Source organism: Epinephelus moara, chromosome 22, assembly GCF_006386435.1.
Source record: "Epinephelus moara isolate mb chromosome 22, YSFRI_EMoa_1.0, whole genome shotgun sequence".
NCBI classification, from domain to species: Eukaryota; Metazoa; Chordata; class Actinopteri; order Perciformes; family Serranidae; genus Epinephelus; species Epinephelus moara.
The window spans coordinates 26084621-26147906 of record NC_065527.1 but is presented as its reverse complement, the minus strand read 5'-3'; the positions used below and the strand labels follow the sequence as shown (position 1 = coordinate 26147906).

Sequence of the window (63286 nt, the reverse complement as noted above, 5' to 3'; positions counted from 1 at the left end):
GACTTCCGTATGTGGGCAGACATTCTACGGCACTGGGCCGACCCAAAGCCGACGTAACAGAGACGTTTGATGAGCTGGGACAAAAGAGTATTAAATTTAAAGATATCCGCCCATGCGGCCGACGCTTGTCAGACGTTATAAATTCAGGGCCGATGTGTAGTCCTCAGGCCGACGTCGGCCAGATGTATGTGTGCTATCTGGGTAGATGAACTTAGGGGGAAACCTTATGATCACACAGAAGGAGTGTGTATGTACTGCTAGCTCACCTTTAGCACCAGTGAGCTAGCTAACTTTACAGCTCAGTCGAGGAGGACACCATAAATAATTACATCCCTCTCCCTAGCATGAGCCTCTCATCAATGAGTAGATGCACACTTCCTTCTGTGCGGTGATACAGTTGGCAGGTGTAGTTGGATAGGATAAAAATACTTCCTGTATTATGCTTTGTGTTTATTTCCAATTAACTTGCACAGATATGATGTGTCTTTTTTTGCTTCCTGATTAGCTGTATTTCATGCTAATACATAAATGGCCCATGTGGCTGCTACATTACTCTTTACCTTTTCCCGTTGTCATGTCTTTCCAGTATAACTTTTTGAAGCAGGATGCGTGAGTATTGACACATTTTTTTCCAGCGCAGTTTTAGAATTTGCTAGAAAAAAAACACTTGATTGATGGTGCATGCTGGAGGGATGACAACGCAGCGCAGAAACCAGGCCACACTTCAATTATAATAGAGGGGTATTGATCCCATCTGAACACGGTGGCTGCCTCAAAGCAGAGTCACAGTCATGCACTCACATACAGATGATCCTGCACACAGTCTCACGGCATTCACAGACAAACATTTGCATAGCAAAGCACACATGTCAACCAGTTATTTGCACACTTGATCACTGTCTCATTTGCTCATTTGTTATTCAGTATCGTATGTTTCCCTCCTCGTTCATTTGATCACTGTTGAATCACCTCAGGCGGGATGGGTGCATGCATGTGATATGGCAGCTGCACAATATTCATAGCCTCCTGCTCCATTTGAAGGCTCTAAAAACAGCAGTATAATTGTCTAATCTTCCACAGCAGGTGGTGCATACAGAAATAAAGCAAGTGAAGCTGCAGCTTTGCTCTGACCGACCATGATCATCACATTGTTTCCATGTGATTTCTGTTTATGCCGCTTTTACTGTGTGTCTTGGCCAGGGTTTTCATTCCCCACACTAGCACTGATTGAACAATCTTTATTCCAGTGTAATGCCAGTGAAATAAGGGGCTTAGGCCTCATTTCTTGTCAGTAAATTCTTTTGTGAATCACTCTTTCTGTTCTTCATTTTCCATGTTTTTTTGATTATTTCTCTGTTCTCTAATCTCCTCCTCAGCCCTACTCTGCTTCAGTTTCTACTCTTAATCATCAGCATGAATCAATCCCATGTTTTGTGCAACACACTGCTGCTCACATCTGTCTGACAAATGTGGCCATTCTAATGCAGGCTATATCTTGTGCGTGTGGAGAATAGTGTGGATGTGCCACACTTTTCCCCTGATGCCATTGATGATGCAGATGTGCACTTTGTTCATGTTTTAGTCTTTTTCATAGCAACAGAAAAGCTTAAGTCTGAACAGCTGCTGACAACTAAACAAAAACCCAGAGAGAAGATGCTTACTTTAACCAATTGAATAGTTAGAATTTCTACAGTTGTAACGTGATAAAAATGAACAATTGTACAGCTTAATATGAAATATGATGCATCTCAAGGCTAAGACAAAGTAACTTTTACAACATAATGGGAGCTTCCACACATACATCATTTATATCTGTCTGATAGGGATACGTACATCTTTCTGGTGTATTTTGTGAATGACTTTGGTCAAAAACAGGGCTAGAGGCTGGATTACTAACTAATATATTTGACAGTGCTGTGCGCAGGAAGGCCAAACTTACAATTGCAGATACCTTACACTCATTACACTTAGAGCTTGAGCTGCTTCCATTCTTAGGGTCCTAAGAACCAGCAAGAATCTATATTCCTTTTGCCGTACAGGTATTGAACACAGAGTGATTGCACAAGGGAGCACAGTTATTTTATAAAATGTGCTCACTTAATGTATTTCTGCAACCTGCATATATGCGCTATTGTAGCTTGTACACTGTATATTTGTACGTTAATGGTGTATTGTGTTATGTGTTTGTATGAACCTTTGCTGTATTTGAGAGAAGTCAAAAACAAATTTCCACCGAGGGACAATAACATCTGTTTATCTATAATTTTTAGGATGTGTCTTATGAAGGGACTCTGTGGGAAAAAAACAAGTTTTATGTACTTTATTATTTTGGTTTACATGGTGAGTATTCTTAAATAAATGTCTGTTTAGTGACATTATCACAAACAAACACAAATTACTGTCAGTAATATTTCAGCACATGAATACTGGTTGCAGTGGACTTAATGGAAATTTGTATAGGCAACAGCATACAAACTGCACAGAGGATCAACACAATATTGATACGGCACAAGCTGTGCTTTCTTGCTCTATCTTAATGTTAACATTTACTACAGTTATTCTGCTGTTCTGTGCCATTAACCAAGTGAAGAAAATTTGTGGATGCCATGTTGTAGTCTTGTTATATTTATCTTTTAATAAAAAATTAAACTTATGATCTCAATGTCAATGTTTCCCCATGGTATCGAAAGTAGCATTAAATATAGATATTTTTCAAGGAATTGTATCAAAATAAGAAACTCCAGTGACAACACCATGCTTTAGAGATGCTATGCTACAACAGGCAACCATGCACCATCATACAAAATAAGTACTGGCGAATCACAGTCATCAGTACACTCAATGAACTGTTATTATTGTTGCTACCAGTTCAAATATCACAGTGTAGGCTACTGCAGATTTGCATGTGGTTTGTCAAAGTGGTGTTGCTTGACTGCTGTGGGTAACATCAATGTCACACAGTCTACTGTCTCTCTGTTTCATCACTTTTAAATATATTAATTTAATGTATTTCTTTCTGAGTGAGGGGACCCCAGGACTCACTTGGCAAACTTAATAAAATCCTCTCACATTAATCAGTTATTCTCCTTTTCCTTGTTTCAAAACAGTATCTATGCCTTACGGGCTAAGATGAACATGATTTGATCAACATATTCGGTATCATGTGAACGCATCTTATGCACGTGTACGCATGAAACTACCTTGTTGGTTTCAACCGCGGAGTAACAACCTGGGAACCCTGAGTGCTGCGGCGACCTGAGCACAGCCGCGGAGGGAGACAGCATCCGAAGAAGAAGCCTGCCGTCCGGGTCTACTTTCCAACGGCATCATTTGCGCCTCACAGGGAGAAGGCTGGTGAAGTGTCACCATCGGCTGCGTGTCATTTAACGTTTCATGCCAAAAAAATAAACCCTGTCGATTATTATCTGAACCGGGTGCAGCTTCGCCGAGGTGTTCGATGAAACTTTGCCTTGCCAGGTTACCATATGCCCGCTCCACCTGAAAAAAATGATATTTTAGGATATTATGTTAGCTAGTTAATTAATTTGTGTCAGTAAAGTTAGAGCAATAACGTTGGCTGTCAACTGAGAGGAGACATTTTTTTTCTTCTCATCATCAGACGACTGTTTCCTGCCCTGTCTCCCCGCCTTAAAGCCAGCTATTCTGGTTGAATCAAGCCCAAAAGCGATTCATCATCTGAGGAGACCCGACTGACTGCGCCGAAATGGGGGTAAGGGCTAAATTTATCCTTTGTGATTTTAGCTAACGTTATTACGCAGTTAAAATGTTGGTTGTGTTAACGTTATGGTTAGCTGTAACAGTCTGGATGTGGTGACGGTAAGGGTTAGTCAGTGTGTCGGTGAATGAAAGGGTTAAAGTGTATGGAGGCACAGGCATGATGTTAGAATGACATTGAACCCTGGATATATAACGTTGTGGTTTGTTTTAGCTTGCTTACCTGTTCACGTTATGTGGCAAACTGCTTAAACCGCAAAGATGCATTCAATGTCGTTCTGTCAAACAGTAATTGCCTTTGGGATTACGTTAGGTGTCTGCCCTTAACGTCGGTTAGCACATCAAATCAATGCGTTGCAATTTATGATAACGACTAGGATTATCAGGTAATGGAGGGGATGTTTTTCGCCTGGACACAGCCTCTTTTTCTGAGGAACATGCGCCAGATTAGTGAACCAGTCCTCCGCATCCAGAGTCCAGTCGGTGCGACAGAACCGGTGCAGGGTGGTTACGCGTTACAGTAACGCTCCTCAGTCCCAGTAGTCTGTACAGCTCTCAACAAAATAAAAAAAATGTCACTATTTCTATCACCCCATCACAATTAAGTTGATCAACCAAGCAGCCATTTGCCACCTGCAAATTCTGATAAATGTTCCTCAGTGGATGAGAGGCAGTGGAGTGTACTTTGACAGGGGCAGAGATACACAGCTTCAATTTTAATCACTAATCATTAACATAACCATTTGACATCTACGTGGTTTGGTTTCATCTTCATTCACAGCAAACACACATATGTTACCTTCATTTTTAAGCTGCCAGAGAAGCATCCTGGCGATTTCGGAGCTGTAACGCAAAAGTAATGTAACGAGCAACTGAACCAAATAAGAGACCGGGGCCAGTGTGCCGACCAGCGTCATTTAACTTAACCAGAAATAAGGGATTAATGTGTTTTTAACAAGCATCGGTTATGTAGTGGCTGGAAAATGTGCTGCTTTGTTCGCCGGTTTCCAAAAACGAGATTACACCGACGGAACATCTGGCACCCGGAGCTGGACCCGCTGCAGACGATTGAGGGAATTCACAGCTCCTAAATACACGATTAGTCACACTGCACAATGACACGAGCGAGACCGGCCAGAAATGGAATAGTTTGTGGATGATATGCAGGTGAAACGCGCCATTACGCACGGGAATATGCAACCTGCTGATGGTGAAAACCGCAGCCCCGACTGCGGAGTATCATGCCATTCCTCCCAGTCTGACTGCAGCAACTCTTAATCAGCAAATACATGTGTTTTGTTAATTATTCACAATAAAGCAGAGCTAACTGACAGTCGTGAATCTGTAATGTTATTTGGAAGTAATGAAATGGAAGTGGGTGGGGGCTGGGAATCAAAACGATGAAGGCTATGACTTTATTTCTCCTCATTTTTTTCTGCCAACCATTTGGTGCATTTTCATTCAAACATTACATAATGCGAGGATGCGTCGTGTCGCTGTCATTGACGCTGCTGGGCTTGGTGAGGATGTAGGTGCAGCTTAGGTCTGGGTACCAAATGGGCACAGACAAGTGCGTCAAAATGGTTCCTCAGCGATGGTCAACCCCCACCCCTCCACCCTCCCACTCCTATAAATGCCGACGGATGGGTCCCAAAGGAACGTGTTCTCCACAAGGGTAGACACAGCCAACACCTCCACCTTCTCCTTTTACCCCAGCAGCCCCAACAAAACACTGATCTGTCAGGTCATGAAGGACATCCTGTTCCAGCATCTAAATGTAGACTTCATGATGTCATTCTTGCTGAAAAATGACTGTTACTTCCCTGTAGTGTTATTATAAGGCATTATTCCCTGTCCCTACTCAGCAGTGAGGTAATACTTTAAAGGGCTTTATGAAATGTATTATCTCCTGCAGCATGCTGCATTTTTATGTAGAATAGAAATATGTACTGTAGGACCATAGCTGTAGATGGACCATGGTGTCATGGTCCATCTGTGCTAATGAAGTATGATAGGCAGTGGTTTCTACTCTGCTCTACATCCGGGTTTGGGGGAACGGGATGAGCGAGCAGTCAGGCCCGATTGTGGAAATGGTGCTGCTCTGTCATGGTTTGTGATGCAGTCCACTTGACTGCTGGAGGGAAAAACCACGCACCACGCAACTCTGACTACTGCGTCACAGAGAGGAGGACAGGGTGTTTGTCTGTGTGTGTGTGTGTGTGTGTGTGTGTGTGTGTGGTGTGTGTGCATGGGGGGAGTGGAAACTCCTATGTGGAGGATGTGTGCCTTTCGGGGGGGTGGAGTGAGAGGAGATTTGGGAGAAATGGGCAGTTGTGGGGGTGGGGGAGACCAGAGGGAGCCTCAGTTGACACAGCAACCGGTGCCATTTGATCCATGCTGATCAATTGACAGGAGCTGTTGTTGCAGGAGGCAATGATCTCGTTGGTGGGCGAAAGAATAGATGGCAAAGATGAAACAAAGGTCAGCCACTGTGCGGAAGGCCTCACAGGGAGGTCATGTTCAGAGGAAAGCTGACTACAGTAAGATTCAGTGATTGACACTGAATGATGGAGGTAGAGAGAAGGAGAGCTAGAAAGCGATGCCTTCGTGGTGAGTCACCTTGAGAAGGGTGAATACTGGAAAAGATGGAGGAGGGAAGGAATGCCACAAAGAGATGCCTGGGATGTTGCTTATGTGCAGAGATGACACAGAGGAAGGAGCAATGGTGGAGCTTCAGGGGCTGGGGGTGGAATGCTGAACACTGAGATACAGACAGAGATATATATATATATAGATATATAGATATATAAAGAGCTATATGAGGATTAATGCATCTGCTGGTATCCCACAATGCACTTGGTGAGGAAGCGTCAGGAGAAGGGCCAATCGCAGTGGGGAATGAATGGTGTGTGGTGTGGCTGTGTGTGTGTGTGTGTGTGTGTGTGTGTGTGTGTGGCAGGCAGCTTGGCTAAACCTCTTCTCATTAATGGTGTCTAATCCATGCATAATGGAGCTGATGCCTCATATAGTAGCTCTCAATATAAAGAGGTCTTTTCATTGTAGTTTCTCCTTTTCAGTCTTGATAATAATTGTCTTCACTGTAGCTCATTAAAATCAGCACAAAGAATCATGCACCAGGATGTGTAACTGTTCTTTATGCACTAGAGATACATCTCAATATTAAACACCCAATACTGTGAATTACGCTTCTGAATAACTTCATAATCCATCACGAGTGGTTGAGCAGCTATCATTTTGAAAAGTAAAGGAGACCATCAATAGAGTGATAGCCTTGCAGCCGGCACACTAACCAGTAAAAAATATGTCAAACTCCTATCCACAGAAAAACAACATGACTGGATTGCATTATGTTGCATTAAGTTGTTCCATTAGTGAAACCAGTTACTGTTTTTTTGTGGGATGTTGGTTTACGCTGTGCAAATTTCCTGTGGCAAATTAATGAGCGCCAGTGTTTGGATGAGTCAGATTTCACCTTTCAGTGCATAATGCACATTTAATGAGCAGTTCCTAAGAAATTCTCAGCTGTTTCATCATAGGTTGGTTCTAAAAGCCTTTATTTGACTGACAATACAGATGTTTATTTTGAATATAAAACCACTCTTGATTAAATTGAGAACTAACTGGACCAAGCATAAACATGGAGGGGGGCTGTTTCCACGATTTCTTCCTTTTGGATGCATGCTGCTGCTACCTGGTTGTAGTGTTGCACGGTATACCGTAGTACCGCGGTACTAGAGTATTCCAAACGGTACTATACTGCATTTGGAAAATACCGGTACTTTGAAATTGATTCAATTCATTAATTTAGTTAATTTATTTTACTCATTTATGCACACAAACGCCTTTCTTGTTCCTATTGGAGCACAGATTGCACAAGTGGTGTGTATGACAACACCTGTATCAACATTCGCAGCTGGCCCAAGAGAAAGTCTGCCTCGCAAAGGGAGACAACACGAGACAACACCAACTTAGTGAAACATTTGAGCAACCAAACCGTGACGTCCGTACCGAGGTACTTACCGAACCATGATTTTTTTGGTACCGTTACACCCCTACTATTTATTGTTCTAACGGTTTGTATCCAAAAGGACTTTTCCTTAGGAAAAGTACAGAAGAGTATCGAAAAGTATCGAAATTCATATTGGTATTGGTACCGAAACAAAGATTTTGGTATCGTGACAACACTACCTGGTTGCTACCTTTACATAAAGCTCCGACTTCACCCGCACACTGTAACTGACTCACAGCTACACACCCCTAGACGTCCCAATCAGAGCAAAATAAGGAGGAAATAAGACAATAAAGGCAGAGGGCAGGGTGTCTGCAGATAAATACACCACTACCCACGTCTGGTGGATCATAAGTCATGATTGAGAGGGATTACCTTTGTATGACTCTATACATTGTTTGTTTGTTTTTAGAAAAATCCAGCATAGTATATATATATATTTAAAATAGCTAGATTTATTGCAATTGCCATTGTGTTACACTACAGACAAGTCTGTACATAATGACTGGCTACTTAATACCTTTTTTTTTTTGGCAGAACAGTAAACCTCTGCATACCTTTACCTACTGACTAAAGTAATCGATAGGGAGTGTCTTCGTTAGAGTTAATGTTAATGCAGCTTTGGAGAATTGCAGATCATTTTTCAAGCACAAAGGCAATTCAAAGTGCATCACATAAGAATGCATCCAAATTACATTTTTTTTTGGCATTTTTGCCTTTAATTGATAGGACAGTTAAGTGTGAAGGGGGGAGAGAGGGGGAATGACATGTAGCAAAGGGCCACAGGCTGGACTTGAACCCGGGCCGCTGCGGCAACAGCCTTGTACATGGGGCACCTGCTCTACCACTAAGCCACCGATGCCCCATCCAAATTACATTTAAATTAATGCATGCAGGCACAAAGCAGGTGCATGCATAGTAATCTTATTGCTATGTGGTTCAAGAAATGGGGCTAAATTTCTTGGGTTGAAGCTGAATTATAAGCCCATGTTACTCTGCCTGTTGGAAGCATGAATTTCACAGTGCTATTCTGCCTCGTTTCTTTTTAAGAAAAAGGTACAGTCCCGGAATGGGGAGACAGAGTTGTCTCGCCTTTAAGCCAGCAGCGGAGTTACTTATAGTGCGAAATTGACATCTGTTTAAAAGGGACAGCTTGCAGGACAGGACCATGAACAGGATGGGTGTGACGCTTTGATTGTTATTTCAATTTTAAGACATGCTATCGTTTATGAAGCACTGCTGACGTGAATGTTACATGTCACACTAGAGGCTGACGCTGTTGTTTTACATGTCACACTTGTCACGCCTCTTTAGCTTCCAGGATTCTAGCATGCTGTCAAAAACTACACACTGGAGTGTCATGATGCTGCCGTTGTTTGGTTCTGTGTTAAAATGCAAAGGCGGTGTAAAGAAGGGACTTCATAGCGGCCCTATAGCACAATATTTATGTAAAAAGGGCCATTGAAAGTAGTAGAATAGCATACTAAACTAATGGTTTCACATGTCCCGTCAGGCTCGGGTAGGGTATCCACACTCTATACTGCAACACCACATATGTTCTCATGGCCGTGGACCTTGTTGCATAACTGCCTCAGTCTGTCAATATTTCATCAACACTGCCTCTCAACCTCGTGTCCCTTAGTAGTTTCCATCTGTGTGGGAGTGTGTGTAAAATAGCTTGGATCCATACCACTGCAAATCACTGATGGGGTTTCCAATGCCACTGATTGAGTTCGATGTTTAGTTCATTGTGGATTTCCTGGGATGCACTGTGAGGTCACTTTGACATCACTTCCTGTTTGCCGGGTGACTTAGGTGTCAAGGGTAACTAGTTTTCCATGCCTTCTACAACACCACCATATGCGAATGGCAGAGAGGATAACAGAATACACTGCACACATAAGTTTATCTGCATAAACATTAGAGCACTATTACATAACACACCCTCTTGTTAAGTGCATCATTAAAAAATTCCAATACCCCCCTCCCCTCCCCTCCCCTCCCCCACAGTTGATTTCAATTATTTAGATGGGCACAGCGGATTGGATGTTGCTAGGAAACCTCACATCCCCCATCTATCAACCCATTGGAAGTAGACGCTGTCAGTCTGATTCTGTCAACAACTGCCATTTTCTATCACACTCTCAGACATGCTGCGCTGCGGGAGGTGACACACTGCTAAATGGTGGGAAACAGCACAAAATCTCTGGTCTTATTTTTTTATGTATGCTGACAGCCACTCAAGATTCCACTGTTCAAATACAAAAACAAATCAAACTGATGGCTTATCTCACTGTGGATTACATCTGCATTTGTCCCTGGAAACACATGTACTGAGTTAAAACACAGCGTCGTCATCACAAGTGTGGCTCAGACTGCCTCCTCTTGATTAAACCTTGGTACAGATGAGTAGATCAGAGTAGAAGAGAGCAGAGAAACAGATGGGCAGCCCGGAGGGAGGAGAATGTAAACAAAGTGGGAGGGTGGAGGGAGGGATAGATGATGTAGTGTAGGACCCCTCTGACTGCGTGTGTGTGTGTGTGTGTGTGTGTGTGTGTGTGTGTGTGTGCTTGTCAGTCCATCAGTATTTTCTAGGTCGGTCAGTTCACTGATCTGTGTGATAATCCATTTCTTTGTGCGTGTGTGGTTACCATGATCCACTGTGGCACCACCAGAGCTACTGAACTCTACTGGAGGCAATACACATTGGCAAGATCTACCATTCAGAAATTCTGAGTTAGAGTTGTGACATTTTGGTCACTAGAACATCATTAAGTGTAGTTTATAAACAGGCTGAACATGGCTAAATGCTGGATGATTCAGTGCCAGTTGGTGACTGTTTTACCCAGGTTTTATAGTATGGAGCTGCTGTTACAGTTTACTTTTGCTTGGTTGTAAATATTCATATGGGCAGATACCAGCACTGCAAACAGGCAACAGTTCAGCAATATCCCGCTGTTGTGTAAAATGACCAATATGATAATAAACTAAATTAAAATTATGGAAATTAAGTAGGAAATCTATATCTTAGAGAAGCTGAGCCTCACAACTGATACCCCTTCTTCTCATTCCAGCTCATTTTAAGGCTCTTTTCCACAATAAATAATATGATCATCATGTTTCCTGGTCCATACCTTTTAATTAATGTTGGGTTTATGAATTATTGTGATTATTTTGAAACCCTGCGATGTACAGATCAAAATGTCCCTGTTTGAAGTCTGAGATTTGACCAGTGATTTCAGCAGATTAGAAAATGGCTTATCCAGCCTTCCTCAGACCTGTGGTGCTCTGTGCCGCCGGCCAGGCTGGACACAGAATACCAGCAGATAGAGCAGACTACAAATGTTGAGCACGTACAATCTGTCCCGTAGCTCAGCACTGAACATCTGGATGCTGCTGAGACCTCTTCAGGTTTTACAGCCTGTAACTTGACTGAGAACAGGCATTATGTACTTAAGCAAGGGAGGTGAAAATATCCCCTGTGTTAATTCAGTTTCAGTCAAGAGCAGTATACATCTGTGCACTGTATACTGTAAATAATAATATTTTGTGGAATTCAAGGCATAGAAAAATGTCTGGATATGTGACACATGACAGCCTTTCCCAAAAGGATGGTGTAGCATCCTTAAAAAATAGGCAATATTCCTGCCCTGGTTTGGTTCAGTAATGACCTTGAAAGTCATATGTATGTAAAATTAAAACAGGTGGGGGAATATATTGCCCTTGATAATTAGAAGTTCATATTCCCCATTTCACCCTGCTCATATTTTTTTCATCAAGTGGTCAAATATTTATGTGTGAATGTGACATGGGTCCCCTGTGGGCCTGTATGTGATAATGACGAGGTTGGAGAAAGCCAAGTATGTTGCCTCAAGCAGCAGAAAATATTGAACCTCGGAAAAGGTCCAACACAACCATAGATTGACAATTAACAAAAAAAAAACCCTCTGTCAGGCCTGCTGCCAGTTTCCTCTAACCTGTAATAATACTTATTGGGTTGTAGTGTATTTGCCATTATGCAGTACAGATGTATTAGGTTTCTTTGTGGTGCTTCTGTGACTTCATACATCTTAAGATGCTGCAGCACTGTAGGGTGAGGTCTGTTTCGTGCCTGAGTATTTGGCCTTGTCGCCTCTGCAGTTATCATCCTGAATGAATGTATGCACACATGAGCTCGAGGGGCAGAGGAGAGGAGGAGCCGAAGTAGCAAACGTCTAGAAATAAAAGACGCTGCAGTGCACATCTGCATGTTTTGTGAATTTGATGTAAACTGTGGAGGCAGGAGATGGTTTTATGTAGCCTGTATTTTGACGTGCAGTTTCCCAGCAGTCACATTGTGCTTTTTGGTGCTTCAATTATCAAGTTTCGTTGTTAAGGATCACTGTGAGGTGTTAATTTGTCTAATCTTTCAAAGTAAATTTCTAGTGCACTGGAAAGCTTTCTTGCTTACTTTTCATTTCAGTATTTGGAGTTATTGGAATCAAAATCAGCACAGAAATCTGTTTTTAGCAACTGATGATCCTGAGTCGTTTAGTTAAATTTAGACACTAAAGGAAATAGATTTGATTAAAGGATAAAACATGTATTACAAGTTCCACCTTTTATCATTCTTTGTCACACCGTCTTTGTGATACTCATACACATGAATGATACGACAGTGATACTCTATGAAATTAGGATACTTTTTACATGATTAACTTTATAACTGCTCAAACTAATTGAGAAGATGAAGATATTAAGATGGAGTCAGGAAGGTTGCCAATTGTAAATGGAAATAAATCTACCAATTTACTTGACTGGTTCATTTTACTTTTGTTACTTTGAACACATTCTCATTTATTTAGTGCAGTGTTTCCCATTAATTTCCCAGACTGTGGCCGCTTGCCGCAGAATAAACTGTCCCACTACAATTTAATAATGAACTAAAATATTTTTTATACTTCTCATAAGAACATAAAAGATCATCAGTGTCGTTATATTTTTAGTCCAATAACCAATTAACCAAATTATTTGAAAATGTGCTACTTTGGCTCTAAAGCCAGGCCTGTCTCTGTCTGTAGTCACCACTCTATAGCCTCGGTCAGTGTCCTCCCCACAAGACCACTAATTGATTGGTCACGTTAGGAGTAATGGCCTGTCAACGCTGAAGGCTGCCTGCAACTGAACTGTGTGTCACACGTAAGGCAGCAAATATTACAGGAGTTGTAATAAACATCACAGTCCTCTACGCCTAAGTCACAAAAGCAACCCTAATCCTAACCCTAACCAGTGTTTCTGCTGGGAGCAATCTGCCGTTATTAAAATAAATCACTGGATGTAACTTCAGTTGTAGGCTGATGTAGACCTTCCGATGTGCATTTGACCCATTCATATGAGTCAGCCATCACTCTGTTTGTCACAGTGAGTAGATAATCCAGCCTGCAGCGTGGTTCATACACTCCTCTGATAGACCAGAGAATTGTAGAGTGACACAGGGCTTCATGATCAAAACAGATTTGTGTCGTGTCAGAACAAAAAATGGTTCTTCTTCTTCTTCTTTTTTTTTTTTTTTTTAAGATAATGTTGAAAAGTGTTTGTGTGTCTGTCTTTATGGAAATTTTGACACACCAATTTTAATTTTTACTGCAAATGTATATCAGGGCGAGGTATAGACTGGCACCCTGTCGCAAAAAATAAATTTGAAAATAATCCTACCCCTAACCCTGATGTCCACCCAACCAGTCTCACAATACCCTGTGGGAAACACTAGTGCATGTAAACTCAAGAAGGGCTGTAGACCTTTCAACACTGTAAATAAGTGAATGAGTAAGGATGAATGAGAAACTGGGGTTGAAACGACGGAAGAGAGAGAGAGAGTGACTGAGAGGGATTATTGTTGTTCAGTGGGTTAATCTGTCAGTGTAGTAAACAGCAGTAATCTGATGGCCTGCTGGATGAGACTGCCTGGGGAACACTGCACCTCCTAACAGATGGCAAAACACACACACACTCACACACACATATGAACATACAGGGTATGCGGACTCACACATACACACAGAAGAACACCAGCATGGAAAAATGCTCACGTTTGCAGTCATGCACAAAATAAACATGAGTACAACTGCACCGATGGAATAAAAGCATTACTCACTAGAGAACACTAAAAAGCACACATATGCATAGTAAAACTGTGCACACATATGATACACTGTGTAGTGCAGTGAATGCACACAAGCAATATGAAGACACATGTAAAATGTAATTCCCACACATATAAAGTTGCATGTGGGAGTCAGTCAACTTAAATGTCTTCTTTACGGTCACCTCTGGTCATCCATTTCAAATGTGTATTTTGGACAAAATCACGTACACTACTCAAAAGAAGTCTTTAAAATACTCCATATATTTGACAATAATCAATACAGTTGTCTGTCAAATTAATGATTAACTAAGAAACAAACGCAATAAAAAAATTCGGAGAATTTATTGTACAAAGAAAATAACATGACTGGCCACTATACCTCCTAAAAGAGAGGCTTTATATTTGGTATCAATAAAAGATAAGTCAATCCCTTTAAGAGTACATACATAATGCATTAATAGGAAAAATTAACATTCACACGTTGGAGGTTAGTATCATGCTTACATTCGTTGAAATCACTGAAAAACTATTTTACATGTGCACACACTAAAATAAAATAATAGTCTGCACAGAGGATTTGTCTAAGCGGATGTAAGACAAATGTGTCTGTGTCTGTTTTGTCGACTGTAACAAGCCAACACCCTGCTAGGTTTTCATTGCAGTTAGAAAAAAACAGATGTTAAACAGCATAAAACAGCCATCAAATCAGTGTGAAACCTCTCAGCATAGACTAATCCACATAAGAGCTTTCCCAAAGTAAGTCGGCTCTCATGCAGGGTTGCAGAGTATGAATCTCAATATGTGTTTTTTTAACAGGACATTTTTACACATCTGTATAAAGGTTGGATTATAGTGAACATCTGTCTGATGAGCAAATGTCAAGTTGAAATGCACTCCTGTTAAAAAAAGTAGTCACAGATGTCATCATGCATCATAAAAACACTTCAGGGAAATGTCAGCTGAGCTGAGGCTGAAAGTCACATTTAAATGAACTTCATAAGGCTAAGTAGGCTATTTAATTTTCTTAAAATTAGTAAGTTATATTTCCTCAAGCAATTAATTCACTAAATTAAGCATACTTCACTTTATTCTTCCTGTTTCCTAAACCCAATTAGCATGTAATTAAATGTCTTAGTGTGTCTTTGCTCCTAAAAATATCCACCTGTGGCCCTCAGTGGTTAGATAGCTAAATTATGATTGTTAAGATCAACATGTTGCCTTGATGGGGTATGATTTTTTTTCTCCAATGTCTTGTTGTTATTTTTGTCTCATAATTTTCTTGTTGCTGCCTTTTTGTTGTTTTTCTAGTGTTAAAACTGGAATTGCAGCCTGCTCAGTTATTTAAAAAATGATATTTTTATTGCTATATTAGGTGTTGCCTTTGAAGCAGCCATCTGTTCTAAAGCCTCATCCCCTAATTGTGTTGGTAAAAAGATGACCATGAGTTTTTAGAACAACCACTTGACTTTGCTGTGGCATTGCAGTGGCTTTGGGTGAGTAATGGAGGGTTTATTCATTTATTTGATGGAGTGCTTTCTTTTCTTTCCCTAAGGCTGGGTAAATCGGCACTCAATACCTTGAAGGTATCGACCAAAACAACCCAAGCAGTATTGAAACAATACCTGCATCAATTCTTTTTGTACCCAGATCTAGAAAAATGACTGTGATGTGTGGTTTTGCAAGCGTTCCTTGCCTTAATGCACTGTGTGATTGGGCCACTACCACAGCTACAACCCATATAGTCTGTGGTGTGGTGAAGTCAGGCGCCTTGTATGAGACAGAGTTGGCAGTTCAGTGTGCTGAGATGCCACTAAAACGTTTGAAAGTATGGCTGTTAGGGCAGCACACATTAACTGAAATATCAAAAATGGCCAAGTGCAATATCCAAATCGTAGGAGCTGCATTTTTTTGAAAAAGGTCAAATATGTCACAACATACCTTTATAAATGAAGCATTGTGGTGCTGCAGAGATGCCCCGGCCTAGGAATCATATTCCAGATGTAAGGGAACACACCGGTGTGGTATGAACACCAGCAAAAATCATCATCAACATTTTTTTTTTTTTTCCCCTGAAAAAATGAAATGCAAAAATGACCATAGTCACAAAAATTGATGGGTATAGAAAAAATAAAAGGTAAAAGGTATCAAATGAAGTGTTGTAGTGGTATTGGCATCACTTTAAGGGCACTGGTGTTCGTACTGGTAAAAAAAAAAAAAAAATGATACCCAGCTCTATTGTTTTCCCATTTCAATATCCACACAATGGTAAATTGAATAGAATTAGTATGATTTTTCACTGCAGACATTTTGATTAGTCATAGCAGGAAAGACACAGGTGTTACCAATAACATTCATGATCACTTTGTTCTATTTAATGCACCACGCACAATACAAGGAGCCTGAAACCAAAATAGTTAAATGGAATTCAACCATCATTAGTTTAATCATTTACATCTGTCAACATGTATTGCATGAAAAGGGCTCATTGATGCTTTATAGTAACTTTCTACCACAGTAACTTCCTCAACACAGGTGGAACCATTTTGTAATGCATGTGGTTTCCATTAGTTCCACAAAATTACAGAATATTGTGACATTAGGTACACGCACAGACAGGGAGTCTGTTAAATTCTTTTTGTGAGGTAAAAGAATTGAAGCGGGTAAACTTACAGGACTGTAGTGTAAGTTTGGCAATTTGAGGTTCAGTGTTGGATGCAGGCGTATGTGACAGATACTAAAAGCAAAACAACACAAACACAGGTTTACAGATTTAAGTCAGATTTGCACACAGAAATATTCACTTCCTGCTTTTCATTCGGCAGTTTTCAAGCAGCAGTGAGCCGAGCGGCTGGCTGACATTTTAATTCTTTACTAGAAACCCTCAGGATGTTCATCCTGGATGGTGCATGCTGGGTAACAGGGTAATTTATGGAAAAGGCACTAATCCCCCAGGAGCATATGAACAAGCAGGAACTACACACCAGTATGAGTACTTGGTGACATATTTAGGCTAATGGGTTTGTTTGAGCAAAGTAGCTTCACCCTCATAATGCTGAAGACCTTTCAAAGTACAAGTTGCCCAGCAGCCGGGTCTCTAGAAATATACTGAATCTGATATTTCCATAGACATAACGCTTTGCAATATTACCTTTATTCGTATTTAGTTGCCTTCCTGATGCCATATCTCACTAGTCCAAACACACACATCCACACACACAAATGTAGGACACTGGCAATTGTGAATATCCCATGATGCACGTTACAGATACTGACAGATTTATTCTCCTGTCCTGAGACCTTTTGGCATTTATTTTTTCCTTTATCTGTCTCTTTCCCGACTGCTTTAAGTTTGTCCTCCTCCTCTCAGACACAGCAGCAGCCTCTCGTCTAAACGACGGCTGCCCAAATAGCATCGGTGTAAATTGCAGTTTAAATGGAGCTCTTGAGACAGGCCTGTGCTCTAATGATGCCAGATCTAATCAGGAAGTGTCACATTCCCCCTCTCACACCAGGGGATTAAATCTAAGTTTGGATCTCAATCTAGATGTTTTGACTGGGTCTTAAGAAGAAACAAGTGGAGGAAAAATGAGATTGGCAGCCAAGAATGGTCTTAAAATCTTCTCATCAGGTGTTCATAATAAACTATGGGTTGGACTATCAATGTTTCCTTTGGCTTTCTAAGTTAGGCTTTGGATTGTGTTGGTATAAAGTAGTGTGTAGTAATTGTTTAATATGTCTTGTTACCATGCAGTGAGAAAAGGGATAAGAGTGTCAGCTGTTTAAAAAGTAATATTACAGGACCAAACTTATCAACCCTGCCTTTGTGTGTTATAGTATGGACGGTCGGACAGCTACCGCGTGGCCACCACGCAGGACAAGGATGAGAAGGAGTCGCCCAAGAAGAAGGGAGGCAAGGATCTGGATGACCTCAAGAAGGAAGTTCCCATAGTAAGTTCACTGCTTCCTCCGTCCTGTGACCTCATTGTAATTTGTCACATCATTTTGGGTTTTTCTTCTCACCCACTTGGAATAACAGATTGGTGGCACACTAGCACCTGAAATATCTCATCTAAAATCAATTACAGAAAGGCAGAGTAAACAAAAGCCTTGAAGTCCCGGCTGAGTAGTGAGGAGTTCACAGTTAGTGTATCCTGGCCTCACTCCAGCATTCACAAAGCTGCGATCCAACTGTAATCTAATCTCCCTGTTTGAAAAGGAGGTAACAGAGACGTGGTTTTCTGTGGCAGCTGGTGTACAGTAGTGGTACAGTGTAGTTTGAGCTAATATGCCAGAGCAATTTAATCCTGTTGTGGATTTTCTCCTGTACACTACAGGAAGCCAAACCCTTAGGGTATCCCTTGTTATAAAACTGTATGAGCTGGGTCAGATACACATTTTTATCAGTCTTAAAATAAAAAATCTGAACAACAAACATTTGTAAAGTGCCACATGACCGCTGATTAGAAATACAGTATTTAAAATGCTTTTTTTAATGGGGTCCAGTGCAGTGCTCACTCAACATAAAATGCACCAGGACTACATTACATCTCTTACGGCAATTATTGTTGTAGAACTTTATTATTTCAACCCAGTGTTCACCCAAGGTTGACTGCTTTGGCCTGACGGACAGGCCACCACACCAAAGTCCATTCCCAAATTTAATTAACAATTAACAAATGAACAATGTAACGTTAATTATAAGCTATGCTAATTTTTCAAATATTTATCACTTTTGGTGATCCAAATGAACCATTCTTCAAATTGGCATAAATTAGATCCACCATTAGCACTTAGTTAAAGTGTTAAATGTGACTGTAGAAAGATAATTCATTGTTGAGTCTCATTCCCAGGTCGTCAGATACAGGCGCTTTGGGTTGGGGGTGCGGTCTAACTACCAACCCAAAATGTTGGTATCTAACAATCTGGGAATGAGACTCAATAATCAACTACCATCCTCCAGCATTACAAACAGAAAATATAATATGTCACTTTCAAAGCTGGTTCGCCTGTTACTCCTGTTATTTCCTTCTACTCTTGTGCCTATTCTGTGCCAGCTTTCCAGGGCGCAGAGGCGGGTTGCGTCTAAGGTTGCTATGTGACCGTAACCAGCACTGTATCATAGCCTATTTACCAGAAATCCTGAGTGCAGAGCTGATCTTCCAGGCATTGTTTTATAAGTGTGTAGTTGGCCAAAAATATTGTCCAGAAGACAGATGTAAAGCTCTGGGTAGCCCTGTACTAAAATGATCAACTTTTTTTCTATATCCACCACAGACTGATAGTTATGAAAGAAGGGAAAGAATTTAGGACTTTAGATTTCAGACACTCAGTTGTCCTACCTTTTATTACAGACATGTGAACTAACCACAGACACTTTTAACAGAGTTTATGGACTCAAGGTGCTTCGCTGCAGAATGAATACTGGGGAAACACTGGAGAGGACATTTGGTGTTATTTTTGGCATTTAAAAAAAGGTGTTTTTTTGGCCTGGGTAGGGTTCCTGTTCTGTACAATTATAGGGGAAACATTGTCAACCACAGACCCACACGACAGTATGTAGGGCTCTATCTTATACAGTGATTTAAATTCATTTCCTTCTTTCAGTTAAATTGAAAGGGTCCATTTAGCAAATTATAAATACATTTTCTTGGAATTACTTTCTTCCCTAAAATGTGTATTCTTTGAACCATTGCTTGATAGTATCATTAGATTGCATATACAATGTATCTTGAATATCATCTTGAATTAATATCATAATTGACCGGTTGTTTAAGCTTACTTTGTATTTGAATTCTTTCTAGACGGAACACAAAATGTCTGTTGAGGAGGTTTGCCGGAAATACAGCACTGATATTGTCCAGGTAAGTCGTTCACTTCAGATCAAAAATCAGTTCGACTTAATACTTAGTAATTAATAATTGTTTCTATGCTGATGATTCAACATTTAATTAACAATTATTCACTTTACACTGACATCCCAGTCAGTACACCTCCTTTACTAATCTATTTAGATTTTATAGTGTTTAACTTCTTTTGACAATACTTTCTTTCTTTCCTTCTTTTTTCTGCCCTCTTCTTCTATCTTAATTGTCATCATCCACCCTGTGTCCTTCCATTCCTGCTTCCTTTCTACACTTTCTGTAACTCCAACCTCTCCACTGCCCTCTTGCTTATGCCCATTTATCTCTTCTTTAATCCATCTTCTGTCTTTTCCTCTCCATTCCTTCTGCCCCTCATAGGGTTTGACCAATGCCAAGGCAGCAGAGTACCTGGCCAGGGATGGCCTTAACGCCCTGACTCCACCCCCCACCACCCCAGAGTGGGTCAAGTTCTGTCGCCAGCTGTTTGGTGGCTTCTCCATCCTGCTTTGGATTGGTGCCATCCTCTGCTTCCTGGCCTACGCCATCCAGGCTGCCACAGAGGACGAGCCTGCTGGGGATAACGTAAGTGGAGAGTTGGAGGGATGAATGATGGTAGGATGAATCCTCAGTACCACCAATGTTTGTACAGTACCTGTGAGAGGCCAGATATCAAAAACCACCAGAGGGGATAAGAACATAGAGAGCTGTGAGTTGCTGCCAGTGTGTGTGCTCCCTGTCCTCCAGCACATCACTCAAAAAAAGATTTGTTGAGTCACTACTCCTCAGGGATGTGGCTGTGTCAGTGATAAAGGTTGTGTCAGCCGTTTGTCTGAATCATGCCGGCCGACCCGTCTTTAGTGTGACAGACACCATCCTGTTAGCATCCACTTTGGGCCCGCCACGGGGAGCGTGTGACTCCTGGCGTTGGTAATGGCAGGGTAAGAGAAGGGCATTCATGGGTCAGCACTGTTTCATGTCGGGTCAGAGCACAGAGTAGAGCCAAGGACTGAGGCTAAGCGGCGCTGACACACAGCATGAAAGGACAAAATACTACAGAGTACAATAACAACAGTGATGAGTCAGCAGGAGTTACAAAGACTGTATCACACACCCAGAATATAAATTCACACTGTGATAACTGGTTACAGCTGTCAGAGGGTACAAGACATAGATGGGAGTGCTGTATGAGAGGACAGCTTAAACGGCAGGAGTTGGACCTTCTAATGGTGATCCATTAAAGCATGAGACAATAGAACATAGTCATAAAACCACAACCAGAGTACAGTGCAAACAGATGGACAGCCTCCAGGTGTCTGAGTTCAAATCAAACAACATGCTGCTGTCAGCTACAGGATGAAAACATCAAATGATTGTGTTATTTACAGAAGCCTCAGCCTCCTGAAATAGCTCCTTTACCTCTCACACCCCAGTGTGTGATGTCAGAATGTCTCACTCATTATCTTTCAACTTAGTCTCTCTGTCTGTGTCTCGCCACTGGCCTGTTTCTTCTCTTCCGTTTCTGATACATTTTTAGATAAAGGTGAAGTCCATCAATTCATTTCTGTATTAAACATGAAAGTCTCATCTTTCTCTCTCCCTTCTCTTTGTAGTTGTATCTGGGTATCGTGCTGTCAGCTGTCGTCATCATCACCGGCTGCTTCTCCTACTTCCAGGAAGCCAAGAGCTCCAAGATCATGGAGTCCTTTAAGAACATGGTCCCTCAGGTGTGTACTCTGTGCCATAAATCCATCTGCTCTGTTGCCACTACACTCAATGGTTAAACCAGTTTTCCTTTTTACTAATCTAGTCTATGTCTCGTCTACTCTAACCATTACAATCAGTACAAAAAATAGATGAAAAATAGATTAAAACTGGTAAAAACACTGAATAAAGCAGTGTCACGTTTAAACGTTCTTGTCGCAGAGGGACTGCTAACTATGATGGCCAATAAGAATGGTTCTATCTAGAGCCAGTGTGAGGTTTGTCCACTCTGGGAAACAATGGAAACATGGGGGTGCAACATGGTGATCTCTGTAGACAAGGACCTGCTTCCTATGTAGATATTAATGGCTCATTCTAAGGTAAAGAAAATATCATCACCAAAGAACATACTTACTTTATTATTATTTATTATATTATTATATTATATTTCTGCTAATATATCCCCCTAAATCCTACACACTGAACTTTTAAATCTAAAAAAATGAGAATTCTATGAGTCAATGAAGGGGCATGTGATGCTTTAAATTATTTTTTAAAGTGTATCAATCAAACATTTTGAGGATGATGCCAACAAAATATTTCTCCCAAGTGAAAATAGCAGAGACTTGAGAATGATACAAATGAGCCAGGTCATAATGGGTATATTACATTAGGTTTCTAAGTATTGCAGGTGTTTATTAGGTGGTAAAATCTATTTTTATGCCACAGTATCATGCTGTCACAGCTTTCACACTATTTCTTTTTTTCCCCAATCTGTGAGATACCTTTCAACTGCTTCAGTCTCCACACTGATGTGCTGTTTCACCTGTTCTCTAACCTCACTCTAAATAGCTTCTTTACAAATATCTTGTGTTATTTTTGGCATTACTTATTTTCTCTCTCTCTCTCTCTCTCTCTCTCTCTCTCTCTCTCTCTCTCGCTCGTTCGCTCGCTCTCTCTTTCTGATCACAGCAAGCACTGGTGATCCGTGAGGGAGAGAAGATGCAGATCAATGCTGAGCAGGTGGTGGCAGGAGACCTGGTGGAGGTGAAAGGAGGAGACAGGATCCCCGCTGACCTCCGCATCATCTCCTCCCACGGCTGCAAGGTGGGTTGCAGGCACAGATGCTCTCCTGTAATGACACAAAGCCGAGGATTTAATAACACCCGCTGCAAAGCTGCCCTTAAGTGAGGTGTCTTTAGAGGATGGGTGTGAGAGTGAGTAGTGAGTGTCTGTACACCCATTTTGGAACCTACCTGATGTGTTAGGGGATTATCTATTAACTAAAACAAGCACAGCATCCTCACTATGTGATAATGAGATGTTATTTCAGATTTATTTTGTTTACCTAAAAGTCCTGATTTCCCTAAATGGTGCAGGTACTGAGGACAAACACAGATCACTTGTTAAACTTCATGATAAATTCACACAGATTTTAGGTGTTCCTCCAGGTCCTTAGATGAGCCTCAAATCAGAGTTTCAGAGTGTTTCGTTGGGAATGACATTTTTATGAAAACATCTGAAGAGCAACACAATCAACAGAGGCAGCAAGCATGGATAAAGAAAATTAAAACACATGAAACACACATACTGTGTCTCTATCTGGCTTTGTGCCTAGTCTTATCATGAATGCACTCAACCACTTACCCACTCCCTTATCTTCCTTTTCGTTGCCCTCTCTCTCTCACACACACACTTACCAAATATTTTCCTCCTGCTCTGTCCAGGTGGACAACTCATCCCTGACTGGTGAATCAGAGCCCCAGACCAGGTCACCTGACTGTACCCATGACAACCCACTGGAAACCCGCAACATTGCCTTCTTCTCTACCAACTGTGTCGAGGGTAACGTCACCATCACCGTCAGCTTTATCCAGCACCGACATCATCATTATCACCATCATATTCATTACATATACTGTACAAATCATAAACTGTTAGGGTTAGCCACTCTCTACCTCATAAACATTTCTAATGTGTGTGTGTGTGTGTGTGTGTGTGTGTGTGTGTGTGTGTGTGTGTGTGTGTGTGTGTGCATGTTCATATGGCTGCATGTGTATGTTTGTATTGTTCCGCTTCAGTGCTCAGATTGTCCTGCAAACAGATGCTACACATTAGCTTTCATTGCAGGCCACAGCATCATTAGTCATTAGAGTGTGACCCTATTTGACCTCCTACCTGCTCAATCACATCATATTACTGGGATGCCCTGCAGCTCACACTCAGCACCTCACAGTGGGAGAAAAGGCAAACCATAATGTATGGCGCCCTCCTGTGGACTCACTGTTGCATTGCATATAGTCGTGCAATATTCAAGCATCATCAGCCTGTCAACTGTCCATGCATTCATCTGTACTCTCAGTCTACACGTTTTCTTCTTCTCTCTTTCTTTGTCTTTTCCGGAACACATAAAGAAGTTACATTAAAAAAAACGCTCCCTCTCTTCTGTTTTTTAGGAACTGCACGTGGCATCGTTGTGTGTACTGGCGATCGTACAGTGATGGGCCGCATCGCCACTCTCACCTCAGGCCTGGAGACTGGCAAGGTACCATACTTGTTATTATTCATTATCTGATAATGGTCTCTTTTACAAGCTGTAGTTTGCTTACTAAAAGCACTTACTTGTTTTGCACCTAGTATGGAATTGTTCAGTTGCTCAGTTATTTAATTAATTCCTTATGTAGAGACACCAGCTAATCTGTGAAGTCTGATAGGTTTAGTAAGTGTTCTGGGTCAGCATCATTACATTTCATTATGAGTAAAAAGCAAAAATGTATTTGGGCGGAAAAATTTCTAGTGAGAACAGTCAGTCATCGTCTTCATTTTCTTCAGTCAATCCAAATATCTTTTTTTCTACTCTTCAGACACCCATCGCTAAGGAGATCGAGCACTTTATCCACATTATCACAGGTGTGGCCGTCTTCCTCGGCGTGACCTTCTTCATCCTGTCAATCATCCTGGGTTACAGCTGGCTGGAGGCCGTCATCTTCCTCATTGGTATCATTGTTGCCAATGTACCCGAGGGACTGCTGGCCACGGTCACTGTGAGTAGGCAGAGAAAAAAGAAACTGGTGTGTGTGTGTGTGTGTGTGTGTGTGTGTGTGTGTGTGTGTGTGTGCGTGTGCGTGTGCGTGTGTGTGTTTGAGAGATGGTTGATTGGGGTAAAGGTCGTTTTTGTTATTGTTTGTCTTGTGTTTTTTCATCTGTGAGAGGGAAAGGAATGTAAGGGTGCTTTCACATCTGTTCGTCGGGATCCAGTGGAGAAAAAAAAAAGACACGTGTTGCATTTAGTTCTGGTCTGGTTCCTGTTCACAGTGACTTTTTATAAACTCTCCAAGAGGAGTAAACATGAGGTTATACAGACTGAGAGGTAGCCTGCTGATTGGACAGTTTTGCCGGTTGTCTCCTGCATCATTAACATGGACTTTTTTCCCTCTACTCACAGCTTAACAAATTACATATAACGTCATTATTTTTCAGTTGAATTTCAGCCTGCAAACACATTTATTCAGTCGAACATTGTTGAAACAGGGCAGGTGATGTTGTGAGAGTGAGAAGTTAGTGGAGTGGTAGCAAGTACATCTGTTATATCTGGTAACAAAATTGTTTACATACAGCATGTGCTTCATCTGTTGACCTGTATTTTCTCAATAACCGAAAGTATTTCCACACTGCTGATGTATTCACAAGGAAGTAGCCATCCTCATTGTTTTTCTCCTGGCTGCTGTTGGACGGTGACACAGAACTTCAAAATAAAGGCGTGACCTAAAAATGACAATATGGATCGATTTTTTTCATTTTGCATCGATGATATTGGATAATTGATCATTGAATCAATATATCAATCCAGATCGACGAAGGATCGTTACACCCCTATTTAATATACTATGCAGGATTTTCCCAAAAAAAGAGGATATATAGACTCACACAAAAGTAATCCTTGTCAGTCATCACTTTGACCCACTAGAAGTGTGTAGCGGTGTCTGTATCTGCAGAGACTTTGCCCTTTTTGCTATGATTGGAACCTTTATGGGCCTTGTGTGGATCAATGATAAGATTGCCTCCTGAGCAGATTTCATGATCAGTAGATGGATTAATCATGCTGAAATCACACATCTGCTGTCATAAAATCTTGTGATTGTTTTGTTTGCTTTCACACTGCAAATAAAAAACAGCAGACACGGAGCCACCTTTTCAAGCACACTTGGTTTGATTGACAGCCTCCACACCAGCCTAAGTGAATGGTACAAACCAGGCGACGACCTGTGATTATTTTAACCGAACTGAACAGGTTACGTGTGAAAGCACCCTCAGCATTTCTACCATGTGTGTTGTCCATTGGATAGCTGTATGATTCCCTCTGTTGTAGCTGTTTTTCTCGTCTGTTTCTCTTCGCAGTCCTTGTGTGTTTTTTGTTTCCTACTGATTTCCCAGTGTTCTGCGCAAACATTATTTTCATATATGTCATGTATTTCATATATTAGAGAAATCTAAAAAGCTACACAAAGTCAGGGAAAACAGTAACCGCTTTTAAAATGTTTATAAAATTGTTGTTGCCATGAAATGTCTTTTTTAAGAATACTACTTTTCTGTCCAAACAATAGTGTACTGTATATTTTGTGACTGAGAGAATTCCTTTGCACTCCTAGACTAGATTACTAGATTCCCCAGGCAGTTTGGAGTTTCACCCATGTCTGATTATGTTCAGGCTGATGTTGTCTTGTCATGTCTGCTGATTGATTTTGTCCCCGCTTCTCATATCTCTGTGCCTGTGTTGTTGTTGTTTTTTCAGTGTGTTGTAATGTTGCTGTATGCCTGTGTGCATCTCTGTGTGTATCTTTGTATTGTGTGTGCTTTAGCATTCTCACTGTGTTAGTACCTGTTACTGTGGTGAAGGTGGTGTATTGTCTCTGTTTGTATATTTCTCTTTCCATCTCTCTCTCTTCTGTCTCTCTCCCAAAGCAGCCCCATATGTGTTTGTGTTCTCTCTCTCCATCCTTCTCTTTGTATGTCTCTCTCTCTTTTCCAGGCCAGTCGTGGTGCTGTCTGCAATGACAACGGCTAGCTAATGTAATGATATTAGGCTAATGACTAGTCAGCTTCATAAACTGAATTCGGCCTCCTCTGCTTGGCCTTGGCTAGTTCTGTTTGGCCCATGGGTCTTGCCGTACTTGGCATGATGACATAATGCACCGCTGCTCTGCTTCACCGCTTCACTTGTTCATGCTTCATTTTCTCTCTGCATCGCTGTTTTGGCTGTTTTTATTTTTGGAAACAGGTTTTGATTTTAGTGCATTTTGCCATATAGGAGCATTGTTATGAGCAGGATGAACGTCTCCAGGTGTCAGGTTGCTTTAGGTACAATAGGCACTGATGTGGCTGCTCATTGGCAGAAGTCAGTTTAGCACCTGGAGATGTTCATCTGTGCTGTTATTTCACCGCATAGATACTAATTATGTTTTTCTGTCTCCTTTGGTTTGTTTCTATTCTCTCCTTTTGTCTTATTCTGTTGTCAACAACTCCTTTTCTCCTGTCTTTCCTTCTCTCCTTGCTATTATGTCCTCTCTGCCACACCTCTCTTTTTGTCTTGTCTCTTTGGCCTCTCCTCTCTCAGGTGTGTCTGACACTGACTGCTAAGCGAATGGCTCGTAAAAACTGCCTGGTAAAGAACTTGGAGGCTGTGGAAACTCTGGGCTCCACCTCCACCATCTGCTCTGACAAGACGGGCACTCTGACCCAGAACAGGATGACCGTGGCACACATGTGGTTCGACAACCAGATTCACGAGGCCGACACCACCGAGGACCAGTCTGGTGAGATTTTCCCCTCTTCCTCCTTCTTTCATGCGGCCGAATCAAATCTCCCCTCCAGATATCAAGAATATCATGACCTTAGTTTCTTTATGGCAGCGTTATTACTGTGCAGCAAGGGAGGACTCGCACAGAGAGGACAAAAGAGATTCAGTCTAGAGTCTGGATTTTGAATGCTTCATTTACATATCAGGGCCATACAGACAGCGAAAAAAAATCCACAGTGCACAGCCCTGATGTGTAAAAAGCTTTTAAGTCCAGACTCTAGTCGGAATCTTTTGGTCTCTGAGTCCTCTCTTGCTGCACTATACTTTCTACGGCACCAGAGAAGGAGACAAACAAGTGGCAGTTTTTAAGGCGCAGCTTAACCTGTGTGAACCAAGTGTTAACCTGCCTGCATATTGAGAATTTCTGGAACATGTGTCGTAAACAGCACAGTGCCTGGGAGTAGTTGAGGTGGGACAAGGAGATGGCTGCCCCGCTTGGGTAAATGCAGTCGTGGAACCAATCAGCTATCGTTCTGACAACGATAAAGCCTCTGGGGGCAATGGCCTGTAGTTTTGGAGTTTCAGTGTAGCTGGTAGATATCCCAGCCAAGATTTACTCTTTCATGCACCAATCATTGTTTACAGTTCAATCAGCAACATGAGACAGGTACAGATAACATTTCAGCTAATTTCCAAAAACATATGAATACAGATAAATTGGTTAAAACAAAGCTAAGACAAAGCTAAATTGTCATCAGATGACCGAGAATGGGTTCCAAGATTGTATTTTAGCCAGTGCTTTCCATCTCTTTTGCTCTCCACATGGACTGTTTACCTGCCACTAAAACAAGATTGGTCAATACTATTCGGAGAACAAATACAAATCAGAACTCTTCCTTTTTGAAAATCTCTTTTGAAGATTAGGGTGAATGCAGAGGATGAGACACCTGTCAATAAATGTTCCTTCTTTTCTGATCATTCTCCAGGCTCCTCCTTTGACAAAAGCTCTACAACATGGGTGTCTTTGGCCCGCATCGCTGCTCTGTGCAACCGTGCTGTGTTCAAAGCTGGCCAGGAATCTTTGCCCATTCTTAAGCGTGAGGTGGCCGGTGACGCCTCTGAGTCAGCCCTGCTGAAGTGTATTGAGCTGTCCTGTGGTGCCGTCAAAGCCATGAGGGACAAGAACAAGAAGGTGGCTGAGATCCCCTTTAACTCCACCAACAAGTACCAGGTTTGTCCCCTTTGATTACTCATGCACCTAACAACTGATGCAGATGATCGACAAAGATTTCTAGTTAACATGCAGAAACACAACAAACTTCTTAAATGGTTCTACTGTTAACACTAACATCTGTGTCCATCAGCTCTCAATTCACGAAGTTGAGGATGAAAATGACAACCGCTACCTGTTGGTGATGAAGGGAGCTCCAGAGAGAATCCTCGACCGCTGCTCCACCATCATGGTGCAGGGCAAGGAGCAGCCCATGGACGATGAGATGAAAGAGGCTTTCCAGAACGCCTATCTGGAACTGGGAGGACTGGGAGAGAGAGTACTGGGTAAGAATGATAGAAGATAGGAAAACGGTGGTCATTTATCAAAAGGTTGTGATTTGGAATAAGAACATAGCAAGAAAGTTTTGATATATCCTGCAAATAACTGTACGGTGTGGAGCTGTTTGTACAGCTCAAGAAATTTCGTAGAATTCACATCATTTGTCCCTGATTCCTCCAGGTTTCTGCCACATGTTCATGCCAGAGGACAAGTATCCCAAAGGTTTTGCCTTCGACACCGATGATGTCAACTTCCAGACAGACAACCTTTGCTTCGTAGGTCTCATGTCCATGATTGACCCTCCCCGTGCTGCCGTGCCTGATGCCGTGGGCAAATGCCGCTCTGCTGGCATCAAGGTGGGCACCTTTTGAGTCTGCCATTTAAAGGCCTGCAAAACAGAACATAACACCCACCTGGATGTGAAGGCTGTGGGTGACTGTCACGCACATCTTTAGCTGATTTCATAGAATGTGGTGAATTCTTTTTGCACATGCACTCCCTCTACTTCCTTTCACATCCTATCCCTGCTGTTCTACATGCACCTGTTGGTGTTGTCTCCTCTTATTTGTTTCTAAATTTTGTCTTTTCTCCTTCCCTTTCATCACCTACCTTTTCATCTTCCTCCTCCGATATTTCAGGTTATTATGGTGACTGGTGACCACCCAATCACAGCCAAGGCCATTGCTAAGGGTGTGGGCATCATCTCTGAGGGCAACGAGACAGTAGAAGACATTGCTGCACGCCTCAACATCCCTGTGAGCCAGGTCAACCCAAGGTTAGACAGAAACTGAAATTTTAAAGTTGGGATAGAAATGAGACTGTTACAATCATTGTATACAGTAGATTATATTTTGCAGAGCCTTTATATGATAGTAGCTCTTATGATTTGCTATACAAAAGTGTACATGAGTGTTTTGCTTTAACTGTGTTGTGCAGGGATGCCAAGGCCTGTGTGATCCACGGTACAGATCTGAAAGATCTTAGTCAGGAGCAGATGGATGACATTTTGAGGAACCACACAGAGATCGTCTTTGCCAGAACCTCCCCACAGCAGAAACTTATCATTGTAGAAGGCTGCCAGAGACAGGTACACTTAATGTCCCTACACACATTCAAATACCTGCACATGCAGGTAAATGTTCATATGCACCTGCAAACAAGTGGATGTAATAAGAAAAAGAATCGTAATGCAAACTGTGAATGTGTCAGGGTGCCATCGTGGCTGTGACAGGCGATGGTGTGAATGACTCTCCTGCCCTGAAGAAGGCTGACATCGGCGTTGCCATGGGAATCTCCGGCTCAGATGTGTCCAAACAGGCTGCAGACATGATCCTGCTGGATGACAACTTTGCCTCCATTGTCACTGGAGTAGAAGAAGGTGAGGGATAAACAAGAGGTGGGACAGTCGGAGAGAGTATGAGAAAAAAGGGCTGCAGAGAGGAGGTGAATAATAGAGGGTACAGTGAAAAAAAAGGTGACAAAATATAAGATTTATTGGCAAGAATAGTCTATAAAGCATTAGCCAGTATTTTATTGTAAGGCACTGTACATGTTTTCCTCATTTATGAATGCTACATTAATGAGTTAATATCACTGTTTCCTGTATTTAAAAGCTAGCAGTGTTGACTTAGGTGTGAGGTTGACTTCACATTAAGTAATATTTCCATCATCTTTCTTATTTAACGGTTTCCTCCATTCAGTTCTAATTATTTATACATCGCCTTCATTCTGACAGGCCGTCTGATCTTTGACAACCTGAAAAAGTCCATCGCATACACTCTGACCAGCAACATCCCAGAGATCACCCCCTTCCTGTTCTTCATCTTGGTCAACATCCCACTGCCTCTGGGCACCATCACTATCCTCTGCATCGACCTGGGAACTGACATGGTAAGGGACACAACAACATACGAACATAACCAGTGAGACACTCACACACTGTAGCATACAGCTCTAATGTGTTTATGTCCAGTCAGGCAAAACAAATGCAGAAACCAGTGTGTGAACCCACTTTACCATCACAGGTGGCCTGATACACTCAGCTCTTGTACATGCTTTATCTTTGAACACTCATGCATGGACAGTAAAGCTCAGCTGTACACATGTGAACTGCACATGTCAGGCAGGGACTCAGGTGGCAAAATACACACAGAAATTCCTGGTAATTATCATCAGGGCAACACACAGGTGTTCAGCCGTAAGAATTCTGCTGCATAAATTTCAATCAGGAGAGTGAACAATTATTTATCAACATGTGCACAATAGCGGTGATAAATGAGAAAAGTCTTTGGCAAAGCTCATCGCAGTGTCATCATATTATCAATGGGGGCAGAGAAGCTGTGAATAGTGTAGGATACCCCCCAATGGAGTTTAGACGCTGATGGTGGTGGTGATGAATGAAGAGGATGCTGAGATCTAGATGGATGAGAAGAGGAGTAAGCTTCTGGTGAGCTCAGGCCTGGGTGCTTGAAATGATGAACTGGAAGTGAATGGCATGGAGGACAGTCATGACGGATTCCACTGAAAAGACAGCTGACAGCAAGAGAGAGGAAACAGATTTAAAGTTTGTCAGCAAAGATATGGCAGCAAAATCTGGTTGGTTGAACTAAAAGAGTATGAGGGGGGGGTGAGAGTCAGTTAGGAATGTAACACAGTCTTTCTGATTGAACTTAAGCTGGGCTTCATAACATGAATTGGAGGAATGAAATCTGGGAATATTTAGAATTTGAAAGAACAAGATTGTGAATACTATTTGTGGTGATTTTAATGAAACAGAACCAGTGATGCTGTACACTGGCTCTTTAAACACTGCATGAGGAAAGGAAATTGTGGAAGGTGGTGGGGTTTATTTCTGTGCATGTCCACATAGCAAACTTAAACAAATACTCATTCACTATTAACCCTCAGACTGGATAGACATGAACTGTAACAGAAGCCCCCATTAAACACATTTATTACCTGGCACCTCCATCATAAATGGGCATACCACTTGATATCATTGAGCATCACAATAAATTAAAGGTAGCTCTGAAGTTAAGGTTAAGGTTGTGCCTGAAAGGCATGTACACCAAAAGGACACTAGGTGGCAGTATGGGACCAGTCCAGTTTTTCATGCTTGGAAAGTGTTGCCTGTTGAAATAAACCAAAGTAAAATACACCCATAAATAACAATGCATCTCGCTATCTCCTCCGTCAGGTACCAGCCATCTCTCTTGCCTATGAAGCAGCCGAGAGCGACATCATGAAGCGCCAGCCTAGAAACCCACTGAGGGACAAACTGGTCAACGAGAGACTCATCAGCATCGCCTATGGACAGATTGGTATGTCCTGTGTTTGTTCAGCTTACACTGTTGAAAGGTGATGTGTGTCTCAGCAATAATTCATCAGTACTTTCATTTTTAGATAGAAGTGTAATTGTTATAGACATGTTAGACCATGGCAGAAAGTTCAGTTGCCTTTTTTGGCCCCAAATCTGTCCCAATGCACAAATGTGGTTTTACATATGACACACTGCATCATACCTAGACGGTAACCCAAAGATATTTCTGCAGTTTTTCTGAAGTGTATTATCACATTATAATGATCTCTAAATATTATGGGGGTATGTGATTCTACACTGTCAGGTAAACCTGTTCAATGTGTCTGTGTCTGCAGGTATGATCCAAGCTCTTGGTGGATTCTTCGCCTATTTCGTCATCATGGCTGAAAATGGTTTCCTGCCATCTCAGCTTGTTGGTATCCGACTCAACTGGGACGACCGCTCCACCAACGACCTGGAGGACAGCTACGGGCAGCAATGGGTATGAGTGGGCTGACACGATATCAGTCATCTCCTGCTTCGGTTATGTTCACATGTACGGAGGCGCTCTGTTTCAGTTTCCTGATGGAAAATGACTGTTTATTAATTTATACATTCCCCTCGTGTGTGTTGAGATATTATATCGGGTTACTCATACAAAGTAGCGCAGACAGAGCCCACGCTGTAAGGCATCTTCTAACTGGTCAGAATCTACATGGCTGCGAGTGAGGTTTATTAGTGCTGCTGTACTACTCTGCATGGTTGAAGGATGAAAGTGTCAGACAAAGCTTCCAAATACTTTCTTCACCATTAATTAAATGACAGTAATCTTTGAATAATTCCAAAAAATGTGTTGAGCCTCTTCCTGTCTCTCATTACAGACCTATGAGCAGCGTAAGATTGTGGAGTTCACTTGCCACACAGCCTTCTTCGTCAGTATTGTGGTGGTGCAGTGGGCAGATGTCATCATCTGCAAGACCAGACGTAACTCTGTGTTCCAGCAGGGCATGAAGTGAGTCAAAAAAAATCACTTTGAATGGGTTAAAAAATCTATTTAATCGATTTAATCTCAAGAGAAAGAAGAATGAGGATTTTGGAGGCAACTAGGCATTGCTTTTGTTCTTGCAGTTTCCCACAGCTGCCACTAGATGTCAATAGAGAGCCATGTTTTACTGACTCACCTTTAATTTATAGCCCCAGTTTATGGCATATGTTTCTGTGTTCCCCTCTTTCCCTCCATCTTGTCTGGTTCTCTTACCCCATCTGTCCTCTCCCTTTGCTGCTCTGTTCTGCTGGCAGCACTTATAGTCCAGGCACACAAATTCAGAAACTGGTGCTGCTACTGTACAGCTGTGCTCAAATTCTGCCTGCAGGGAATCTACTTTGAAACCATTCTGTGATCCAAAAGTAGACTGAGATAGTAACTGGTACAGTCCACTGACCCTTAAAGTCTTCTCAGTGGCAGGGGATATTCATTCCTCCCCTCACGATCTTTTATTTAGCATTTCCTCACTATCTGCAGATCTGTTACTTTTCTTTCTTTGTCTACCGTCATCCCTCGTCTCTCTACTACCTGTGTACTGTGATTAACTCTCTTCTCTCTGCACTCATTGTCTCACAGGAATAAGATTTTGATCTTTGGCCTGTTTGAGGAAACAGCTCTGGCTGCCTTCCTGTCCTATTGCCCTGGCATGGACCTGGCACTACGGATGTACCCACTCAAGTAAGTAACACATCATCACAGTTCATTAATCTAAAGTCCCTAAAGCTTGTGCGTAGCATAGTACAGTTGTTTTCCTCGTCTACTCTCCTTCTCATATGACCCTTCGAGCACTGGGCACATGCAGCCCCATACTCTACAGGCACGTAAAGGGCAAAGGCCACATGTTTCTGACTCTGGCTGGTTAGCTTTTGCAATTTGAAAACGGCTTTCTGTTGCATGTCGATGTCAATTTGAATTCAATGAATCATTCAGCCCTCGTACTTTGTTCTTTATCACTGTCTCCCAGTTTTGACCTTGGCGCTGCTCTCATTCTCCATCATTCCCTCCCTTCTCTCTCAGGCCCAGTTGGTGGTTCTGTGCGTTCCCGTACAGTTTCCTCATCTTTGTTTATGATGAGATCCGAAAACTCATCCTTCGCCGAAATCCTGGAGGTAAGATCACATGCACACTCACACTTGTATACATGTAGTATTTCAGCTGCACGGTAGGTTCATTCAGAGGTGCACTGAACAAACTAAAAATTAAATGTTTTTTGAACAGTACGCACTTTTGAAACTTGCCCAAAATAGTGTTATTCACCTCATCAGGCTGCCACTAAAATACAGTACACATATATATACAATTGTAGCAGATGATCATGACATTATAATAACATTATACAGATTTTAATTTCTCGCTGGTATGGATTTAAACGGTAAAAAACAAAAGAAGAAATTAACGATATTCGTCATGACAAAGGTCATAGATGAATCACTTATATTTTTAATACAACCACAGACAGTTTGAAGGATATCATCATCCAGGACCTTATCCTTGTAATTAATATTTTGTCTTAATGTCAGTCAAATTTAAAAAGTAACTCCTCTCTCTTTCTCTTTTTCTTGTTTCCCTCTTTTCCTCTCCTCTCCATCTCTACAGGCTGGGTGGAGAAAGAGACATACTATTAAATTATCAAAGCATCATTTACTTCTCACCCCATTCTCCCCTGAACTCATCCCTTCTTCTCTATCTCCCTCTCTCTTACTCTCTCCTCCTTCCCCTCCATCCATCCCTTCTCCCCTGTCAACATACTCAAACTGTTCAAGAAAATGTTTACTCTTCCCCTTTCCTCCTCCTCCTCCTCCTCCTCCTCTCCATCCTCATCCCCTAAAGAAACAAAAAATCAAGCGCCAAGACGATGCAAGGACCAACGACAGAGGAGGAGAGGATGGGGGAGGAGGTGGGGTTGTGAATCTTCCCTGTCCTCTCTGTCCCTCTGTCCCTTTTTTTTCTATCCAAAGTCTATACAGCACTAGTCTGCCAGTAACACTGTTGTGCCGATGCTTCTTACTGCACTGTTAACTGCAGCCACTCTTCATATGTGTACTCAAACTACACCGCTGTGTAGAACTGAATAAAAAATACAGTTGCAAGAATAAAGACAAAATCCTGACTGTTCCACTGCGATCACTCTTGCCAAGCAGAATAACAACATGGCAGCTCCTGTCTAGGCTCCCAACTGGCGATCTGAGCGGGTCGGTGGCGTCTTTTTTTGTTTTTTCTTGCCAGAGATAAGCCACCCCGATCCAGCTCCTTAATCACTGCCATTTCCTGCCATTCGCCAACTTCTTACCCTCCTTTTTTTCTCTTTCTATTTCTATGTACTCACTGCCAATCTTCTACTGCCGTTCTCGCCCCTCCTGTTCCTCCTCCACCATCAATAAAGAATCAGTCTCACCATAAAACTTCAGCACTCAGTCACGCCCTCAACAGGGTGGAAAAATTGTCACTTCCTCTGACTCCTTCCCTCCCTCCTTCCCTCCTCCTCCTCCCCATGTGTTATTTTCTGCTTGTGTTGTTGTTGTTTTCTAATAGACGACTGGGTGTTTTTTAAAAAACAAAATTGTTCATATAAATTTTATGTTTTCTTTTTTTTTTTAAATTCGGAGTAGGTCTGAGAGCTGCTTGTTTTCATTTGGACATGACAAAGCACACTGTCTCTCCCTCTCCTTCCTCTCTTCTTTCTCTCTCACACTCCTCCTTTACCCCCCCCCCCGCCTGTCTATCTGTCCCTGTTTGTCTGTCTGTTTGTGAACACCGTGCAAACCCTCCGTCCTTGTAAACTTCCACCCACTTTCACCACCTCTGACTCTCCCACCCTCCCGCCCGCCCCTGCCCGTGCCCCCCACCCAACCTCACCCCTGTTAAAAAAAAATACAATCTTTCTGTGTCCTCGGAAAAAGAGATTTCTCTCCGATTTCATTATTTAAATAAATCAGTGGAAATATGGAATAAGGCACTGTACCTTAACTTGCGAAACAGCAGCAAAAAAAAGAAAAAAAGAAAATGAAATAAAATAGAAGGATCTCTCTTTTTTCAGCTTGGTCTCCGGTTTGTTTTTGTGTGGAGTTTTGTCAGAAAATGGAAATAAATGCTGTGACCAACTCTTGTTTGTGGCAGTAGCGTCAAGTCATCTCTTTTCTACCTTAAAGGTGGAGTCAGCGATTCTGGAGAAACATGCACAATGCACTGCGCAGCTCACTTTAGCGTGTGCTAAATTTACTGTCCCTCTTTCTCTTTATACATCCAAGGCCTTTCCCCTGTCCTGTGCACGAGTACAAATGCCCCCTGCTCGTTGGCTGAATAGAGCGAGGGCTGTGAATGGAAACCTGATTTTTTTCAGTGCACATAGAACAGACAGCTAGCAGACCTTGAGGATATATTAACTGAATTTGACAAAAAGTGTATTGGATTAAAATCGCTGACTGCACCTTTAAAGACTTTCACCAGGTCGGAGGAAATGTTAAAACATTACATGTGAAGACATAAAGTTAATAGACATAATTTAGTAGAAATTCTGTTGTACTCTGTTTACTGGAAGAGGATGTATGAAGCAGGATTGAAGATCCATCTTGGTTCCAGATGCCACATTTCAGTCTTTAATGGACAACAGGCTCGCTGATTTCATTGACGTTGCATCCATCAGCGCAACACTGAGGACCTCAACAGCTCTTAACAGGTATCAGTTTCATATCGTCAGGAACATAAGCAGTCAGACCACACAAGGTCTATTTAGTAGCCGCACCACATCTCAGCAGATAGTTTGCCCAGTTGTCATGGAAATATAGATGTTCAAATTTCCTTATTTCTCAGCACTTAAAATCTGAAATTTCTGTTTTTTTGGCCATTTGGTGGCAACAGAAACCAGTCAACACAACCCTTACATATTATCACCTTGTGGTTTATAACGTAAACTTGTTTATTTCACAAATCATCATTCATTTGGAGTCGTATTTGTGTCCACCTCAAGCAGCAACCTCCAGATCTGAAAAGTAAAACCAACACAGACACAATCTGCAGTTCCCCTGATGACCACTAGAGGCTGGCTCAAAGAGCAAGTAAATCCCCATAGACCCCCATGTTAAAATGTCCAACTTCACAGCAGAGGTAAACTTTTTTATAGCCTGGTACAGAAAACATTTTTGGTCTCTTTAGCTAGTGTGCTTGTCAATGTCGACTGTATGGGGGATGGATTTTTATGCAACCCACACATTTACAATTTATTAAGGCTTGAAGTTAGGCATACATAAGGGTGGGCTGCTCTGAGTGACAGGCTGTCTGCGAGGTGCTGCACCTCGCAGACAGCCAGATCAGATCCACCCTTCTCATCCAAAGCTGGTCACTTCTGGCTCCAAAAAACCAAGATGGCGACTGCCAAAATGCCGAACTCGAGCCTTCAAAACAGTTGATGACACCATGGGAGTTGCGTATATTTTCTTAAACAGTTTATGTTCCACCTGAGGAAAAATTTATGCTCCTTGGTTTTTTCACAAACTCCTGAGGGAAATATCTGTCTCTTCAGCTGCTAGATGCTTCATTAAATTCACCAGCAAGTCTCTAACTGTGTCTGTCGGCTGTGTTGTAATGAGCATGGAGTTTACAGTGGGATTTCACAGCTTTTTTTTTCTGAAAACAACGCAGTGAGAGTGAACCAAAAAGTGAAGATGCAGCCAGACAGATAAATAATGAGTCAAAATTCACTATAAAGCTTCCTAGGGCCGAGAGGAGCTGCAGATTCAGATGATAATTCTCTGTAGTTCTGTGGTCATTACGAGTGACTCCATTTTCATAATCATTTGATACAATTTTATCCTAAAAATATTGATCATAGCCGCTTTAAGGACTTCTTCATGTTGGCATAAAAGTTTGAGATGAGAAGGTAATTCTTGACTGAAATCTGAATATGACTTCTGCCAATTAAGATCGTCTGAGACGATCAAAGCTCCAGAACAGCTACTTAGTGGACCTTGTGGTTGATTTGTTTTGTCAGTTTCTGTTTCCAAGCTCAAGAATGAACTGTAAATCTAAAACTTTGAAGCCAACGTGGACGAGAAGTGACAAAAATTGGAAATTCCATAACAGCTGGGTCCCTCCGTCTGCTGAAGAACAACATGCAGTATGATCAAAGGCACCAGAAAAAGGCAGCATGGACGCAGTGGTTACATTGTTTTATAAGATAGTAAAAGTCAAGAATTAATATTTAATCCCAAAAATTAGCACTGTATGTTACTAAATTACTAGTTGGCTATCTAGACTATGTTATGGTAGCTGAGACGTTTCAGCATTTTTTAGTCTGCCATGTAAACCTTTCATCCTTTCATTATAGTGGCCTGTTCACCTCTTCATCATCAACAGTATCTACACGCTCAACAATCAGTCAGGGCTCATGTGTTGGCTTTGCTCCGTTTTCTAATTCAAAGTAACACTGTGTCCTTTGTTGGTATGAGAACTCTGCCTCTTACACATGAACAGGAAAGGCTTGTGTGATGTCTCCAGAGGAATCAAACCCTGCAGCCTTCAGGGGGAAAATATGTTATGACTTGAACAAACAGAAAAACCAGGACAATATTTGTCTTGAGACTGGAGTGACCATATCACAGGTAAAGACACACAGAGGACGTTTTCATGTAACATAGTCGATAACAACATGTTCTCACTCCAACCTCGTCACATATTGATGTTTTGGTCATGGACTTTCCACGTCCACATCCGATGTGCAAGGTACCTTGGGTGTGTTGGCTGTTGACGTTCTGGAGCGCTGTGTCAAGTTCTCCCTGTTACATGCATTGTCTTCTCTCAAGATACACTTTGCCATGGTTGGGTTTAGGCAACAAAAACGTGTTAAGGTTTAGGCAACAAAAACACGTGGTCAGGTTTAGGCAACAAAAACACGTGGTTAGGTTTAGGCAACAAAAACACATGGTAAGGTTTAGGCGACAAAAAAGTGGTCAGGTTTAGGCGACAAAAACACGTGGTAAGATTTAGGCAACAAAAACATGGTAAGATTTAGGCAACAAAAACGTGCTAAGGTTTAGGAGACAAAAACACGTGGTAAACTTTAGCCGAAAACGTGGTCAGGTTTAGGCAACAAAAACACGTGGTTGGGTTAAGGCAAAAAACAACAACATGTGGTTAGGTTTAGGTGACAAAAACATGTGGTTAGATTTAGGCAACAAAAACACATGGTAAGGTTTAGGCAACAAAAACACGTGGTAAGGTTTAGGCGACAAAAACACGTGGTAAGGTTTAAGAGACAAAAACACGTGGTAAAGTTTAGCCAACAAAACGTGGTCAGGTTTAGGCAACAAAAACACATGGTTGGGTTAAGGCAAAAGAAACAAACACGTGGTTAGGTTTAGGCATCAAAAACATGTGGTAAGGTTTGGGCGACAAAAACACGTAGTAAAGTGTAGCCAACAAAAACATGGTCAGGTTTAGGCAACAAAAACATCTGGTAAGGTTTACGCAACAAAAACACGTGTTAAGGTTTAGGCAACAAAAACATGTGCTAAGGTTCAGGCAACAAAAACACATGGTAAGGTTTGGGCAACAAAAACGTGGTAAGGTTAAGGAGACAAAAACAAGTGGTAAAGTTTAGCCAACAAAACCTGGTCAGGTTTAGCCAACAAAAACATGTGGTTAGGTTTAGGCAACAAAAGACGTGGTAAGGTTTAGGCAACAAAAATGTGGTTTGGTTTAGGCAACAAAAACACATGGTTAGGTTTAGGCAACAAAAGACGTGGTAAGGTTTAGTCAACAAAAACGTGGTTAGTTTTTAGGCAACAAAAACATGGTTAGGTTTAGGCAACAAAAGACGTGGTAAAGTTTAGCCAACAAAATGTGGTCAGGTTTGGGCAACAAAAACGTGTCGTTAGGTTTGGGCAACAAAAACACATGATTAGGTTTAGACAACAAAAACGTGGTTAGGTTTACGAAGAAAGAACAGTGTTTGGCTTTAGAAATTTACAGGACGCAAACACCACTCTCTTGGGTGAAGGTCGGTGTTTGTTGGACCCATCCACCACTCCTCCCACCTGCCCTACTCTGACTGTCGACACCTTAACTTTCATCCTTCTCCCGCCGTGTTTCCCATTGGGCACTATTAAACTATAACGGCAACCAGCTGCGTATCATGCCGAAAAGGCCTTTTTTCGTTGGTTTCTAACGACACAGGGTCTATCTCGGCGTGGTCCTTTTCATTATGTGGTCAGATACTTAGAATAAAATCTGAGCCTGTTAATGGCAAAAAAAAAGCACTTACAGTGGATGTGTGTTATGTCTATTTGGAAGCTGCTGGCTACAGCCCTCTCACTCAATACTGGACCAATTTCAAAAATTGTTGTTCCCATTAGTCACTCAGACACAAAAACATGGGGAAATAGAGCCCAGGTTGAAAAAAAACAGTTACCCTTTGAAAGTGCTGTTACATAAATTCTGAGTTCATGATACAGTGAAAAATAATTCATAAGTGACGTCATAATTTCATGCAATAAATACCCAAATAAATAAATAATTAATTTGATGTCAGATTAAAATTAGGCTGTTAAAATCTGATGTGAAACAGGTGTAAATTACTAAAAATGTCGTAACAACATATGCATTAGTTTATTGTTCATATTGTATGGGTTTGCCCGGAAATAGCGTTCCTTGTTTGCAGTTCCCCTGCACACAAGTTCATTGTGGAACTGTATACAACGCAAGGTGTGCGTTGTCTCATAAGACTCTGCTATTTTATTCATTCAAGTTATGTTCACGTCTGAAGCTCAAGCAGATGGTTAAGGGACTTTAAGAAACGTCCAAGAAACTTTCGAAGGACTTTTCAAGGACTTAAAACCTCTTTTCACAACAAGCAGCCAGCAAGTTCTCACGGCGTAAGGCGTGATGGTGTGACAAAGGCGAGGATGCAGCAGAGAAGCAAGACATGCCCAAGCAATAAACGTCCATTTCAAAGAACCGACCTGTGTCTGTGTTGTTGTGAAGAGAGCTACACCTTTTAAGAAGATGAAATACACAGCATTCAATCACTAATACAGTACTAGCATGTGACATTGACCCTGTGTGGTAACAGTTAGACCAAGCAGCAGCCTCTGAGGCTGAAAAATGAAGCTAATGTGGAAGTGCCAAAAACTGCAGTTCATCTCATGACCACTTGAGGCTGGCTCCCAAACAGAGTACATCCCATGGACACCAATGTTAAAATGGCTAACTTAAAAGCAAAAATAAGGAGGTTTACAGCCTGGAACAAAATACAGTTTTGGTCTCTATGGCGTCTTTTAACATTCATGACAACTGTATGGGGTATGACTTTATATATAACTTACTCATTTACATTTTAATAAGGCCCATAGTTACACATATTTAAGGGCGGGGCTGCTTGAGTGACAGGCTCTCTGTCTGTGAGGCGTCCCTGCACTCTGTGAGTCAGAATAAAATCATCAGCACCACAAATTGAATCATTTTGTAATGTACGGTTAACTAATAGACAGGGACGTCAATTTTACTGCTGCACCTGAAGTGGTTCTACCTCTCAATCTTACTAAATATTATTTTAGTTATTTTATTTTAGTATTATTTTAGTATTCATATTTGAGCAATTTCAATTAAGTATTTTGTGTGAAGACTGTTGAGTTTATCTGTTCTGTAACTCACAGTAAATTGACATATTTGTCACAGAACATGAATAGTTATAATCCCAGAACAACAGCACGACTGTACTTAATGTACAAAACATGTTTAGGGCCTGGCTATTAGCCTATAGATATGGGTCTTTTTTTTTTACTGCAAAAATATTTAATGAATTATGAGCTCATATAACTGATTAATCTTTTGTGGCAAACATAGCCATTCCCACCCCCTCACTCACAGGCTGGCACGTCACACACAAACTCATTTGTAGCCAGCGACCAGGGTGTCTGCAGGTCCTTATACAGTCTTAAAATGTCCTAAACTCAATTCACTAAATAATAGGCCTTAAGTGTTATTATACAGTCTGAAATTGAAATTTGGGAGGTCTTCATTGCCACAAACATTTTATCTAATTTCATTTATCCATCAAAGTCCACATTTCTGATGTTACAAATCGTTTAACTTTCCAGTCCACTGAACCTAATACTGTCTTTTTATTTTATATTTGCACATACCTGTTGGCAAAATGTAGATTAACCTCATTCACCCTAATAACCATATCGCTACATTACATACTACTTACCTTTAAACGTACCTGCAATGCTTGAGTAAGAAAAATATGATTCGTTCAAATAAGTAAGTGTCTGATGCCTGTAGACACCCTGGTGACATCCTCGTAACTTTTACAGACCTTCTCAGCAGCTTCTTTCCTAAAAAGTGGCTGGTGACAAATCTAACAAGTTTATCTAACCAGGTTATACATTAGATTCTACTGGAATTAATTCCACTGCTCAGAATATTGTAGGACTAAACCCTGGATCTCCACTGACCTTAAAGCCTCCTCTGGTTTTGTGAAGATCATCACATGGCAGACCTGCAGGATTCAAAAATATACAGCCAATGAAAAACTAGTTTTTAGTTTTTTTTTAAATTGTCTAGAGTCTATTTTATTGATTTAGACAACTATTAGTAATAATGTATTCAGTAATGCTTAATGTAGTTTATCAGTAACTTTCAACATAAGACAAATGGATCAACCTGTTTATTAATTGCAGTAATGCTCCTTTAGAAAAACCCAGGATCAGAAACAGCCCGTGACTCTGTTTGGCTTCCATAATTTACACTTCTACTTGTGAACGGATGAGTCTTTGTGTGTGTGTGCAGACACACACGCTGTCCATGTTTCATGAATACTATTACAAGGCTCACAGAGCAAATGAGTGCTCCTGCCCACTTGACACACACACACACACACACACCCTTGTAACCCAGGGATATAGGTCACCTCCTTTGTGAGTTCATTGTTTTTCTCTCCTCTGTTTCTTTCTATCAGGAGTTTGCTGCAGCCTTTTATGCTTTCTTCCTGTTGTTCATTAACTGAAGTTAACCACTTGTCTCCTACACACAGACAGTATTTGTTTAAAACTTGATTACCACAGAGTCAGGATATGTAGCTCTGCTCAGTGTAATTCATACTTAAACAATATGTATTACTTTATGTACACTTAAAGATAAAAGAATATTTTTTAAATAAGCATCAGGGTATAAATGTGTCTTACCTGTAGCTGCAACAGTGCACTATTGTGTGTTGGAAGTGTGCATATTTTCTAAAACAGGGTATAAGTGAAATACTTGCAATATAGGTACAAGTGAAGACATACAGGAAACAAGGGGGTAACAAATCTATGTTTATGTTAGTAGGGGGACCTTAAATTAAATTACGCTGTAAGTACTTTTTAAATCGCCAAATACATATGAAGAATTTACAAGGCAGAAACAGAATAAAAGCATACTTAACCTATATGTCCTTGTTGTGAAAACGAGCCAAACTATGTGTGGCCATTAAACTCAGCCAAATAGAAATAAAATTAACAAAACAAAACATAACAAGAAACTTTAATATATCCCGTAACTACACTTTAATTATAGTTAAAATGGGGGCAAACAATCAAACGTTTCATTTTATAGCCCAGTATTTAATCATCATTATAAAAACAGAAATACCATAGTGCTGAAAAGTATCTTATGATTATAAAGTCACAGCCTTCATCCAACACTAAGCCACATTTTTTCTTACCAGCGACAATATTAATATATAAAAACATTAAAATGATTCTAATAATAAGAAGTACTCCATATTTAACATTGCAATTTCCCGAAATCATTGTTGTAAAAATATAACTTTTGTCGTAGCTGATGAGGTGAGTGAGCTAAACACAATGGCTTTTTGGCTGTTGGGTGTACTGGGAACAGCCAGAGGAAGAGGTGTGTATACCCTCCAGTGCGCTACTGGTCTTCTTCTATTGTACTTACATACATTACATACAGTAAGTGTTTTACTGATACCTTGTATATGATAAATAATAACACAGTAATTTGCAGTAATCTAAAACCTTGCCTATTTTGCTGCTGATACTTTAACTGAAGTAAGATTCATAATGTAAGACTTTAACCTGTAATGGAGTATTATTTTTATGTGGTAATGCTCCTTTTAATTTAGTAAATGATCTGAATACTTCTTCCACCACTGATGTACGTGTACATGAAGTCAGTCAGTTCAAAACTCACCTCATCTTCTTGCATTTAACAAATATGTTGTGTCTTTACTTTAATTCATATTATATATTATATTATGTTACACTGTGCTTGCTTTCCTTTGTGTTCTCTCTTCTCTCTGTATGTCAGTCATATCCTATAGGCCCATGTGGGCTGGGCACCCTCGGGTGTGTGACACTGGAATAAAAGTATTCAATTCATAAGGACACACACACACACACACACACACACACAGCTGGGAATCCACTAACAAACTTGTTAGAATAAAAAAGAGAGGAGATGCCTTATAGCGCTGCAGCTCCACTCATTATGATGCTCACACACACACACACACACGCACACACACACCTCCCTTTCTTATCCACCATAACAACCACACTAAACCACCTTTCCTCTGACACACACACACACACACACACACACACACACCTTCTCTCAATCTTCTACCCACTTACACTCTCAGCCCCCTCCTACTACCACCTCTTTCGTCCGAATCTCACACACACACACACACACACACACACACACATCTTCTCTCAATCTCCTACCCGATTACACCCGCACGCTAAAACCCCTTTTTGCACTCCTCCTCAACACACACACATCCCCTACCTTCCCTAAAACCCTTTTTCGTTTCCTCTGACTCTGACACACACACACACACACACACACAGGGTCTCTTTTTGTCAACCACTAGCCCCCCCCCCTTCCTCTCCCCTCCCTCCTCCCCTCCTCCCAGTAATCTGGCTGGCCCGTGGCCTCCTCTCTCTCGCTCCACTGTTCTGTGTGATAGAATATCGATCGGTTTGCCTCGACTCGGCGTGGAGCAGGAGAAGGGGGGCGGCTGTAGGGCTATAGGGAGTGTGTGTGTGTGTGTGTGTGTGTGTGTGAGATGCGAGGGGGGGGGCAGTGGTCAGACATGCTCCAAGGTTGTTACCACAGCAACAGCAGGATGGGTCAGAGGGTTGCCATGGTGCCTAGGTCGCAGGGTCAGGGGGAGGGTCTTGGAGGGCTCTTGTCCTCTCCCTATGTGTGTGTGTGTGTGTGTGTGTGTGTGTGTGTGTGTGTGTGTGTGTGAGTGTGTTAATAGAAAGGGAGGGGGCAGGCGGGTGGAGGAGAGAGCGGTGTCCAGTCCAGCTATATTGGGTGTGTTAATAATGAATGGTGTTGTATGTGGCCGCTGTCTCTTTCTCTCTCCCTCCATCTGTGTCTCTCCCTTCCTCTGTGTCTGTGTCTCTGTGTGTGTGTGTGTGTGTGTGTGTGTGTGTACAATAATATATGAAGCAGTAAAACATCAAGTTCAATTTCTTTTTTTATTTAAAAATACACTTCACAGAACGTCATGCTGTTTTTTTTAGATTTGACATTATATCTGTGTTTCAGATACACAAAAAAACATAAAGCATCATAGAAAATGTATGAGTAGAAAACATTAAACAAAAACTGACATTAATGTTTCTTGTGCATTTCATTTTTACATTTAGTTTTTTTTCTTCACCTCAGGCTTAGGTAGCCATTCATATTCATATTTTGCTTCTGATAGATTTACTAAATCTATATGAAGAATGATCTTTGCCCTTTTTTGCAAAGTTTTTGGGTAACCTGAAAGGGTGTACGCTTCAATACAACATTGGAAAGCAGGGTACACATATGAAACTGAGGGTGTGGAGTTCTCTGTCAGAAGATTTTGAGCATCAAACGCCTAATTTCCTGCATTCTTGTGAGTTTTTATGCACCAATTTGTGGCTTAAATGTCTTAAATTCTGTCAAAATAAAAGTCCTCTGTTACTTTTATGTGTCGTTGGAGAAATATTCAGGGGGTCGTGTCCCCTGTGTCCCCCCGAAATCTTCACCTATGCCTGCATCGTTCAGAGTCTCAAAATGTAGCACAATTTTCGCACAGTTAAATTCTCTTTGGTAGAACTGAGTACTTCTGTTTTTCTTCAAGTCACATCACATCTCGTCAGCAAACATAGAAAAATAAAAACACACCGCTGTCCTCTTAGTACTTCATGGACAGCATCATACAGAACAATGTCATCTTGTACTTCGACACATTTATTGTGAGCATGTTTCTCTAAATGAAATGAATGAACATCATTACTATAACAGTAACACTGGAGGAGAGGGTTGTGTAGAAAATTCAATTTATTGGTTGAATTAAGAAGCCACAAAAAATGCTTTAGTGTCTGTCACAGACATGAATCATTATCATATATACATTTTTATAGTAAGAGTGGGACAGACATGTAAATATAAAACCATCATACAATGTGTACAAACATCACATCAAGTGCAAATTCCACATATCAAAACACATTTTGAGCTCCGTCACACAGTAGAAAAGCAACACATATAAAGCATAAAAATCCTCGTGTTTACAGTTAAGTCGGTTTTAATTGTTGGACGAGAGCTGAGATTGTCTGCAATTGGTCTTTCCTCTGCGCGGCTAAATCGGCGCTCTTCTTCATCCTCCTCATGCGTACAGTGACCACAACAAAAGCAGCTACAAGACAAATGAAGAAGAAAAGGGTCTGGGTGGGTTCTGTACAGAGTTTGTTTAGACGCTGTTAGATGAGGTATTATTTTAAACAATCGAGGGTTTAGATTTTTTTTCATGTGACTCTGTCCACACACTGCATTTATGTTCCAGTGTGACACAAAAACTCTTTATAATATAATAAAAAGCTGAATTAAACCTCTTCCATTTTAACAATAACTTTTAATGTTTAAAAAAAAAATTGCAAATTTGCAGGACTGTTGTATTTGACTGGATTAGACCGTACAGGTGTTTATGATATTGTGTCCACCCTCATGTATTTGCCACTTTTCAACATGAGCTCAGTCCTGTTAAATGTAACAGAGGAAGTTTCAGTGTTTAGAGAAGTGAAAAATGTCGCCAGACTGTGGTTCAGAATACAAATTCACATTCAGCTTGACTTATCTGGTCAAAAGCACCTTAGTCCCAAGATTTCCTTTTTTTAGATTTTAAGCCAGTGGACCAAATAGGATCTTAAAGTCACAAGGCGTCCGTGCAAAGCCAATCTCTCGCCGCTGCAGACCCCCAGCCCCTGCCCCTCCAATATCCTGCATTACCACTGCAGGGTTATCAAACAGTCCCTCTGCAGCTTGGACGACTACATCTGTGTGACTGATTTCAGACACATCTCAGCGCTGCAGTTACTGTTTGCTCTGCACGGGTTTAAGGAAACTTTGTGGCAGGACATAAATACAAATCCATGTTTAAACAGCATGAAACAAAACCTCACCAAATATGGCAAGTAGTGCGACTCCCTGCACGACCTGAAAAAGCCCAAGCGGCACTGTATGAAGATCTGCAGGATGAGAAGGAGACAGGCCATTTATTTATTTTTACATAAACAATATAACAGCTGAATTATAGTAAGAGCAAACAGATATTTCAAATGATATCTATCCCACAATAAATACTCACTGTATTGGAGCCAGTATGTTAAATGTTTTGACAAGAAAATACTGCCAAGAAGGGAAGAAGACACAGATTAGATGCATTAATTCACTCACATAATTAGGGATAAAACACAGGGTACATCCACTTTAACTCACTTTATTATAATGTGGAATAACTGATAATGGATAATTGATAAATGATGTCATTTTCGAGCACAAATCAGAAACAATATCTGGTTCCAGGTTTTTAGATGTGGAGATTTGCTTTGTTTTCTGCAATATAATCTGAATATCTTTTTTTTACTCTAGGCTGGACAAAAAAGCAATTTAAGTACTTTAGTGCAGGCATTTTCACTGTTATATGACATTATATTAAACAAATAATTGCATGAATCGACAAAATGAATGTCATAGTAACTGATAGTGAAACCATTTCTTTGTTGCCTGTGGTGATGAAATGTTTGAGGAAGTGGTTCTTCTGAAATTAAATAACTTAATCAGCCTATTGCAGGACATAAATTAAAATATTTTCTTTTCTGTTCATGAGAAATGACTGCACATTAACTGAATGTGTTTACTTGATTACAGCCAGAGCGAGGATGGCGATGAAGAGCAGCTTGAGGCCACGGTTGAACGTGTCCTCCTCGGCGTGTTTGGAGAAGTAGCTGCAGTTCAGCCATTTGGCCACACAGGGGCGCTCGAAGCCCTCCGGCCGCTGCTGCATAAACAGCAACCTTCGTGGAGAGAAGAATAAAGCAGCTCTGATTACAGCAAAGCTTTTAGTGAGAGTTTTAAATGCAGTATAACACATTTGGGCTTGTCAAGGTGGTTTTAACTATCTTGGCTTTTTTTGTTTCATCGCCAGGAAGAAATAAAATATACATTATGTGTGTCAGGCGGATGTGAGAAGTTGCAATGGGCCATATTGTGTTTGAGCGATAAACACACTTTATAAGGAGCCTTAAACACATCATAAGACCCCAAAGAAATGTCACAGGAATATTATAGACTGTCGTGTTGACGTACCGTATGTAATCATGCTGGACATGTGGAGCTCCTTCCGCATTTAAAAAGATTCCCTTCAGATCTTCTTCTTCTCTTACATAGATCTCATGTACCTCTTTCTCATTTACAGAGACTGCCTTCTCCATGTGCTCCCCCATATTAAAATCTGGTGTTATTCTGTCGTCTTGTACTTCGATTTGGAAGAACCTACACCCTGTCTGCTGCTGTCGCTTTCATTTCCGTGTGGGCAATTGACGGGAAGTTTCAGGCCACGTGAAACAATGGTAGGAGGGAATATTTCCCGCATAATACCTTTTAGTGGAGGCACAGTCATGCTGTGGTATCAGATGTGTGATAACAGCTGTCTGAGCAGGATCAATTACCTGTTTACCTGGCCTGGCAGCAAGACTGACCCTGTTTGGGCTAGTTCCATTTAGTTAATCATGACACTGATTTAACTTTTGGTTTCTTAAATGAAGCTCATGTGTGGTCAGCCCTCATTTGCTGTGACAAACTAAGTCTTGGGAAGGCTACTTCTGATAAGTAATAGGTTACCCTGTTTAAAATATAACAAGTAATGTAACAATTTTAATTACATCATCTAAGTAATGTAACTCATGTAATCACATTTGATTCATTTTAAAACACATGTCTTAGACTCTAAAAGATCCAAAGCAACAGAATGACTGTACATGTGAACCTTTTACTGAGAAGAATATATGTGGATTTAGCCACACTCACAAACTTTTATTTAACACATTGTCCCTCAGTAACTGTAACCGGTTACATTTCTTTTGTCATTTAATTACATGTGAGTAGTTACTCCCCAACAGGGACGTAAATATAGACAGTGCAGGCAGTGTGGTTGCACAGGGGAGAGAACAGGCTCTTGTAACTCATCACAAATATCCGCATGTTCGAAGAAAAATGGGGCCAACTGCTATATACGCTGTTATAGAGGCAAATCAACAGTAGCAATCTATTCTACAATAAGATTACGTGTTTATATAAACTATAAAACCACAAGTGTACTGTTAATTGATTGAATCGGTTCTTATTTTATTTGGTATTTTGTGTCATATACAGATTGGCTCTAATGTTTGCTGGGTAATATGTATGTTGATGTTTTCCAGTGTCAAGTCGTAGCTAGTTTAGATGCAAAATCTTGCACTAGGGCCATCATTATAGCGTGTACTGGGGCCGATTCTAAGCCTTTTAATGCACTCATCTACCCATATAGTACATTTGATACCACTTTCAGATGCACACTGAATTTGCTTCGATGAACTGCTCAGTGCCCTGCAGGATTTTCGAGATGCTGTAAATGCACCCCCACCCATTACACAACAGTCTGTAAAATGTTGCGTAATTATGTACTGTTCACATTTCCTCCATGGAGTTCTGACGCATTAAGATTTAGTTTCAAATTTTAAGGAGGAAGTGAATCTTTTTTTTTAATTAATTTAAATATATATGGTTTCAAGGAAATGTATGATCATATTGAATTTTTGCTTTGGTTAATGGTGTGGTAGAAGGAGGTTCAAATGATCACTAATGGGTGTTCAAACTGCAGGTGAACAGCACCAATACAAATATATAAATCAGCATATAATGATATCGCCCCTTTAGGAAAACACTGTTTCATGTCACTCAGTCCTTGAGTTGTATCACTAAATGTGCTACTAAATATGTGTCAGAAATATGACATTCATTGTTCACTGTTTTAATGAACTCTGTTTATTCACAAAGCAGCTTGTCTAAATCGACATATTGTGCCTTCAAACCTTAGACAAGCGTAGACCAATTGTCAAGAAGCTTATGTTAACTATGAGCCTATGTTACAGCAGACATTTTGACACGTCACAGCAGGGAAAACATGTGTAAGAACAAGTTGTTTCAGTTGTTTGCATGCTGGCTCATTGTCATAACTTACAGGGACACTTCCCCCGCATTTTCTCTTCTGCTACAAGTCAGACTGTGAGCCGTGACGAAGGCCTGTTCAGTGCCGGGTGCCGTGGTGGTCCAGGGGTTGAAGCTCTGACCTTGAGAGCTGCAGCATCCCAGGTTTGGTCACAACCACGGGGATGTTTGTTGCATGTCGTTTCCTGTCATTTTTCCACTGCTGGCCGTCGACTGAAGCCATGAAATGCCCCCACTAAATCCTAAATGGTTTGAATCATGTTTAATTTGTTTAACATTGTTGCATATGAAGTAAACTCTGAAAACTGTCCTGCACTTTGTGATTCAGGTATTTTGAGAATTCAGCAGGACGACTCCAGTTGTGTTCTGCTAATATGAAAAGTACCCTTACGTCACTTTTGCTTACTATACTCCTTAAACATGCCCAGTTGTTTTTTTGGTTTTTTTTACTGGCCAAGGTCTGTTTTCTCTTTTAATGATGGTTACAATGTCTGTTTTTCTTCTTCCTCTTCCTCTTCCTCTATGACCTTAATATAACTTTTATTAGATGGGAAAGAAATCACTTTCCCAGATGCTGAAGCACTATCTGCCATGAGCTGAGCCTCATCACCTGCTGCTGCTGCTGCTGCTGTTGTACACACACACACACACACACCCTTTTTCTGGTTGCAGTCTCAACTCCGTCACCATGGAAACAGCTAAGATGCCGAGTGCAGGAGAGGTAAGGTGTGTGTGAGAGAGAGAGGGAGACTGTGAAGGTATAGAAAAATTTTCTGAAGGACACATATGGATTAAAGGTGAATGTGTTTTGTTGACCCACCCTCACACACACACACACACGCACACACACACACACACAGACACACACACACACACATTCACAGGCCACAATTGATTTGACACCATATAGTTAATTAAACTGACTTCCTTTTTTCACACACAAACAAAAACAAAAATCTCTCACTTTTCTTCTTCTTTTTCTCCAAATCATTTTGTCCTCCTCTTCCTCTCCTTCCTCTCCTTCCTGTCTCTCGCCTGCTCACCCTGCCTCTCACCCTCCACCCTTCCAGAGCACATGTTCCCTCAGAACCACCTTACATTACAATGAGAGCCTATAGTTTTTCCTATCGCTGACCCCCAGAGGGAATCAGGCGCCCTAAACGCCTGGCTGTGTTAATGCCACGCTCTCTCCGTTGAGCAGCACAGGACCCCTTCTCTTCCTCACCCTCTGTCTCCCTCACCTGCTTTCTCTCTATATATATCTCCCGGCCTCTCTCTCTTTCCCTCTCCCCCTTTTCTTCCTGCCTCTAAAAAGCCAGATGGGCCGGGGTTCCTTTTATTCTTGAGGCCCCGGTGCACGTGCCGAGGACACAGGGCCTCACAGCGTTTAATTCACAAGCTTTAAACGCCTCCTTCTTTTAACCCCCCGTGACCAACACCATCGCCCACCTCCCTCCCTCCTTTCCTTCCTCCCTCCTCACTCACTCTCTTTTCTGCTTTCTGTCCTTGCTGGCCCCCTCTATTCTACTCTACTCTATTATCTCTTCTTCAGTTACACTCTTCCCTGCTCTGCTTTGTTCTGTTTGTGTCAAGTTTCGCGTGTTCTTGCCTTCTCTTCTTCTGCTCATTTCTCTATTCTACCCTGTTCTCTCTATCTTATATTCTCTGCTAAAGTCTATTGCTGTCTGTACTTTTTTAAAATACATATAAAACTGTTTTGTTCTATTTTGTCATACACAGAAATTACAGTACAGTACATGCAGCGCATATTCCTCCTGTCTGACTCCAGCTTTTATTCCAGAAAATGAATTTTTATTTTCAAAATAAGTGAGTTTTTGCTCATTAAACTGACTCCATCTCCTGAGGAAGATTTTGTTGTACGATCAAAAGCTCCACAGCAGCTACTAATGGACCTTTTATTTTTGTCAGATGTTTCCAAGGTCAAGAATTTAATTTGTTAATATATTTATCCGGGACAACCCAAATTAACGGCAATATGATGTCAATGTGTCAGCTCATTTTCAATCTCAAATTTTAGCGTAGATATCTATTATACACTTGAGAAATGTAGAATTTTGGTTGTTGGAGGTGACGTGAAGTGACGTAAGGGTACTTTGGTTGTTCTTAGGGGCCTTGTTTCTGCAAGTAGAGACAATCATGTTCAACCACTGTCCTTTTACATTCAATCCACATGTCGAAAAACATTACAAGATGATGGTGCTCTGTTCAAAAATAGTTCCTGCATTTGTGTTTTTCAGGAGGAGAAGATGAAGGTGGAGGGAGGCAGAAGTCGGAGCTGAGTGCCGGTTGATCTGCAGCCTGCAGGCTTGTTTGACCTCCTCCTCTTCCTCTCTTACAAAGCCACTGAACCTGACAGAGAGATGCTACAGCTCCACGTCTCACACACACTGACCAGAGTCAAAGTGACTGATGTGCACAGCGGGCCTTTTAATTGGCTGAGCTGGTGTGTAATAGGATTTCATTAGGTTAATTGGTCAGATGGTGGAGGAGGGAACAGCAGTACAGTAGCCTTTAGCTTCTGGAGGTGCAGGTTGATTTTCTAATTCTCTCGCACCTAAAATACCTTTGAATAGCTTGGAGTTTATTTGCATGCAGTGGCTCTGACATGCATTTTGCAAAGAGCACAATAAAGAAGCTGCAAGATTATTTTTATTCTTTTAAAATCAGCTTCACAGCCAAAATAGTTTTGTCCTCTTATTCCAGTGCAGCTGGTCCCGAGGCCAGGTCATCCAAAGGAAACAGGGTTATTTAGTGCTGCCTGAGTCTAACTGTTATTGAATGTGCTCAGTATTTATTCGGGATTATTCGGGTTAACGTGGAAATAATGAGGTTGCCGATCTCGAGGCGGTGTTGGGGGGTCGCGGTGAAATCGATGAACACACTGAGTTAATTATGAGAAATCAATTAAAAGGAGGGAGGGGGTGCTTTGAGAGGAGCACCCTGCCGGTCACAGAGCAGAGGAAGGTGATGTCCTCTCTCTTTCTCTTTGCTCTCTCTTTCTAAAATAAGAGAAAACGATTTATGCTGCTTTCTTTTTTTTTTCTTTACAAGCTCTCGTATCACTTTTATTTTATGGTCCAGATTTTTCTTTATCTCTTTAAAACACACACATATGCGCTCACACTTTACAACAATTTACACCAAACAAAAGCTCATCCTGCAGACAGAGATCCAGCCGTGACATATGTTTGGTTTTCCTCACAAAACTCCGAGGCTGCAGGTAAATTAATGGAAATCCTATCGGTCAGGGATGTGAACACACACACACACACACACACACACACACACACACACACACACACACACACACACACACACACTCCCCTCCAACGCACACAGGTCAATAGGATTTTCACCCTGATCTTGAGTCGGAGGGTAAACTCACTCCGACCAAAATCTGCTGTCCATCTGAACCCTGCACGGAGACAGACACGTGCGCTATGTGAGCCATCGATCCCTCTGATACACCTGATTCCCGATCAGTCAATCAGCTGCCAGGCATATATGCATTTCTGCACACACACTTCTGTAGCCAGGTTGTTTCAAACTACAATTTCTCTTCACAGTCAGGTTCAAAATTAAATGCAACCTAAATAAAATGTCAGAATATTCAAATGATTGCGAAAATGTTCTTTATGTTTTTTAATGATTGAATTTACTTCAGGTCTTTTGCTGTTCTACTGCGACAAAACCTTTCACCCACTCCAGCTATGAATGGATGAAAGTGAAAATAAAAACCTACCTAAATTATTCTAATAGACTTAAATTCAATAATAGCAGTCATGTCACCACATGCTTGCGTTTTTATTGTAATTTTGTTGATGTGGAATCAGCTAAATGAAGAAAATCAGCATCAATTGTTCTTTACTGTCTCATATTTGACTAATTAATGGATCACTGGAAATCAGAAAATGCACATTTAGTGCACATTTATCTGCTCTCTGACGTATTTTTTAAAAGATTAAAGAAAAGTAACGTTGAGCTTTTTTAAATCTCTAAAATAGTTTTTCCTTTTGTTTTAAATTCTTGATAATTTGCTGGAACTTATTTTAAATAAGTTATTATTATTCGTTTTGGATATAGAAATGTCATCTATTTTTGTCAGAATTAAACAAAACACACAAGCTGCATGTTTTATGCCATGGATTTAAATATTTTGCTTATATGCAAATAAGTCACAGTCAGCGAAATAGTGTAATTTCTGATATCGTTTATAATAATAAATGACCAATATCAATACTACGTATTGTAATCAATCATTATGCACGTACTTGTGTTTATTTCAGTGAAGTTTTGATTTATGCATCGGATGTAAATGGCCTGTCGCCGATGCGCCAGAAAACGGAAAAACATTTGATGATTTGTAATTGAAAAATATTTAAAATCAGAGGGGAAAATGTTTCATAAAAAGCACCAAAGTGAACGTAAACGAAATTAAATGCATGAATAAATTATATGACAGAAACTTACAAAACATCACCGCATGAAAGACAATGAAGAAAGTTGTGTAATTCGCATTTTATGACGTTTAGTTTATCCTATTTTTCTTTTTCTGTTTGCATAAATCAAAATATATTTACGAAACATTCATTAGGCTTCACAGTGTGGATTTTAATATATTTTTTTAATAAAGTTGAAAAGTAAAGACTGAGCTCTGGAGAAGACAAGTGTCCTCATTGTGCCTGAATATTGCCAAGGCTTTCAAATGTCCATTTGTCACCGATCGATTTTCCATCCAAACACAAACAGTTTGACCTCCATTTGAATTGATGAATAATAACCACAATTTCATATCTGCAGGGCCACGTGTCCCCTGATGCTTATAACCTTTTTCATAGTTTCCCGGCCAAAATTATAAACGTTTTACCGACCTTTTATGAAACTTATTATCGAAGTTAATATTTAAACTTGACCTTTAGGTTGATTCATAAAATTATGAATCTCAAGATAGCCACTTAAGGCCCCATAAAATCATCTTTGGGGAAAAACAAAAGGACCAGAACAAGCAAAGGTGAATTATTTATTAGCTTTTATAGAAACACAATGAAACACAAGCACTGCACCTGAAACAGAAACACAACCTCATTAAACATCTGCAGGGATAATTGGAAATATAGGCCCATATTCTGCAGTAAACAAGGTAAACATGAGACCTGTGTAACAAAACATCATGATTATCTCTGAGGCCATTATGTGATTATTTGCTGATGGCGGCTGCTTGGTTTTATTGCAGACTCTATTGCCTTTTTCATCAATTTGCGGGGAGCGTCTGTCACCGCGGCCCCGCGAGCCAGACCCCGCCGCCGTTACCCACGGGTCAAAGGTCAGCCGGCCACTCCGCCATTACCGCAACTCATCAGCTGCAGACACCAGGCGGACCCGGCGCGTTTTTAATTATGGGTAAGTAGCCTGTAGGCCCAACAACAACTCCTGTTTTCCTCTAAACCTTCTTTAAACAGGTTTAAGGTGTGTTGTAAACAAACAACACATTGTAGTCCAACAGTACACACAATGGAGTTAGTTTGTGTTAATGATATGTTCTAGAACACTGTTAACGTCGTTGCTAAGCGACACACAGGAAGGAGAGTGAGTAATTGGTCACCGTAATTGGTCACCGTCTTAATATTTAAATTAGCCTTGTTAGCTAACGTTAGCTGAAGCTGCGCTAGCTACAACCGAAACAAGCTATCGATGCTAGGCTAGCGGTAGGCCCCAATTAGCCACATAGCCTAAGGTTACCCTTGTAAATGATAAACTCATTCAACAGTTGACGCGGTATTTCTCAACTAAATCCTATCCAGTGTGGTTAGGCTAGAGTAAGTCAGCTTTAACGGGCTATTAAAACTTGTTTCAGGTAGAGATTATTGTACAGTTGTTAGCTTTACCGCTAAACTAATTGAATAGCTAATTCCTGTAATTCGCTATGCAGTTAGCAAGGATATCCGGGTCAACTAAGCCTGTACCTGAATGTGAACATTCTGTCCACAGATCAGTCTGGTTATTATGAATAAATTCTAAAGATTTAACTTCAGCTCTAATGCACTGAAGCTTAACAATGGATGGAAATATTATTTAGCAACCTACAATTTGAGCTTGGCTTCAGAATTAAATTTTTTTTTGCAGTATTCTCATGATTTTACTTTTTTCCCCCTCACAATTATAAATCTGATAAGCTTACATTTATACATTTTTAGATAAGGTAGGTTAAGATACATGCCATCTTATGTTCCTCACCTAAAGTATATAAATGCATTCGGTTGGTAAAGCAGAGCATTATCAACCAACGAAAGAATTGTGTAATCATCAAAATACAGTGACAGTAAAGTTGTGTAGCTCAGCTCAAACTGTAGGCTGTTAAATAATATTTCCTCCATTGCTCCGTGGAGAATAAGGATCAGGACTGTCCAGTGACTGATAAGAAAGAAAAGCCCCTCCATATAGACCTTCTCCTACCCCCTGCGGTTCACTGTCATCCCTGTGTAACTCAGTAGTCTGAAATGAATTAATTCCAAATTAACTGATAACATCTATGAGTTTATTTTTTAATTTCTACTTGGTATTTTACTGTGTTGAAAATGGTGCAATCCGCAAAAAAAGAAACAATAACCCCGGCTGACAAATAATAAATCTTAAATCTTTTCAATCCGTGTAACAAACCCATTTTTTTCTGACATCAAATGGCTTCCAGCTAACGTCTGATTTATGGACCTCAAAATGATTAACCACAGTCGTGATACTCATTGCATATTGACTTTGTCGTTGCGTGTATTGACATCTGTGTAAACCTCACAATAGTCGACATTTGACCAGCGTTCCTCAATAAATAGTGGAAATGAAGCTTGGGAGGTCAGGGAAACAGTAACTCCCCTTGGATTGATTTCCAATAATCTGGTCATTGCCTGTCTGATCCGCAGGATGCAGGCTACAGGGAATTGTCATCTCTTGTCCTGTTGGCTGTTGCCGTGGTGACCGGTGCGGAGATAATAGCAGTTAATGAGATATTAACCCCGAATAAGGAAGAAGACAGGAAGTGATGAGCGTTTGTGGGAAAGACTAAAGACAGGATTCGTCAATGGATGACCCCAGCCTGATCAATATTGTTCTGTTATTCAGCGTCGGTAACAAGCAGCCTCGACCTCAGCCCTCTGAGACTGAGGAGGTAAATCCAATTTCTCAGTCCAGACACACACTCACACACACACAGTCCACCACATACATTACAGCATGTATTTACAGACGTTAAAGCTCACACACATCACTGATACACACACAGAAATATAGATACACATGTGTAGAAATGGAAACATACACTACTCACAAACACAAACACACACATAAAAAGACACAGCCATGCTTAGAAGGCTGGCTCATTGTCCAGCTGGTTAGGATGCAAGCGGGTGATCATGCCCTCAAGGTCAAAGGTCAACTTCATCCCAGACACCTGACCTCATCCACCAAAGATTGACCTCTCTGGGCCAGGAGTGTGTGTGCTTGTGGTTTTGTGTGAGAGGGGAGAGAGAGAGGGAGAAATTTGATGAAATATAGTGTCAATTGTTAAATGGTGTGTGTGTGTGTGTGTGTGTGTGTGTGTGTGTGTGTGTGTGTGTGTGTGTGTGTGTGAATAACAATCAGATGATTTTAGGATGTTGATGATTTTAAGGCAGGAAATCTGTTATTTTAGTGTGTTCTGTTCTACATTTGTACACCAAATGTGGACTAATTGTAAAAATGAGAGATGGGAAACAGAGACAAAAAGTGGATGAAATGGGAAAAAAAGTTAAGACAAAATAAAAGATAAGCTGAAAGAAACTGGCGGAAAGAGAACAATGACAGATTGGTGGATAGTTTTAGTTGCACCTTTTCTTCTTCCTCAATGATTGGCCTCCTCTCCCTTCTGAGAATCACTTTGCCACGAGTTCGCTCTCTTTTACCTCTTCTTCTCACTCTGTCTGCTCCACTGTCCCTCCATCCCTTCATCTCTCCCCGGCTTTTCTGGCAAATTATCACCTGACCTTGACTCATGACCTCCTGTAACACCCAAAACACACACGTGCACACACGCAGAAATACTGAGCAGGCATACAACACACACAAGCATTAGCTCACACACTCAGGCTTGCAGACTCCCGTGTGTACAGCAGCCATCAACACACACACACACACACACACACACACACACACACACACACAAGTTCCATGACATGCATCAGATATTTGAGTTATGTTCGTGGTCATGCTGCTAAAAGAGAGTTTTAAATTCCATATTTTGGAGGCATTCCCTAAAGTTATTTTCAAATTTATTTTGGCTATTGAAAACATATGTTTCTCCAAATACTGCTACAGTCAAATATGGTTCAGTACAGTTTAAATTGACGCCATCATTTAAACACTGTGAATAAAGCATGAAAATTGTTTGCTTGAAGTACCACTAAATAAATAAATAGATTTGCGTGATTTCTTTGATATTTGCACTTGAGTCAAGACTTGTTGTAGCCCACAGCAAGTTACCAAAAAAATTAAGGAAAAAGGACTTTGTTTTTTAATGCAAGTAATTGGAGTGTGATAGACTTTGTTTTAACCAAATGGAATTGCTTTGCTGTATGGGCAGATGGTCACAACATACGCAGAGTAAATTCATGGTAAATCCAGAAAATACAGTTGGAAGTAATTTTTTAAGTTTAGTGTTCAGGAGTAAACCAGCTCTGTAAATTCAGTTCAGAGCTGCAACGATAGATTGATTAATTATCAACTGTGAAATTAACAGGCAACTAATTTGATAATGATTAATGGGTTTGAGTAATTTGAGAGACAAAAGTACAGAATTCGCTGATCCCAGCTTCTAAAAAGTGAATATATTTTCTGGTTTCTTTATTCCTCTATGGCAGTAAACTGAATATCTTTGGGACCAAATATCTTTGGCTTGTGGTTAAAACAAGACATTTGAGGATGTCATCTTGGTTTTTGGGAAACAATGGTCAAAATTTTTCACAATTTTCTGACATTTTGTTGACAAAACTAATAAATTGAGAAAATAATTAAAGGATTAACTGACTTTGAAAGCAATCGTTAGATGCTGTCCTAATTGAGTTATGCTGACACATCTTTTAAACTTGTGTTTGGACAGACAACTTGTTGTGTTGTCGTCAGGACAGTTGCAGTAATAAGAAAACTGCTGTACTTTGAATATAGTTAAATTTTTAGAGTACATGTAAATATACCAGTGGGTATATTGACACCAAATTTACATCAACGATTTAATGATTAGTGCTGTTAAGCTTACATATTAAGCATATACTCTGCACTAGTCTGAAATGTGTGTGTGGAAGTGATTTGGTCACAGCTAGAGAGGCAATCAAAATTCATAAAGATTTGTCCCAATTACAACAATGTTTTGAGTTGTCACTGTCACTTTTGAGCTCACTTGTTTATTTATTCTGTCTCTTCAATCATAACCTGACAAAATCAAAGTGCTTTCTGTGTCCTCCCTTAAATGAAAACCCTTAGCACTCAACCCCAAGTCACCAGTCGTGTTGTACAGGAACTAAAAGGAATTAAGTTCAAGGTTGTTACTCATTCAAACAATTTTCCCCGATCTACTCCTTGTGTTCGCAGCAAATAACCACAATCAAAGGATGGCGCCAGCAAGCGGCCCCACTCCCTTGTCTCCCTCCGAGTCCTTGCACACCAATCTCGTCATCCCAGAGGTTCAAAGATGAAGGTGAGTGGGTGGGAGGAGGAGGAGGAAGGTAGAGGAGGGGATGCAGGATGAAAGCGGGGTGGAAATACGCCTGGCCGAGCACTTGTGTTCCCCTCCCTCCCCTTCACCCCTCCTCTCCTCCCCAAAAAAACATTCTTTTCCTTCTTCCAGCTCTCCTTCACCCCCTAATCCCTCGCTACTCCACTGCATATGTTTCCTAATCCGGAGTGTGTGGGAGGCCCATGAACCCCCTCCTCCTCCTCCTCCTCCTCCTCCTCACCCCCCTCCACCCTTGCCTTTCTCTTGGTGGCTGTAATGCTGTAACCTGGCTCCATTCCTCTTTCTCTTAGCCTTAGACTCCCTCTCTGTCTTTCTTTCCGCAGCTCTTATCGTTAGACAGCAGTGTGAGCTAGCCTGCCCCCACCCGACGCCTTCCACTCTTCCCTTCCTCTCATTTCTGGAGCCTTTCTGCCTCTCTTTTCTGTCTTTTTGTTTTGTTTTTGTTCATTTCTCTTTACTTCTCTCATGGTTATGTAATCTGTTTTCTCTTCTCCTCTGTACTTTTAGCCAGTTCTCTTGAGAGTTACACTTTGACATGCTTAAACATGAAAAATGGCAGACCGTACTGATTCAACTGGGCCTGTTTTTTTACATTACACTAAAACTAAAAACATTAGATCAAAAATTCATGACCAAAACCCTAAAATGATTCATCTAACATGCTTAAATTTGAACCTAAACAGCAGACCCAAAACTTAAGAGTGAGAAGATTATGGATACACAAGTCCGTACAGAGCCATCCCTTAATGAATGAATTTTATTTTTTTTTGTAGGATATCAAACTAGTGAGCCCTTCTTCTCTTCTCTCAGCACTTGATTAGTTTCCACTGGTTTCTCTGCTGCTCATTCATCCTCTTTTTTCCCTCTCGCTAGCTGTCTTATTTTCTCTCAGGTGATTTCGTTCTCTCTCCTCTCCCTCATTTCAGCTGCTCTCTAACACACACACACACACACACACACACACACACACACACACACACAAGCACGCAGAGGCTTTTTGTCCTGCTTCTTCTCTTGCTTTACCCCATTACTGAATAGTATTCCTGGAGCCTTTTGTGGAGCCTTGTATAGGCACATGCCAAGTCAAGTTATTTCAGAGCGGTTTCAATGGAATTACCCCCCAAAATAATCTCCTTTTGCTCACCCCCCCTCAAAAAAGTAGAAAAGGACAGAAGAATAGAGGAGAATAATGTAAAACGAACCAGCACCCTTGACACAGAATAAGCCTGTAGTTCCACACTAGAGGAACATGAGAATATCAAAAGATCAGAGAGGCTACATATTAAAGAAGCACCGAGGAATCTGGATATGAATTGTGGGTAAAAAGCTGGGATGTAGTGCAGAGTAAAGCCACCTAAACTCAGCTTACCCCGCTTACAATGTGGAGATAAATCACCTTTTCAGCTGACAGAAATTTTCAGGACTTAGATGTAATGTGCATAAAACTGTTAGATAGAACAAGTCTTTAAAGGAACAACACAAGGTAACATTTTATGAGCTTTTGTTCATATTCATATTTGTTCACTTAAAAGCTTAAACAAATATATTGTAGTATTGATCAATAACTTAGTATGCAGGAAACAAGTCATCGTCAACACACTCAGCATAATAGAGTTACTGAGACACAATGCCTGTAACAGTATATTTTAATTTCTGATTCACCAACATTTGAAGGCGTAAGTGCTCTGGAGGTCAAGGGTCAACACAGCTGCGCCTACACAATACATGTAATGAATCTGAATGACGGCTGTTCATTTCAAATGATCTTCGAATGAACTGTCTACTGAATAGGGATCAATGCATATTCTGTGCATTCCTAATGAAGCTCCTGTACTCAGATACATTTGAAGTGCGTCTTTATTCCAGGATAACAACTGTGTTTTTCTCCAGGATTACAAAAACTGACAGTTATATAATTATTTGTTGTAATTGTTTATCTCGGGATGTTAATAATTAAACATATAATACGATAGATTGAAAATATATTATATATATATTGATATAGTAAATATAATTTACTAGTGCTACAGGGTGAGATGATGTGACAGCAAAGTCTGCTGCTGCCCAGACTGGAGTCGAACACTGTTGCCAGGGCAATGCCGTGATGTTTCTCTTGGGAGATGACTGCAGCACCCTTCAACAGGCGAATGACCCAGAGGCAGAAGCGAACACAGCAGCAGTGGCTAACATCCGAAACCGAGCCGTTAAACGGTCCCAATAAACTCACACCGACACCCACACCGAAATGGCCCGACTGTGTCATTAAACCTTTTAGGTAGCATTAGCTGTATCATGCTAACAGTTAGCCCTGTCAAAGTTTTTATGTGTGGGGCAGGTAATGTAGGACAGGAGTCTTCAATGTTTTCCAGACAAAGGAACCCTTAGCTGAAAGAGAGACGGAGCAGACACCCCCTACACATATTGTATAAAAATGAGTTGCACTTGAGGTAATTCTCAGAATAGTTTTTGGTCTTCTCTCGTTTGCGCATTGCGTTGGCCTCAATCACTGTGCTTTTGCTGGTGGTTTCTGAGGTGGACAGTGTGTCAGAGTCTCTTGCTCAGAAAGTTATAAAACAATTCATTGTGGCTCATAAAAATGTCCATACACTCGATTTGAAGTGCAGTACAATGATTTTAGTGTTGATTACAGAAGAATTTATGGGTAACAGTTTAACTATTATTACTGTGAATTAAATGGGTTTGTTTTTGTACATAGGCTGATTTATTTTTGCAAAAAATCAATCAATTTATTTGTGATATGAAATCATAAAATATGATTTCAGTAAAATGTAGCTGTCAGTGGTATTGACAGGTAATAAATACCTTTCAATGT

At 40.9% G+C, this 63286-nt stretch overlaps 1 protein-coding gene across 1 annotated transcript; it reads left to right on the top strand.

The window, feature by feature from the left end:
- Positions 1-3337: 3337 nt before the first annotated feature.
- On the top strand, positions 3338-35943 carry atp1a3a (ATPase Na+/K+ transporting subunit alpha 3a). Its single transcript, XM_050034289.1, has 24 exons — positions 3338-3477; positions 3620-3730; positions 17724-17837; positions 19691-19750; positions 20129-20332; positions 21361-21474; positions 22424-22558; positions 23179-23296; positions 23908-23996; positions 24316-24495; positions 27066-27264; positions 28235-28479; positions 28613-28805; positions 28981-29156; positions 29439-29575; positions 29737-29887; positions 30010-30178; positions 30536-30690; positions 31997-32120; positions 32455-32600; positions 32980-33110; positions 33720-33821; positions 34161-34252; positions 34740-35943. Exons 2-24 carry the CDS (start codon positions 3725-3727, stop codon positions 34766-34768), a joined length of 3069 nt encoding a protein of 1022 aa, XP_049890246.1. The 5' UTR covers positions 3338-3477; positions 3620-3724; the 3' UTR covers positions 34769-35943.
- Positions 35944-63286: the final 27343 nt, after the last annotated feature.

Coding starts and splice junctions, on each gene's coding strand:
- atp1a3a (XM_050034289.1), top strand. Junction 29,157..29,438: donor GCCGCTCTGCTGGCATCAAG/GTGGGCACCTTT, acceptor CCGATATTTCAG/GTTATTATGGTGACTGGTGA. Junction 32,601..32,979: donor ACAGCTACGGGCAGCAATGG/GTATGAGTGGGC, acceptor CTCTCATTACAG/ACCTATGAGCAGCGTAAGAT.